The 70,313-nt window shown below is 49.7% G+C and overlaps 2 protein-coding genes across 3 annotated transcripts; both read left to right on the top strand.

Moving 5' to 3' along the window:
* The first annotated feature begins 9,335 nt into the window (after positions 1–9,335).
* Positions 9,336–13,503, top strand: SLC32A1 (solute carrier family 32 member 1). The gene is made up of 2 exons (XM_087818551.1): positions 9,336–9,728; positions 12,316–13,503. The coding sequence occupies exons 1-2, from the start codon at positions 9,336–9,338 to the stop codon at positions 13,501–13,503; spliced, it is 1,581 nt and encodes a 526-aa protein (XP_087674677.1).
* Positions 13,504–19,870: 6,367 nt separating this feature from the next.
* On the top strand, positions 19,871–41,022 carry ACTR5 (actin related protein 5). 2 transcript variants are annotated; one of them, XM_087818731.1, is made up of 9 exons: positions 19,871–20,296; positions 21,436–21,665; positions 23,405–23,574; positions 27,986–28,203; positions 28,852–29,034; positions 34,390–34,506; positions 35,295–35,356; positions 36,382–36,514; positions 37,329–41,022. In XM_087818731.1, exons 1-9 carry the CDS (start codon positions 19,898–19,900, stop codon positions 37,584–37,586), a joined length of 1,770 nt encoding a protein of 589 aa, XP_087674857.1. In that variant the 5' UTR covers positions 19,871–19,897; the 3' UTR covers positions 37,587–41,022. The 2 variants fall into 2 exon arrangements, with proteins under 2 accessions (XP_087674857.1, XP_016074879.2); XM_016219393.2 differs by having other exon boundaries at positions 35,217–35,356.
* The last annotated feature ends 29,291 nt before the right edge of the window (positions 41,023–70,313 follow it).

Genomic DNA, 70,313 nt, shown 5'->3' with positions numbered 1-70,313 from the left:
CCTTTGTGTCACTGGGCTGGCTCTCAGCACCGCTTCCATCTGAGGCTGCAGGGAGGGGGAAATGGGGGCCATGCCTATAATGTGCCTACTTAGGTATAAACACATGTGGGGGCTCAGAGATCCAAGTGCCAGGCATAGATGAGCAGGGCCACCGTGGGGTGAGGGTGAGTAGAACCAGTTCCCACAGTGGGCAGGACTTTACAGTTTGCAAGGCATATCTGTAGCTATGGAGCAGAATCATATCCCTATTTGACTGAGGAACTGAGGCCCAGAGAGGGGTTAGTGTACATTCACAGATAGTAGATAATGGAACCATGTAAGGTTTCCTTCATTAATTCAGTCAACAAACATTTATCAGACATCTCCTCTGTGTTAGGCACTGTGCTAGGTGTGACATATAAACCCAGAGCTTTTCCACTGGGACAACAAAAAGCATAACTAGCTTTTACTGAGCATTTACTATGTGCCGGGTGCTTCCCCACCTCTTTTTTGTGGGATGCTTCATTAATCCTTCACCAACACTGCGAAGTGAGAGAAGCAGGAGCTCAGATGGGGCAGGAAGTGTTTCTCTGCCTTCATCCTGAAGGGTGGCACATGCCAAAGTTAGTTCACAAACGGGCATTTGGAGAGAACAGAGAGCGAGGGGCTGAGGAGATGAGAGGGGGTCCGAAGGGGAGGGTGACCTCAAGATGAATGACCACATGGGCAACTCCAGGAGATCTGATCAAAGAACTCCCATCCCATCCCGAGGAGGGTGGGGAGCCTGATGAGCCGATTAGAGCACATGCACAAACACACTTGCACGCACATATGAGCACATGCAGGTTATGTTGTGCTGAAAGATCCTTTCTGAACGCAAAGTAAAAGGCTCCTCCACGCCTTCCTTTGGACTCCATGTACAGCTCTGTGCACTGCCCAGTTTCATCATGAATGTCTCAACCCTTCCTCCCACTGCTGAGACATAGTTTTAGGACAATCATTTTTGTCCCCATTTAACAGATGATTAAACTGAGGCTGACAGATCCTGAGTCACCTGCCTGGGTCACTCGACCAGGAGAGGCAGAGTTGGCCCTGGAGGTGAAATCTGAACCCACCTCAGGCTATCCCTGGAATTGCTGACCATGAGGCCAGCCTTGGTGCCCTCAGTGCCTGGCAGGCAGTGGATGGAACAGCCTGAACCCCTCACTGTGAAACAGAAAGTCCCTCCCCCTCCTGCCTCTCCCCCTCCCCGAGGCCCAGCTCCGCTCAGAGCTATTAACCAGGTCACGCTGGCTTGTCCCAGTCCAATAGTTCCTTTAATTGCCTTTTTATACCACGTCGTACAACTGTTCATTACGCTGTCATATTTCCCCTCGAAGGCAACAGTGGGGGAGCGGAGCTGAGGATGGAGGCCCATCCAGGTGGCAGGGGCTGTGTGCGGGGCACCAATGTGTGAAGCTTATTTTCTACTTGGTCAGAATGAATTAAACGCCTGCTTCTCACACTTGACTAACACATGAGCCATTTTTAAAGGGGAGAAATAAATCACAGCCCCCTCCCAACATTTGGCAAATTATCTTTATTACAATTTTACTAAAATACGTACAAACATAAAGCTAAGTATAAACCCTATCCTTTTAGCTCCACACAGCTGGAAAAGCTAAGACAATGTACCAATATGATACAAAGAAAGCTACAAAATCAGATTTTTCAAAATAACACCATTCATTTAATGTGATGGATGATGTGAGGCTAAAATTAAACAGCCACTTGCACACTGAGCGTGGTCCTATATACTTCAGCATTTAGCCCCCCTCTGTTCTTTTGTCATGAGGCCCATGACAATGAAAGCAGGATATGGTTCTCTAGAGACCTAGATGCTGCTAGATTTTTTAGATATAAAATAATATAAAATTAAGCAATTCTGGGTGAGAGCTCACACACCCCAGGTTACAATCCACATCCCAGGAACCTTCACGAGCTGTGCAGGGTTAAGCTATCCTGTGGGGAGGACCTTGTGTTCTTGAGGTTAGAAAGCCCAGGACACAGAGGTCAGCCCTCCAAGGCCAGACCTCACCAAGACCTCAGTGAAAAATCCACAAGCACTTCTGGGCACCTGCTATATAGCTGCCCTCTGCCTCCCCACCTCCCTGTCCCAGAGGAGTTGCCCATGTGGTCAGCCGGAAAATGAGGGTCGCCTGAGTGGACATACACAGTGGTCAGTGTGGGGAGAGACAGACGTGGGGGATATGTTCCTCCAGTGGGAGTCAGATCTGGATTGCAGCCTCTCCCTGGAGCCCAAGGCCCAAGGCCTTCCTGGCAGACTCACCTAGAGAGCTGTTATAAAAGCAGCTCTGATCCTGGGTTTGCATCCTGGATCCACCACTATTTAGCTGCAAGTCCGTGGGCAAATTAACCTTTCTGTACTCCAGTGTCCTTCTCTGTGAATGGACATGAAACCACCCCAAGCTCACAGGATGCTATAAGGCAATAATGAGAGAACATGCATAAATCACTTATTCTAGAATCTGGCATAGAATAAGTATTTGTTAAATGTTAACATTGACATCTCACCTGAATCCAGCTCTCAGCAGAACTGGAAGAGAAAAGAAGTTCTAGGTTGGGCTCTCAGGTTAGAGGCCATGGAACTATCATGGGTGGGCTACAGAGGATTTGAAGCTGTGCGACATTTTGTGTGTGTTTCTGGAGAGAAGATCTGCAACCTCATCAGATGTCCAAAGGGGTTGTGACCTAGAAGAATCTTTGGCCCCTGAGCTAGTGCTGGTCAGGGGCTGGCAGAGGCCCTTAGTGTCTTACTTGGCTCCAGTGCCATACAAAATACCACAGACTTGGTAACTTACACAATAGACATTTATTTTCTCACAGTTGTGGAGGCTGGAAGTCCGAGATCAAGGTCTGGAAGAGTGGGTTTCTGGTGAGGACTCTTCCTGGCCTGCAGGTGGCTGCCTTCTCACTGTGCCTTCATGTGGTGGAGAGAGCAAGTGAGCTCTCTTCTGGAATCTCTTCTTATAAAAACACTAATCCTATCCAATCAGGGCCCCACCCTTATGACCTCATTTAACCTTAATTACTTCCTTAGAGGCCCCGTCTCCAAATACAGTCACATTGGGGGTTAAGCCTTCATTATAATGAAATTGGAGAGCTAGGGGCACAGTTTGGCCCATAGCATTCAGTGGGGCAGGCTATTCTAATCCACATGAGGGAAGGTGTTGACCAGCAAAGGCTAACACTTGATCCTTCTAGCAAGGATCACCCCCAGCTTCTCTGGCCCAAGTAATCCAACACCACCACCCCTATCACTGTCCCTCCAACCTGCCCCTTTTCTTGCTTGTGCCCATCCAGCACCACCTCCCCATGTCCAGTGCTGCAGTCCCTGCCTGCAGCCTCCTAAGGTGACAGTGGACTAACCTAAGGATTGTGCAAATTTAAGAAAATAATCCTGAGTGCTTTCAACAGTGCTCGGCACACAATAAAAGTAAGCTTGGCACCAAAGGGTTTGAGGGTCCCGGAGGTCAGACCCACAGCCCCTTTACACTCCTGGAGTCCAGGGTCCTCGTCACAGGGATCACTGGAGTCACAGCCTCACCAGGGCTGTCACTCCCAGTTGTTATAACCAGTGACCCACAGATTCCTGGGGGTGCAGAGTAGTCTTGCAAGGAGTCCCTGAATCTGGGTGTGTACCCCAAGCCTGCTCTGATCAAAAATCACATCCCACACAGGTATGTGTGACTAGCTGTCAACTGTGTAGAAGGTGATGTGAGCATAAAGGGAAAGTCCACTTGGGAGAGCTACAGAACTCAGAATTCAGAGCTGGACTTGGCCACTGTGTGTTTCCTTAGCCAATTATACTGAAAGGTCATGGGGGGAAATGGTTTTGTGATATCAATTTAATTCAACTCCACAAATGTTTATTGAGTGTTTACTATGTGCTGAAGACTCAGTGGGGAAGGAAGTCACCATGCTCTGTGTTCTCAGAAAAGGGCAGAAACCAGTCATCTAACTCACCAAGTCTGGTCCAGGGCTCTTCTTTCAATTCCAGGCAGCTTTTCCTAGTTTCAAAGGCTTCTGAGGATCAGGCCTAGGCCCCCACGTCCCCTACTCCTTTGACCTTTCCTAGAGCCATATGCACAGAAAGCTTGACGGTGGAGGCCCACAAGTCATGAAATTCAGCTTCCCTTGCCCTGAGGCAGGACTCACCTAGATATGATCTCTGATAGGACATCTAGCCTCTACCTGCATGCCTCCAGAGATGTGCCGCTTACCACCTGAGCAAGGTAAGCTGCCAATATTTCCAAAGTCATTATTGCATTTTACTGTGTTTAACCCTGAGCCAGCAGAGGCAGCACCTATACCCTCCCTAGTCCCACCTGATTTGTCCCACTGAAAGCAGAAAACTCGGGACTTTTGTTCCAGGCCTTAGCTGCCCACTTGGAGCCCTCAGCCTTGTTGCCTGTCTCCTCCCTTGTGCCTGTGGGCACAGGATCAGGAAATTGGGTTTTGGTTTGGGGCAAGGTGGGCATGGCTCTCTCCAGCTGCAAGGAAATCTCATCAATGCCCCAGCTTGAGGGTGACTTATAGAACCAGTCCCTGTCCCTCAGCAGAAACAGGCTCATGGGCAGGACTTGGAAAAGGAACGCGGGTGGGGGTGGGGGGCTCTCTGTGATCATTCAGCCCCAAAAGATGCTCATGATGTTGGCTTTCCAGGCCATTAATTCAAGGGCTCCATGCCCCACCCCCACATTGCTGCCTGCTCTGGGAGATAAGCCCAGTTCTATTTAACCCTACTTATTCCCCCAAAGTGGCCTCCATCTCCATTAGCCAGGCATTTAACCCCTTGGGTACTGGAGGCATCAAAAATGGAGAGATTGATCTCGCATGGGGAGAGGGGTGTGCATTTCGCCTGGGCCCTGGCTGCAGGATTAATCCAGAAGACAGTCCTTTCTTCATGGGGCTGGGCAGGAGTCCCAGGAGTCCCTCTTGCGCTACCTCTCAGGCAGCCCCCCACCCCCACCCCAAGACAGTGGGACCTTGTCTGGCCCTCAGAGGAGAGCCCCTGTGCCTACTCCGAGGTCAGCAGCAGGGACAGCTCAGGCTCCCTCACCATACATCCACCCAGCCTACATTTTCTTTGTCACAGATCTGGGTTCTGGCATTGGCCAAGAAGAATGTGGCACCTCTGTCTCTTTTGTGCCCTGCTGGCTGGCACCTCTGCCTGGCATGTCCTGCTCTGTCTGCCTGTGCCCTCTTCCAGCATGTTCCTTTATGTCTCCTCTGCCCCTTCCCTCCCTTTTGTTCTCCCCTCTTTTCCCTTTCAGTGATCACATAGGGGTACTCCTGCATTTGTGGGTCCTGACTATTGGTTTCAGTGTGAATCGCGTGTGTGTGTGTGTGTGTGTCCCTGTATCTGGGTGTCTGTCACTGTGTGCATGACTCGCCATGTCTATGCCTGTCCTTGCACTGCTATGTGTCTAAGCCTGTTATCCAGCAATTCTGCCTATGGGGATGGACCTACGGGTGCCTCTCCTGGTTCCTTTGTGTGGCGGGCAGTCTTGCGTGTGTCTGTCTGTGTGCTGGCCCGTCCTTGACCTGCATGTGTTGCTCTGTCAATCTGTGTAAATCTGCCCGTGTGCTTGAATCTGTGTGTTGGCCTCATTTCTTTGTGTGCCTGTCAGTAGGCTTGTCGTTCTCTGTGTGTGAGTATGTGTATGTGTGTGTTGTGTTTCAACTCAGGGGGCCAAGCTGTTGCAAATTCTTCTCATGAGGGTGCCCCTAGAGGAGCTATTAGGAGAATTTGGAGGTTGATGGCTTCACTAGAGCACAGCCCAACTCATTACCAGCTAGGTAGGTTGTCCTGTTTGTCTCCTGGGGCTGCCTGCCAGGTCCCCTGCCCTCTGCCCTCCTCCTGACTTCCATTCCTTTCCCTCAGGTCAGCGCAGGACTAGAGGGGCGAGGACAGGGAGGTGGGGCAGAGACAGAAGAGTGCACATCTCAACTCACTCTGACTCTCACACCAATCATACGCTTTTTCTTGCACACAGACTTCCCCCAAACAATGAGAAATGGCCACTGGGTATAGCAGTAACAGCAACAACAATAATAAAATAACTGCTATCACATAATGGGCACTTAGCACATGCTAAGCATTTTATATGCAATATTTCATAGAATCCTCTCAATGTGAGGTTACTTTCACATTTATTTATGAGAAATGGAAGCTAAGAAAAGCTAAGTATTCCAATGTCACACAGCTAGTACATGATGGAACAGGACCTTCCAATAAAGGATGGGCTGCTTGGGAGCTTGCTACCCAGGAAAGAAGGGAATCAAAGGCATTCCTATTCCAATGGCTGGAGTCTCATTACAGCCCAAAACACTGGAGTCTGATTTTGAATTTCATCTTTTTTGGCAGTGAAGTGTCCAGACACCAAACAAGCAGGGAGAGCAGAGACAAGGGCAAGATGAGGTTGTGGAAGGGAAGGCACAGCAGGGGGATCAGGATTCCTGGGTCCTAGCCTGGCCTCTGGACTCTCTGTGACCTTGAGCAGGACACCTCACTGCCAGGCCTGGGATTGCTTATCTGCACACTGAGGATGAAAGTAAGGCTCTGCCAGGAGGTTTTAGGGTGGTTTAAGCATTGCAGAAAGGATGGTTGGCCTGAATGCTCTCTGAGGTGCCCCCTAGACCCAAGAATTGGTGTGGAGGGCACAGACAGGACTATGCTTGGGCCATCTTGGTGATTCCCACCACAACCAGAAGAGAGCCACGTGCATAGTAGGGCTGTGATAGGTTTGCTGAATGAATGATGAAATGAATGAATAATGAATTGCTCACTACTGAAAGAGCTTCGCAGTCCACCTTGGGTCCTACTCAGTGACCATCATAAGGGAGAAAGAAAGGGTAAAATAAACACTTTGGCCCCTCATAAAATCCATGAATCAGCAATGACCCTATGTCATGGACTCACTTGTCAGAGAGGGCCTCAATGTCCATCTTCAGGTCTGGGTGTTTATGGGGGCACTTAGGGAGCCCTAGTCCCTGCCCAGCTCATCTGGTGGGGACCTAAAGAATTTCACCAGGAACAGAAGTGGAGGGAATGAAAATTAGGAGAGGAAGATCTTTGTCTATAGGAATTTGGCGAAAAGGCTCTTTCTCCCCAGAATCTGGGGGTTGGGGTGAGAGGGTCTTTGTATATGGGCAAATGCCCTGGCTGGGAGATCAGTTCTATTTCAGAGCCTCTCTGGAGGAGAGAATCTCTGTGCAGGGGAGGAACCATGTCTGTCCTGCCTTTGTACTGAGTCCTACCATGATTCTGAGGGCCTGTGTTTGGGGAAGGTCTCTGTGGAGAGCTTTTCTCGGCACAGTGGGGGTGGGGGTTGTCTTCAGGTTAGAGGGAGGGTTTCTGTCTTGGTTTCTGCCAGGCAGGTTCTTGGGGGAATTTAAGGGGTACATTCGGAGGCTTTAGGAACATCTCTGCCCAATGTGGTGGCGGTTTCCTGACTGGGGAGGAGATTCCGGGAGACTGTGAGGCAGAGGGGAGGGGGCTGTTGTCCTGGCAGCTCTGGGAGCTGGTCAGAGCCCTCCGGCAGCCCTACTTGTGCGCTGATGTGAGCTAATCTAGCAACACTGCAGGGCAGGCGGAGGCTGGGGCTCTCCCAGTCAGGGCCTCGGGAAGAGAGAGGCTGAGGGGCCCTTTCTCTTCCTTCAGATTCCCCCCCCCCCCACGCTGTCCCCAGTCACAGCCGATAGTTCTCCTTCACGTGGGCTGGGACAGCAGGGTGGCAAAGGGGGCTATTTACTGCTTAGGAGGGGCCTGGGGCCGGCGCCCAGCTGGGAACACATACCCGGACCCATCCCGAACAGCGGACCTGCAGGGAGACACACGACAAAAGGACTCACACAGGCAAAAACGCAGGCAATCCATCTGGAAACATACGCACACGAAATCCGGCACACGAGCTCTGCGCACATACAGGCTAAAACGCGAGCACAACTGCACGTTTACAGAACACACACGGTTGCCAAATCTCATCCTCGGAATCCTCCAGATCCAGCCAGTATCACTATCTGATACAGTATCGGTCTTTGTCTCTTACTCTTGCACACGCAACACACACACCTCACTCAACAGAAACAGCCCAGGTTTTCATGGCCGGGCGGCTGCGGCGAGAGCAGAGCCCGAGCGCACCGCGCGCCTCCGCCCGCCGCCGGCGCGTCTTTCCTCGGCGCGGGACGCCCGCCGTGCCCCTCTACAGCGTGGGCACTCTCGGACCCGCCCCGAGGCTGCCGAGAGGTGCCCTCACCAAACCCTGCCTCCGTCCAGACCCCCCAAACAAGAAGAAAGCCAAAAGCCAACCTTTCGCCTCCATTCTGCACACCTTTGGAGAGCGGTTGGTGGCGAGCGACCCGAAGATTTGCTTCCATCGCAGCATCCTGGACGGGCGGAGACAGTCCCAGTGACCCAGGCCGGGCTAAGCATTCTTGAGAGCGATCCAAGACAGACATTCCTGCCCTCAAGGTGCCAGTGATGGGTGCCAGGGAGGTAGATCGACCCCCAGACGGCCCGCGCGGGCAGAGACAGGTAACTGTCCTGCTGCCTTTCGGGGTATCTAGAACTGCCCTTGGCCAGAGAATCTGGGACCAAAAGGCTCCCGGACTCTGGGGTTGTTGGGACCGCGGAACTGAGAGAGTCAGCGCGCCCCGGCCCCCTCCCTCCCTGCGGCGACGGTGGCGGGGTGGGAAGGGCCAGGATCCGAGCTTAGCACCTCCCCCAGAAATGCAGCACTCCAGCCCCCACCCGGCCCTCCGCACCCCTCCGCGCGCTCCCTCCCGCCGCCTTCCCCGGGGCGCCCTGCTGCCCCCACCTCAAGTCTCCCCAGTTTCTTAGTTCCCCCTTTCTCTTCCCCTTGCCCCCTCCCCACGCCCCCTGCCTCCCTGTGTTTACCCCTCCCCGTGACCGCCCCCCACCCCCCCACACCGCCTGATCCGAGAGGCGGGAGCGCGTCGGGCTGCGCACCGGTGGGGGCGCCGCTCCGGCTTCGCGTAGCTGCTCTGACGCCGCCGCGGCCGCCGCAGCCCAGCCCGCGCCCCGCGGCAGCTCCGCAGTGCACTCGCCGCCGCCGTTCCGCCAGCCCCGCCGCCCACCCTGCCGCCCACAGGGTCGGCCCCGAGCTAGCCCGGAACGCCAGCCGGGAAGGTCATGAGCCAGAGCGCCCCGGGGCGCCGCGGGGAAAGCAAGCGAAGATAGCGGCCTCGCGTTCCCCTGGCCCTCGCCGCCTTGCCGCGCTCTCCCCGCGTCCCCAGCCCCTTCTGTCCTTTCCTGGGGCCCCGCCGCCGCCATGGCCACCCTGCTCCGCAGCAAGCTGACCAACGTGGCCACGTCCGTGTCCAACAAGTCCCAGGCCAAGGTGAGCGGCATGTTCGCCAGGATGGGTTTCCAGGCGGCCACCGACGAAGAGGCGGTGGGGTTCGCGCACTGCGATGACCTGGACTTCGAGCACCGACAGGGCCTGCAGATGGATATCTTGAAAACCGAGGGCGAGCCCTGCGGAGAGGAGGGCGCCGAGCCGCCCGTCGAGGGAGACATCCATTACCAGCGCGGCGACGGCGCGCCCCTGCCTCCCTCGAGCTCCAAGGACCAAGCCGTGGGGGCTGGTGGCGAGTTCGGGGGCCACGACAAGCCCAAGATCACGGCGTGGGAGGCGGGCTGGAACGTGACCAACGCCATCCAGGTGAGCGCGGGATTCCCAGCTCTGCCTCCCCCCAGCCCCCACTTCAGGGGGCTTCCCCCCACCCCCCACCCCGCCGAGTCCCCCGGCGACCTGGGCCGCAGAAACCCCTCTAGTGCCCGGGGTCTCCCCTTCCCCCGTCCCTCCGAGCCCCGAGCGGGAATCTACGCCCCCAGGCGGTGCCTCCCTCCCCATTCCGCACCGCGTCCCGCGGCCCCAGTCGCAGGACAGCGAGACTGAGTGAGGCTCGGTCACAAACTCCTGCCCTGAGACCCGACAGGAGGGAGGGAAACAGGAGGAGGGGAGCGGCAAGGGGTGAGGGGGAAAGAAAATCAGGATCGGAGCAAACGCCGGCGCCTGGCACTCCGGAATGGAATCGCAGCTTCATTTTCAGGAGGAAAGGAGAGGGGAAATTCGCTGAGCTGGGAGTCTCCTCCCCCGACACACGCATACACACGCGCACGTACACAGGCAGACACGCGCGCCACGGCCATCCAGGAGCAAACGCCGGGGACGGCGCACCTGACGGGCGTCTCTGTACAGACCACAGATCATCCTCAAACCACCTTCCCCGTCCCTACACCTCCAACACACAGAAGCACATGTCTGGACATACCAAGCCCACACATAAGCCCATTTGAGCATAACACACGCGCACAGATGCCCAGACTCGTGCAGACGGTAGCCAGCCTGCTGGCGCAGGTGCAGCCCTGTCGGGGACAGGTGTACACAAGCATGCGCGCGCACGTGTGGCCACACGGGCGCATACGGGCCGCGGAACCTCAGCTTTACCTGTGCACAGGTTCTCCCCTGTCGCCCGAAATCCCGGCTGGGACGCGACGAGGAGACCAGCTCCTCCGCGCGTGACCCTGGCGAGGCCGCTTACAAAGGCTCTGAACAGCCCACCCTTTCACCCCCGCTCCCAGCGCCCCTCCCCTCCCCTCCCCACCAGGCGGCGCCAGCCTCGGCCGCCGGGAGCGGGTCGGGAGTCAGAGCCTCGGCCCCCGGAGCTGCCCGCGGTGGGCGGGCCGCGGTTCCCCGCGCGTAAGAGGCCTAAGCCGTAGGCGGACCTGGCCCCGTGGCCTGCCTTTCCCCACGGCGTTCCCGAAGGGCACGGTCGTTGGGGCGCAGAACGTGGGTTTCCCGGGAGCGGGAGGCCGCGGCGGGGTTGCTTGAGGACCCGGGCTCTGCGGGGCTTCACGGGGCCCTGCTCGCTAAGTGGCCGGTCCCGAGGCGCCTCCCTCTCCAGGGCCCGGTGAGACCGCCAGGCCGAACCAGCGACGGGTTGGCGGGCAGGCGGCGGCCACGCGCGCACCCGGAGCTGCCCCGGCCTTCGCGGGGGGCGTCTTTGGAGGCTCCGTTCCAGAGGCTGGGAAGGAGGCCAAGGCGGGAGGCTGGAGGCCCGCAGGCCTGGGGAACCCTGAATTTCGTTAGCCTTTCTTTTCGTTTTCTAACTTTTAAAAATATATATATATACGTCTTTATTGATTTCAGAGAGAGGAAGGGAGAGGGAGAGGGAGAGGGAGAGATAGAAACATCAGCGCCGAGAGTCATTGATCCGCGGCCTCCTGCACGCCCCCTACTGGGGATCCAGCCCGAAACTTGGGCGTGTGCCCAGATGGGAATGGAACCCTGACCTCCTGGTCCGCAGGTGTAGGTCGGCTCTCAACCACCGAGCCACGCGGGGGGGGGGCTAGCTCTTCTTCCCCACATGGACTCTAACCGCCCTGTCCAGAGCTCTGCCAGCCGATCCCACTGCTTCCAGCGGTACATTCCCGCTCGATCCAGCCTTTCGCACAGCGCGCACCCAGCTTGCCTCTACCTTCCCACTTAATCCCCTTCTTAGGGCAGGGCCTCTCCAACCCACCTCTCCCGGCGCCCGCAGATTCCTCGCCTCCAGCCCTACTTTCTGCCGCCCCCGCCCCGCGCCTCCCGCCTCCCTTCCCACAGCCCTCGGCGAACAGCCTCACTTCTACCTGTCGTGCGCTCCCGCCTCCCCGCGGCTTGCCCCGCCCTCTGCCCCTCCCCCTCTCCCTCCCCCTCGCCCCCTGCTGCTTCTCCCTCCCTTTGCCTCCTTTAACATTTCCTTCGCCAGTTCCGCCTTCGGGCACCAGCACTTCCCCCATTAGATTTCCTGCACCCCCTTGCAGCCCCACCTTAAATCCAGTGCCCCCTCTTTCTAGCGGCTCGGGCCCAGCTCTCCGCCTTTCTCAGAGCCCTTCCTGGCCACGCCCCGTCCAGCGCGTTCTCCCCTCGCGTCCCCACTCCTGATTCTGTCCCCAGGAAGCACCCTCGGAATGGCCCCACTCCCCTTCTCTCGCCGTGGGCTCACCTCGCGCTCAGCCCGCCCCACTCCTCCCAGGCATTAGCGCACCTTTTCTCCGCTCTGCCTTACGCACCTCCCTCTCCATCCCTGGCCCAACACCCAGGCTCCCCATGAAGCCGCCTCGCACCCCGGTTTCAGCCTACCCCTAACTTCGACTCCAGGGCTCACCCTCCCTAGCGCCCCCTACGGGCCACAGCCGCAGGCCGCCGTCCCGCGGGGCCGCTGCGGCTCAGCTCGGCCTTGGGCCGCCCCTTCGCTCCGCAGGGCATGTTCGTGCTGGGCCTGCCCTACGCGATCCTGCACGGCGGCTACCTGGGGCTGTTCCTCATCATCTTCGCCGCCGTGGTGTGCTGCTACACCGGCAAGATCCTCATCGCCTGCCTGTACGAGGAGAACGAAGACGGCGAGGTGGTGCGCGTGCGGGACTCCTACGTGGCCATCGCCAACGCGTGCTGCGCGCCGCGCTTCCCCACGCTGGGCGGCCGCGTGGTCAACGTGGCGCAGATCATCGAGCTGGTGATGACCTGCATCCTGTACGTGGTGGTGAGCGGCAACCTCATGTACAACAGCTTCCCCGGGCTGCCCGTGTCGCAGAAGTCCTGGTCGATCATCGCCACGGCCCTGCTGCTGCCCTGCGCCTTCCTCAAGAACCTCAAGGCCGTGTCCAAGTTCAGCCTGCTGTGCACGCTGGCCCACTTCGTCATCAACATCCTGGTCATCGCCTACTGCCTCTCGCGGGCGCGCGACTGGGCCTGGGAGAAGGTCAAGTTCTACATCGACGTCAAGAAGTTTCCCATCTCCATTGGCATCATCGTGTTCAGCTACACGTCGCAGATCTTCCTGCCCTCGCTGGAGGGCAACATGCAGCAGCCCAGCGAGTTCCACTGCATGATGAACTGGACGCACATCGCCGCCTGCGTGCTCAAGGGCCTCTTCGCGCTGGTCGCCTACCTCACCTGGGCCGACGAGACCAAGGAGGTCATCACGGATAACCTGCCCGGCTCCATCCGCGCCGTGGTCAACATCTTCCTGGTGGCCAAGGCGCTGCTGTCCTACCCGCTGCCCTTCTTCGCCGCCGTCGAGGTGCTGGAGAAGTCGCTGTTCCAGGAGGGCAGCCGCGCCTTCTTCCCCGCCTGCTACGGCGGCGACGGCCGCCTCAAGTCCTGGGGGCTGACGCTGCGCTGCGCGCTGGTGGTCTTCACGCTGCTCATGGCCATCTACGTGCCGCACTTCGCGCTGCTCATGGGCCTCACCGGCAGCCTCACGGGCGCCGGCCTCTGCTTCCTGCTGCCCAGCCTTTTCCACCTGCGCCTGCTCTGGCGCAAGCTGTTGTGGCACCAAGTCTTCTTCGACGTCGCCATCTTCGTCATCGGCGGCATCTGCAGCGTGTCCGGCTTCGTGCACTCGCTCGAGGGCCTCATCGAGGCCTACCGAACCAACGCCGAGGACTAGGGGCCCGGGCGCGCCCCGCGCTCCTCCCGCTCCCCACCGCCCGCCCCCACCGGCCCCGGGCGCCCAGCCGCCGCGCTTGGGAAGCCAAGCTTTCAACATCTCCGGTTCCTAGTGTCTGATTCTTTGGGGGATGGGGGTGGGAGGGGGTAGGGATCCACAACCCATCGCGTCTGCGTTTCTGTTGTCCTTTCTTTTCCACGACGCCCTGGTTTCGGGGGAAGCGGGGGCTGATCTGTGGGCAGGGTTATCTGTCCTTCCAGGAGGGGCCCGGACACTCAGGCCCCTGTCACCGACGAGGAGGGGTGGGGTGGGAGGCAGAGGGGGCGCAGCTCGCGGGCGCAGAAACTCGACCTTCGCGGGACATCTCACGGCCATCCATCCAGTGCTCGGAGTCTGCAGCGTCGGGCCATTTCCAGCAAGAGCGCTTCCCGTTCCCAAGGCACCTGAACCCTGCGGTGGGGAAGGCTGGCCGGGGAACCCGCTCGGGCGGGTGGTCTCCATCCGTGGGCGGGAGGCGAGGAGCCGCGGCGGGGTGGGCTTGCCTGCGGGTTTCCGGGAACCCAAACTCATCTCGTGGAACTGTTCTCCTGTGCGTGTGGCGTCTCGTGTTGAATAGGACGAAATGTATTATCAGAAAAAAATTCTCTCTCTCATCTACAGTGCGGTGCATAAGTATATCCGCAAATAAAGGAGAAACAATGGTGCCCGCCGCCTCCTGTCGGTTCTGCGTTTTGCACCGGGCGGGGCCCCGAGCGCTGGGTGGGCGGCGGGGCAACGGGCCCTGGCCGGCCTGGTGAAGCGGGCGGGCCTGGTGCAACCGCTGCAGTCAAAGGGTCCTGGGAGAGCCCCAAGGAGGGTCCGAACCAAGGGGAGGCTCTGCGGTGCTCGGGGGACTCGGCGGGAAGGAGCCCGTCTCCCTACCCGCCTCCGCCCCTCACCCGCCAGGACAAGGTTTGTTTGGAATCTCTCCCCAGGGTTGGATCCATCTCAGAATTTGGTGGATACGCTGAACCTCCAGTCGAAAAGAAAGGTTTAATTTACGTACAAAGCCCTACACGTTTGTTCAGTGGATATTTACAGACGGCCCTTCACAGCGGGGAGAGGGCTAGGTTCCAGGAGGAACAAACAGCCCTGACCTCTTGGAGGTTACATTCTAGCGGAGAGGCCGACAGTAAACAAGGACCCGCAGACATTCACAACATGACTGCCTGGTCTGGAAGGCATTTCTCACCCTAGGGCACACCCCCAAGTCCAAGCTGAGGTTTACACAGCCACAGGGCGAAGCAGCAGCAGCTCAGAGCCATTTGGGCCCCAGCTTCCCCGTTTCTTGCGCCGCCTGTTTGGGCACATGTTTGCTTAAATTGCCCAGTTCTTTTTTTGTGCAGATCCTGTTCCAGGAGCAGCACTCACACTGCCTCCAGAAGTGCCAGCTCCAGGATGGTCGGAAAGGGTCTTGGTTGGACTTTCCAGATGGGATCTGGGAGCAGGAAGGCTGGGCAGTTCCCAGGGTCGCTCTTTCTCCCAGAGAAGCCCGGCGGGAGAGTCCCGGTCCCCACCACCCAGGCAGGGGCCTGCTGGGAACGGCGCCTCCAGGTGCAGTCGGTGTGGGGAAGAGCAGGGAGCATGCCCACGCCCCGTGCCCATTTCTCCCGCGGGCTGAGTAGGGGTGTGGGAGAGAGCGCGGGCCTGTGTGGAGACAGGGGAAGGCTGTATTTGTGTCTGGTGAGAGTCTGATGAATGTCTGTGCGTGCCTGAGTGCGCGGAGCATCCGCGAGAGCGCGCCTGTGGCAGTGGTGGCCCCAATAGCCTTGGTTCTGCAGCCACCAAATGGAGCGGGAGCCGACGGGAGCTAAGATCCGGACCCCTGGGCCGCTCGCGGTTCTGACGATTTAAACGGGCCATTTGAGACGATTGCTGTCATCCCCCAACCTCCTTAGTCACTATTGCCGCCCATTCGGCGTTCGGGGCTGGCTCAGGATCCTCAGTTTCCAGGCCCCCTGCGCCCCCTGGTGGCTCCCAGGCCTGGGGCGCGCCCTGTTCCTCCCCCTGCCCCACCCCCACGCTCCTCGGCGGGCCCTTGGACCCTGGGGCGAGGTCGGAGCCCGAGCCCGGGGTGCAGCCTTCAGAGAAAGCCCGGACTGCTGCAGTGGAAGGGAAGGTGGGGACGTCACGCTGCACCAGCTCAGTCCTTCTCATCTTCAAAAGGACGAATGAGACACCCGCGGACTCGGGACAGCGGCTGCCACGAGCGCGGGCTCGTCTGGCTCCGCTCCACGGATCCCCGCTTTGTGCTCAGCCTGCAGCCGCCCTCGAGTCCCGCCTCCCCCCCCCCCCCCCACCGCGCGGGCCCCGAGGGGGGCAGGAGCGGGAGAGTCAGCCTCCTAGAGCCCCAAGGGAAGCCCTGCTCCCTTGTCCGTAGGACACCCGTCCCCAGACTCGCTTTCAGGCTGCTGGGAGAAACAGGGAGCAGGAGGAGATGAAACCCATCTCCGCATCCCTCCCAGCAATGCCAAAGTGCGTGGGTTGAAGTTGACAGAAAGAACTCCTTGGCTCCCCTCGGTCTGCAGTGAGCTCCAAGATAGGCCAGGCAAAATTCACCAGTATATTTCCTCCCCAAATACTTAGGCCTGCAGGATCAGCAACCGTGACTCAGAGGGAGCAGGGCCCTTAGCAGCGCTATATTAAGCCACATCGAGCCCGAGGCCAAAGAAAATAGTAGCAATACCAATCCTGTCTTTATTTCAAATTTTTATTATTTTATTCATCCTGTTATTTTGAAAATCATAGTTCACTTTGGTTTTAATTTTATCTTAAAACATTGCACAAAATGTGATCTTGCTTATTTTTTGCACCCTCTTGAATTTTGCTGTCCAAGCAAATCCCTCTCTTGTGTCATGTCAGTCCCAGCCCTGGGTGTGGGGTAAGGCTTGGGAGATGAGCTCTATTCCCTACAGGGTTGGATTGTGTATTTCCAAGGGTCTGGCTACAATGAGTTCCACAGTGATGCCGTGGGCACCTCCTCTGCCAGTTGTGGGGTCCAGAAGGGCCAGGTGAGGAGGGTCCTCTGGACAGGGTCACCCAGCAGGACGGTCCAGCGGCTCTGAGAGCCCAGACATAAGCGGTGAGGTGGGAGGAGGTCTACACTTGCAGCAGCTCCCAGCAACCCTCTGGGGCTAGGATGGAAGGAGAGTGAAGAGAGTGGGGATTCTGCAGAGGGCGTGGTAGACTGGGGAAGGAGAGCACGATTAAAGGAATTAGTAGTATTACTCAGTACCTAGCACGAGGTCTGGCAGGCACACAGGATTTACTCATCAGATATTTATTGAGCACCCGCTATAGTCCACACAGTGGGCTAAGAACTGCTCTAGGCTCCAGCCTACAGCAATAAAGAAGACAGACAAGGCCTCTGTTGATCTTAACTGAACTCTGTTTTCCCAAGACCAGATAAAACTAAGGGTTGGAGGCCAAGTGCAAGGGGAAGGAGCCTCAAAATCTCATAGCTTTCCTTGCAAAATTCTTGAAGGGGCTGTTGATCTCCCAGGCCTTTACCTGTTTCTCTGTTTTAGGCTCTTGTCCTTTTTAGCTGAGGTCTCAGCTGGAGCAGAAACCTTATGTTGAGGGCTGCGTGGAGGACACAGCACTAACTTTCTTAAAGTATTCTCACCAACCAAAGCTCTCACTCACCTGCCATAAAGGGAACCTACTCCATGGCAAGCATCTTACGGGACACTCTGCACTGACCCCCAGCAAAGGGAAGCCAAGGTGACACTTGAACTGGTCCTAGAAAAATGGGCAAGACTCTAGAGGCAGACCTCAGGTTGTGTCAAAAGGTACAAAGGCCCTGGCTGGGTGCTCAGTCTGTTAGAGCATTTGTCCAGATATGCCAAGGTTGCAGGTTCCATCCCTGCTCAGGTCACTTACAAGAAGCATCCGATGAATGCATAAATAAGTGGAACAACAAATTGACGTTTCTTTCTCTTTCTCTCCCTTTCCTCCTTTCTCTCTCTAAAATCCATAAATTAAAAAAAACAAACAAAAAAGGCCCGGCCAGTGTGGTTTAGCGGTTGAGCGTCGACCCATGAACCAAGAGGTCACCTGTTCGATTCCTGGTTAAGGTACATGCCCAGGTTTCGGGTTCAGTCCTCAGTAGGGGGCCTGCGGGAGGCAGCCAATTGATGATGTATCTTTCTCATCGATGTTTCTATCTCTCTATCCCTCCTCTCTCTAAAAATAAATTAATTTTTCTTTTAATGTAGAAAGGGACAGGCTACTAAAAGGCCACAGCATTCCCCATGCCTGTAATACTGCCAGTGGGTTAGCAGAATCTGGTAGGAAGCTGGAGACCTTGTACTGAATTCCTTGCCTCCAGCCCAAATCTGCTGCTTGTCTCCTTGGCTACATGGCTATCTCTTCCTTTCCCCAGGTAGTTGGCCAAAGGAGCCCTGAGCCAGGCCGAGCACAAGGCCTTGATCAGCTGTGATGAATCACAGCCTACCCAGTTTGATGCCCATTCCCATCACATCCTCCTGGTCAAGCTTTGACACACTGGGTGGCACATGGTTTCCTTGGAACAGTTTTCTGATGTCTTCGCAGTCTTGGGTCCTGCTATGCAGACTCTCTCAGGGACAAAGCATATGCATCACCTGATCACCTAAATGAGTGTGTGCTAGGCAGGACAGAGACCAACATGAGAGTGGCTTAAACAAAAAAGAAGTTATATTTCCTTCTCATATAAAAATAAGATCTGGTAAGTACCAGACCCATGTTTCTCAAACTTTAATATGCACATGAATCACCTGGGGGTCTTGTTAAAATGCGCGTTTCTGATACACTAGGTCTCAGGGCAGCTGGGGATTCTGTATTTCTAACAAGTTCCCAGGTGATGCTGAGACTGCTGGGCTGCAAGCCACACTTGGAGTTACAAGGCCCTGGAACACTGACTCTCAAACTTTACTTTCTATTATAAAGCTTCCCATGCCTAGGCTTCACCCCGTATGATGAAATCAGATTATCTGGAGGGTGAGACCCAGGCTTCAGCACTTTTTCAGTTCCTCACACAGCAGTCACTGGTTTATAACAATGATCATGTACTGGGCACAGTTGTCCTTCAGAGGGTAACCTATAGGAACTTATGTTATCTTCAGGCATTGATCCACAACTGAAAAGTTCAAAACTTTAAGTCCTCAGGCTAGTTCAAGTAAAATAAAACCTATTTCTCATGCTTCAGACCATTTGGTCTGAACCAGCTCTGTCAGCTTGACAACACATACTCCATTTCACGTCAGCTTCGCTATAGGGACTTCACCTTTTCACTCCTTCCTCAGTGGGTGTTTCCCGGCCTGGACCAATGCCTGGAAAGTCTTTAAACTTTAGTTGTGGGGGAGGAGCTTTTACCTGCTGATCACCCCCCAATTTGGGACACTTTGGCAGTAGTTTGGACTGGGTTTTATATTAAGTGTTGTTAAATCTGTAAGGCTTTATAATTGGAGCAGCAATATCCATGCCCTGATCGCTCTTCGCAGTCAAGGGCATTCCAAGAGTATAAGTCCTTTTGTCCACAGTGACTCTGTCAGCCTTTGTCATAGGCATTCCTCTAGCCCTGTGAGGTGCACCCAGATGCTAAAGCAGACCAATCAGAATCTGAATACACTAGACCACGAGGGGAAGTTATACCACTAGAAGGAAAAAAGAATGTACAGATTGAGAAACAATTAGCAGTTCTTTCCTTAGCGTTTAAGGTCTTCAGTTAGCACAGTCTTTGGGGGTTAATAAATACATAAGGCTATTTAAAACTTTATACTGTGAATACATGCATAAAAATGCAAAAATCGTAAGCCGACAGCTTGATGAATTTTCACAAAGTGAGCACGCCTGCGTGGCGAGCTCTCTGGTCAAGAAATTGAACAGTAACCCAGAGTCTTGTTTTTCCTCGACTGAGAGGCTGAAGGCGACGTGACCACGTGGAGGCGGAGCCAAGGGCGGTGGAAAGTGAGTTCCCCGAAACAGGGCGTGGCTACGAGACGAGGCGGGGCCCCGTGGAGCTCCGCCCAGTCCCCCGGGGCTTAGAGGGGCGGGGCTTGAGGGGCTACGCACTGGGGAGGGGCTTACGGGCCCTGAGTCCGGGCTAGAGCGAAGGGGCGTGGTCAGGTCGGATATTGGGAGGCCGTTAAGCAACTGCAGGACTTAAAGGCCAGGATGGACGGGCCCTACCAATCCCGAAGGTGGCCTGGGCCACGAGGGGCGAGTCAGGTGAAAAGGGCCGCTGGATTCAGCCACCAGACGAAGTTTGGAAGCTCTTTAGGGCCCGAGTCGCGCGGCGTTACGCACGGGGGCGGGGCTTCGCTCCCTCTGGGCGGAAGCCGCGGTGAGGGGCGGAGCCAGCGCGCGCTGCAAGATGGCGGCATCCGGTACCGCTGGGCCGGCGGGGAACGTGTTCCCGTTCCGGGATGCCCGAGCCACGCCAGACCCGGTGCTGGAGGCCGGCCCGGTGGCACACGGGCCACTGCCGGTGCCCCTCGTGCTGGACAACGGGTCGTTTCAGGTCCGTGCCGGCTGGGCGTGCCCCGGGCCGGACGCAGGCCCGGAGCCGCGCCTCCAGTTCCGTGCAGTGTGCGCTCGCGGGCGTGGCGCGGCGCGGGGCGGGGCGGGGCCGCAGGTGGGCAACGCGCTGGGCAGCTTGGAGCCGCTGCGCTGGATGCTTCGCTCGCCCTTCGACCGCAACGTGCCGGTCAACCTGGAGCTGCAGGAGCTGCTGTTTGACTACTGCTTCCAGCACCTGGGTGTCTCCTCACAGGTGAAGTGGGGGTGGGTGAAGGGAGGCGGGTTGAGCTTGAGGGGGAGGGATGAGGTCGTGTCTCTACTCTCTCGGTCCTCCAAGAAATAGTAGTCGCTCCAATGGCGCCCGTTGTTATTTAGCGGATCAGATACTGAGCTCCTAACGTACGTAAGCCCCGCGCTAGGCGCTTGGGTTGCAGCCGTGAACAGAACAACAGTCCTTTTCTCTCGGCGCTTACATTCTGGCGTATTGCTCGCTTGTTAATAAATTCATGTATTAACTAATACGTACTGAGCCCTTACTCTGTGTCCAGCACTTTTCTGGTCGTTTGGAATACATTCGTGCATGTAGCACAAAACCTGTGCTTATGGAACTAGTACGGAAAGATTCTACTATGAAGGGAAGGACGGTAAGGAGAATTAAGGAGTAGATTCTGTGGCATGATAGAGGAGAGGGTTATATGTTTGTCAATAAGATGGAAAGGGTACAACTTAGGAAAAAGGTGATGTTTGCTCGAGGACTATGTGAATACCCGAGGGAATTGTATTACACAGGGAACAGCTAGTGAAAAGGCCCTGAGGCAGAAGTGTGCCCTAATCCTAATTGCAGGGCAGCCAGAGTAGGGCGGGACAGTAGTAAGTGGAAGATGAAGTCAGAGAGCAAATGACACACCTTCTAGGCTTTTACCCAGTGAAATGAGGAGCCATGACTTATGTTCCAAAAAGGATCACGACAGCCGCTATTTGGAGCATGGACTGGCATGGGTCATAGGGTAGAAAGAGGGAGACCAGTTAGGAGGCTGTTGTTGCAATAACCCAGGTGAGAGGTGATGGTGACTTAGACCAGGTAGCAGGGAAAGGGGGATGCGATAAGAAGCGATTGGATTCTGGAGGTATTTTGAAGATAGAGCCAGCATGGTTTGCTGATAGTTTGGAAGAGGCTTGACTTAATGACCTTAAATTGACCCTGTTTTCATATTTCCCAAAACAACCTCCAATGGAGATGAGATGAAATGAATGTTTTATAGTTGCTTCTGATCAGGTTTTTGATTGGAGACCAAAAGCAAATTCAGCCCTTGCTTTAAGGATTTTGGTTTCTTTTATGCTTTAAGAAGAGTATTCTTGTATCACCCATCTGTTTGCTCTTTTTCAAAGTAGGGCTGTGTTGATCATCCCATAGTTCTGACAGAAGCTGTGTGCAACCCACTGTATTCACGACAAATGATGTCTGAGCTCCTTTTTGAGTGCTATGGGATTCCGAAGGTTGCCTATGGAATAGACAGCCTCTTCAGCTTCTACCACAATAAGCCAAAGAACTTCATTTCCAGTGGGCTCATCATTTCATCTGGATACCAGTGTACACATATTTTACCCATCTTAGAAGGGAGGTGAGTTGCACTTACAGCATTTGACCACTCTTTTGAGAAGCATTCAGGAAACATTTTATGGGTGCCTGCTTTAAAGTTTGAGTTGAAAGAGCTGGTGCTGGACCGTGAACTAGCCTCTGGGCTTAGCTCTGACCTATCTCACTTTGTGACTTTGGGTAAGTCACTTCACCTTCCATTCTTTGTGACTTCCTAGAGGGAGTTGAGGTGGATGGTCTCTGATGTCCAAATCCACAATTCTAGAATTTTGTAATTCTAATTTATGCTGAGATAGCTAACACAGTACCTGCAGGTACTAGGGGCTCAATAACAATGTTTGAATAAATTGTTTGAATAAACTTAATTTAGACTGTGTTCTGGAGTCACTTTCTTAATAAGATAGTATTATTTTTATTTAAAGCTTTTTAATCACCATAGTTTAGACATTTTTCAGGTATAGTGCCTGGCACATAGGTATTTATTAAATGTTTTTGAGTTGAATAACAGGTGAGGGTAGTTTTTGTCATGTTTAAAATCTGTTCTCATTTTATAGTTGGGCTTTTGTTGTCTGATGAGAGACTAGGCCAGCATCATGCTCTCCTGAGATCTCTCTTTGAGTAAAGAGGGTGTGTAAGAAAAGAGCCCTGGCTTGGGAGTTGAGTGACTGGTTTGTAGTCCTGCTAAGGATGAGGTTATCTGACCTCTTCACTTAGTTTCCTGACATGTAAAATGGGAAAAACTGATTGTTCAGGGTTACCCTGGAGATGAAATGAGATAGTGTAGATGATGGCACTTTGTAAATTGTAAAACAGTCTGAACTTTTAAGTCAAAACAAATGCTGTGGAATGTATTGAGCCCTATAGTGGGAATTTCTCTTGAAGTTTTTACAAAAATTATGAAGAAAAAAGCAATTCTTAGACATTACCAAACACTCCTGTACAGAGTTGTCTACATTATGAAAAACAATATGTAGAAATTAAATATGATATTATTTTTTTCTTATGTTGAGAGAAAGTTATTTAACCTGAAGGCTAAGAAATGATCAGATTGGAGCATATCCTGTTCTATGCTGACATCTGCTGGGTGAGGTGTAATAGTGCAGCGACATTTCAATATACGGCAACTTCCTGGTGCTCTGCTGCTCTTTCTCATGTTAAGAAAATAAAGTTACTCTGGTTCTCTTCCCCTTCAGTTCATGTGAGAGGGACCTATTCTTAGGAGATTCCAGTAAGTCAGTATATGTTTGGTTACTTAATGTGTTTGTGTCAGTAGAAGTGGAGTGTTTAGGGAAGGGATTCTTAAAGTCTGGCCTACACTAGAGTTACCTGGGAAGCTTGTTAAAATGCAGGTTCCCAGACCACCCCAGAGCAAATGAGTCCTGGGAATTGGTGCATTTAACATTTTCGCCAGGTCATTCTAAGATACTTGGTTTCAGGACCACAGTGAGAAATACATGGGAAGTCACATAAGAATCTGACTTCAGAGTACATGTTCTTCCCATTGAACCTGGTTTCCCTTCTGAAACTCTTGCCAGAAGTTAGATAGCACGTCTGGGTGTGGATTAGGAATTCTGCATTGGGTAAGAGGTTAGGTGGACCAAGGGAACTTTAAAGTCTCTTCTAACTGTAAGGTTTTGTGTCCTTCCAGGTGGTCTGTTTCTTCCTCCTCCATTTACATTAAATTGTCCTTTCTCTCCAAAGGTACTCCGTATTCTTTTTCATGTTGCCAACAATTAAGTGCTGTTTTCCATTTCTTGGTTATAGGTTAGATGCTAAAAACTGTAAACGCATCAATCTGGGAGGAAGCCAAGCAGCTGGCTACCTGCAGCGTCTCCTGCAGCTGAAGTATCCTGGGCACCTGGCAGCTATCACGCTCAGCCGCATGGAGGAGATCCTGCATGAGCACAGCTACATCGCTGAGGATTATGTGGAAGGTAACAAAGAGATTGTTTGCTTGTAGCTTTTGGATATTGCCTGCCTTTGGGGTGTTAGTTGTTCCTTAAATTGTTCCCAGGATGCCTCGTTTGCTCACTGTTTTTTTTATTACTTTTTAGCATCCCTTTCCCCTTTTGGTATTTACTTTCATAAACTATTTAGTTAACTGAGAGGTTACATATGTAGGTTATTTTTAGATTTGTTTTGGCTATTCTAGTTCCTTTGCTTTTCCATATAAATGTTAAGATCAGCTTGTCCATCCATATCTACAAAAAAGTTCTGTTGAGATTTTGATTGAAAGTACATTAAGCCTATAGATAAGATTGGATATAAAACAACATTCTAAATATAAATCCAGATATAATATTAAACCCATTGGGGAGAATTTACATTTTTTATTACGTTGAATCTTCCAATTAAAGAACATAGTATGTCTTTCCATATATCTAGGTCTTTATTGATTTCTTTCATCAGCATTTTGTAGGTTTCAGCATATAGACACTGTCTGTACATGTTTTAGTAGATTTATGCCTAAGTATTTTTGTGTTTTTCTTTCAATTTCCAGTTGCTCATTGCTAGTGTATAGAAGAGCAATTAATATTTCTGTGTTGACCTTGTATCCTGTGGCCTTGCTGAACTTAGTTCTAGTTTTTGTAGATTCCTTGGGAATTTCTGTATGTAGACATGTCATCTGTGAATAGTTTTATTTTTTCCTTTCCAGTTTCTTTTTGCCTTTTACTTGTTTTTCTTGCCTTATTTCATTAGTTAGATGTCCAGTACAGTGTTGAATAGGAGTGGTGAGAGTGGGTATCCCTGCCTTGTTCCCAATTCCTTATCCCGTGGTAGTAGGAGAAAGCATTTAGTCTTTTGCTAATTAGCATATGATAGCTCTAGGGTTTTTGTTGTTGTTGTTTTATTATTATTTTTTTAATCCTCACCCAAGAATATGTTTTTTGAGAGAGAGAGAGAGAGAGAGAGAGAGAGAGAGGTTGCCTCCCATACACACCGGGGAATCAAACTGGCAACCTTTTGGTATATGGGACAACTCTCCACCAACTGAACCACCCAGCTAGGGCAACTCTAGGTTTTTTGCAGATGCCTTTTATCAAGTTGAAGAAGTTTCCTTCTGTTCCTAATTTTGCTGAGCATTTTTATTATGAATGGATTTTGAATTTTGTGAAATGCTTTTTCTACATCAGTTAATATCCTATGGTGTTTCTGCTTTGGGCTGTTCATTATAATGATTGCTTTTCAAATATTGAACTAGCCTTGATTTGGGGGGAAAAACCCCACTTGTTCATATACATGTGTATATACATTCTTATTTATATATTGCTGGATTTGATTTGGTAATTTGTGGGGGTTTTTGAGTTTGTGAGGGATATTGATCTGTAGTTTTTATTGCCTTTGTCTGGTTTTGGCATCAGGGTCATACTGACCTCATCAAATGAGCTGGAAAGTGTTCCTCCTCCTACTTTCTGGAAGAGATTGTATAAATAATTGATATTATTTTCCTTAATGTTTGATAAAAATCTCTAGTGGAACAATTTGAACCTAGGGATTTCTTGTTCTGAAGGCTTTTAGCTATGAATTAGATTTCTTTAATAGACATAGGATTATTCAGGTAATCTCATTAATTTCTTGTTTTTATTTCCTTCTACTTGCTTTAGGTTTATTTTTCTCTTTTTCTTTAGTTTTTTAAGGTAGAAGCTTAGATAATTATGAGACTATTCTTTTTATGTAAGCAATAAATTTCCCCCAGCACTGCTTTGTCTACATCCCACAGATTGTGATACTATATTTTCATTTTTATGGAGTTCAAATATTTTCTTTTTATTTTATTTTATTGAATTTATTGGGGTGACCTTGGTTAATAAAATTACATAGGGCTTAGGTGTACAGTTCCATAATACATCAACTGTATATTGTATTGTGTGTTTACTACCCCAAGTCAGTCTCCTTCCATCACCATTTATCCCCCCTTTACCCTCTTTTATCTCCCTCTATGCACCTTTCCCTCTGGTAATCACCATATTGTTGTCCATGTCTCTGAGTTGTTTTTTGCTTAAGCGCTTCACCTTTTTCACCCATCCCTGAAACCTCCATCTCCTATGATAGCTGTCAGTCTGTTCCCTGTTTCTGAGTCTGTTTCTATTTTGTTTGTTTATTTTGTTCATTAGATTCCACATATAAGTGAAATCTTGGTACTTTTCTTTCTCTGACTGGCTTATTTCACTTAGCATAATGCTCTTCAGGTCCATACATACTGTCACAAAGGGTAAGATTTCTTTCTTTTTTTATGGTTGAGTAGTATTCCATTATGTAGGTATACCATGGATTTTTTATCCACTCATCTACTGATGGACGCTTGGGCTGCTTCCAAATCTTGGCTATTGTTAAGTAATGCTGCAAAGAGCATAGGGGTGCATATATTCTTTTGAATTAGTGTTTCGGGTTACTTTGGATAAATTCCCAGAAGTAGAATCACTGGTTATAAGGCAGTTCCATTTTTAATTTTGGGGGGTAACTCCATATTGCTTTCCACAGTAGCTGCACAAATCTGCATTCCAACCAATAGTGCATGAGAGTTCCCTGTTTTCCACACCCTCGCCATCACTTGCTTGTTGATTTGTTGATGGCAGCCATTCTGATAGGTGTGAGGTGATATCTCATTGTGGTTTTAATTTGCATCTCCGATAATTAGTGATGTTGAGCATCTCTTCATGTGTCTCTTGGCCATCTGTGTGTCCTCTTTGGAGAAGTGTCTGTTCAGGTCCTTTGCACATTTTTTAATTGGATGTTTTTTTGGTGTTGAGTTTTATAAGTTTTTATAAATTTTGCATATTAACCCCTTATCAGATGTATCTTTGGCAAATATGTTCTCCCATTCAGTGGGTTGTTTTTTCATTTTGTTGATGGTTTTCCTTTGCTGTGCAAAACTTTTTAGTTTGATGTAGTCCATTTGTTTATTTTTTCCTTCAGAAAAAAATATTGCTACAAGAAACGAGTTCAGATATTTTCTAATTTCCCTCAAGACTTGGTCTTTGAGCCTTTGATTCTTTAGAAATGTGTTGTTTATATCCAAATTTTTTTTTCCTGTTACCTTTCTGTGATTTATTTTTAGTTTACTTTCTTTGTCTACTACCAGTTAAACTCGTGAAGCTCTGCTTTGTAGAATATTGCATGTACATGTGAAGGGATAATATGTCCTCCGCTGTTAGAGGTGGAGTATTTGGTGATGTCATTTAGGCTCCGTTGGTTGTTGGTGGTGTTCAGGTCTTCTCTGTCCCTGTTCATTTTCCATCTACTAGTGCTATCGATTATTAAGAGAAGAGTATTGAAGTCTCCAAGTATAATAGTGGATTTTTCTATTTCTCCTTTCAGTTTGGTCCATTTTTGCTTTCAAGTATCTGAAGCTCTTTTGTTAGGTACCTATTTAGGATTCTTATGTCTTCTGGGCAAATTAATGTTTATTATTATATAATGTCCTTTTTTTATCCTTGGCAATTTTCTTTGCTTTGAAGTCTACTTAGGCATTAATATAGTCAGTCATTCCCACTTTCTTTTGATTAGTGCTTGCATGGTATGTCTTCCCATCCTTTTACTCTTCTTATATCATTATATTCAAAGAGAATTTCTTAATAGTTGGGTCTTTTTAAAATCTATTCTCTCAGTCTCTATCTTTTAATTGCTATGTTAAGACTATTTTAAATTGACTTACTTATTCATATATTTGGATTTAGATCCACTATTTTATTATTGTTTTCTGTTCCATTTTTCCTATTTCCTTCTGCTGCCTTCTTTTGGGTTATTAGAACATTTAAATTTTCTTTTGGTATGCCATTTATCTGTTGTGTTTTTTTACTATATCTTTCTGTAGTTTTTTCAGTGGTTGCTCTGAAGATTACAGTAAATACACTTTACACAGTCTGCTTAGAATCGCTCTTTTACCACTTCAAATGGAATGTGGAAATATTAGTATGCCAGAGGCTCCTTTCTCTTTCCCGCTAGTGCTGGAGATGTCTTATGTAAGCATCCACAACATTGGGAACTCATCAGACAGTGTTATGGTTTTTACTTTTAATTGTCAAACATTTTAAACTCAGGAGGAATGTTAGTGTGTTACATTTAACCAGATTTTCATCATTTCCATTGCTGTTCCTTCATTCCTGGTATTTCAGTTTTCCTTCTGGTATCATTTCTGTCTGAACTTTACTTAGCAATTATTTTAGAGGAGGTTTGTTGGCATTATGTCCAGTTTCATAGTTGCATTTTGTTGATTGGGTGGTCAGAGATTGGGTGGTGTGTGCTTTCTTCATTTTACCCAGACCTGGAACCCTTGTATTGTCTTTCTGATTTCTGTGCCAGTGGTGTTGCTGTTTCATAACTCTCAAAGTTATTTCTTTGAAGAATTGCAGAAATGGCGGTGCCCTGACTATTATGAAAACAATGTGCACAAGATGCAGCTGCCATTTTCCAGCAAGCTCTTGGGCAGCACTCTGACCGCTGAGGAGAAGCAGGAAAGGCGGCAGCAGCAGCTGCGGCGGCTGCAGGAGCTCAACGCCCGTCGGCGGGAGGAGAAGCTGCAGCTTGATCAGGAGCGACTGGACAGGCTGCTGTACGTGCAGGTAACAGCAGATCCTGGATGGGCCCCCGGCCTTGCTCAGCAGGGTGGTCCTAGAAAATGTTCCTCCTGTCTACTTTACCCATAAAATGCGTAAACTAAGTCGCCCTTGGCGTCAAGAAGGAATCTAGGATAATCGGTATAGAGGATGGTATAGCAGCAGGTATTTGTTAATTTATGTTGGCCTCATAATCTCCTTTATTCTGTTTTTTTAACTTTTTAATGTAAGTGTAGCACACACACTGCAAAGTGCACAAATCTGAAGTGTGCAGCTCATGCATTTTCACAACATGAAATGCACCTTGTCTGCACTCCAGATCCAGCAGTCTCCCTCTTGTCTACTCCTAGTAACCGTCCCACCTCTCCGTACCCAAAAGATAATGTTTCTGATGTCTGTTACCATAGGTTAGTTTTGCCTGATCAGGTGGTGCTGAACCCATGATTGGATGGCAGCCTAAGGACAGCTGGGGAGGAGGACAGCTGTGGAAACTTTGGGGGGAGGTGTGGTTTTCTGGTGGGGAGGGCTGGGGAGCTCTGGCAGCCCTCCCCTGCTGTAGTTCTTCTCTGTATGGTTCTAAGCTACTTCCCTTTCCTTCCTGTTTGTGATTGCACTGATGACTTTGAGGATACATTGTGACTGCTCTGGTTTCAGGAACTTCTAGAGGATGGCCAGATGGACCAGTTCCACAAAGCTCTGATGGAGCTGAACATGGACTCCCCAGAAGAGCTGCAGTCCTACATACACAAGCTCAGTTCAGCTGTGGAGCAGGCTAAGCAGAAAATCCTCCAATCAGAAGTCACCCTCGAGGTGGATGTGGTGGACAGCAAGCCTGAGGTACTGAGTGCCTTGGAGGGAGGGCCTGGGGCTATTTAGAGAGAATAGCCCTTCTTGAGGGTGGAAGGAGTGTCTTGAGAAGGCTCATTTAAAAGGGACTGTTACCAGACTTGGGGGAAAGAGCCAGTGTAGTGAGTGATTTCCACAGGTACACAGATGGGGGCAGTGATAGCACTGATCCATACCAACCAAAGTCCTGGCCCGAGTGATTTCACCCTGTAGACGTCTGGCTTCCCAGGGAGGGGGCAGTGTGTGTGGAGAATAGGAAGAGCATTCACACACCAGTCAGGTGCTGCCTTAAACCTGAACCTGCTCCTCTGATGGTTCTTTGGCTGTTGGTCATACATTCCCTTTACCTTTCTTTATTGTTTTATTAAATATATTGTGGTTGATCTTTCACTTATTTCCTTTCCATCTTGATGTTCTCTAAGGACAGGGGTCGTGCTTCATACATAGTGGTTGATTTTTTACAGCAACTCGTGGACATGCTCAGTAAAATGTTTTTGGGTAAATTTAAGATCAGCTTTTTGTTAGTAACTAAAAACTAAGTCTTGAATAAGCTCATTGATCTTCTTTGTCCCTCTTCTTTGTTTTCCTGCCAGTGGACTATTAATAAGTGTTGATGTGGCCAAAAGGGCAGGGGGCAGGGCTGAGATAGGGCCCTGGGTTATCCAAACCCGAGCTCTGCGCCCTGTGAGGTGAAGGAGCTGCCTGTAGGTCACACATTGGCCAGTCACTGGTTGGCTCTCCTGTCTAGAACTGGCAGAAAGCCTTAGTAAATATATTCATTGTTCCCAAATCTGTCATCTCTAGAGTTCTAAGACAGAGGAACTTGTTCATTGCTTTGTGACACTTCTGGGGCAGGATGAACCAGTCCAGCTTGCTGTTTTTAAAACATATTTCTTTAAATCTAAAACCTATACTTAGAAAGAACAGTCCTGTAGAAAAATCCAGTTTGATGCTGAGTATAGTGTGGTGCTTACCAGTGACTTCAGAGCTCTTTGGCTCAGCATGAAGCTGACTTCAATGACCATCTCATAGCTGGAGGCTCACTCTCAGTCGCTGCTCTCACCTTGCATTCTCTATCTCTCTCTGATGACTATGGACTGTGCGAGGACAGCCTCTGGTCATGAGCATGCGTATTTGATAGAGCAGATCCTGAGTCAGGTGTCCTGGATACAGCTATGGCTTCCTGAGGTCTCAGGTAAAGGGACCTTTCCTACCGTTTTACTTGCGCACAGCATCCCAGATCGGCTTTGGTAGAACCAACATGCCCATTGCAGCCTGCTTCTCCCAGCCCAGGTCTGAGTTTCAGTTTGAACCTGTGTTTACTGGCATCCAGAACTACGTTCTCTATGTTTTTATTGATCCGTGTTTAGTTTTTATCACACTTAACATGTCACCAGGGTGTCAGCATCCTTACACCAGAGAAGTGCACTGGCAGGTTTAAAAAGAAAACAACTTTGAAGATGTGATTCCTGAGTAGTTGGGGAACTAATTTTTTCTCTCCTTTGTCATTTTCTGCATTTGTTACATGCCAGGATTCAGCCACTCCTTCATTCATTTGTCAGATACTTGTTAGGTCCCGACTTTGTTCTGTGCTCGGGAACATATTCAAATCTCTCTGGGCTTAGGGGATTTGAAATGTCAGACTTCAAAAGATTTCTCTATATACAACAAATTTGTTTAATTGATCTGAATTCAGGGCTTTAATGGTTGGTGAGCATTTATTAAGTCCATTACAGTACTCTTCCTGGGATAAATTTGCCCATGACTCTGGGTGGTCAATTCTGCCTTTCAGAAATTATTTATAGTGTTTTCTAACTACTCATTTAGAATGGAGAGAATGGATGTATGTGGACCAAGTTCATATTGAAATGCTATCCAAGTAGCAATGGCTGAATTGGATTAATACAGCTGAATTTTTTAAATTAGTGCTTTATAAAATCCACTTTTTCCTACAGACCAATCCATTCTGGCCCTTGCTATTCTGCAGCTGCTCCGAGGAGGAGGGTGTGAAGGAGCAGGCTCTGTTAGCATTCCCGTGAGGAATTTAAACTGGGGGTGTGCCCACTTTCACAGCTTTAGAGCACCATCATTGGGAAGCATGGTAGTTCCAGGAGAGAAAGTTCCTGTCCCAACGGCCAAGAGCAGAGCTGGCCTCTGCTTGTTCTTGTGCTGATCCAGGCAGCCATGCTGCATCCTTCCTGCTGTGCTTTGGCAAAGTACCATTCCATTCACTTCCAAAAGAACAGCCATGCTTGTGTTTCTGAACACGGCACAGTACATGTGGAGACCCTGATAAGCCCCAGACAGAGCGAAGCCAGCACTGGTAGAGAAATCTGTTCTCTTTTAGTTGCCCGTTTTCTGTGTTGGAATTATTAGCTTTGTTCCTCTCTGTGAATCATGTGCATTGGGATAAGTAAAATATCTTTTTACCATTTTTAGAGAAGCTAAGAAGTTACTTTTAATCCTCACCTGAGGATATTTTTTCCATTGCTTTTCAGAGAGAGTGGATGGAGGGGGAGAGAGAGAGAAACATCGATGTGAGAGAGACACATTAATTGATTGCCTCCTGCATGAGCCCCAAGCGAGGCTGGGGATCAAGCCTGCAACTGGGGTACGTGCCCTTGTCTGGAATTGAACCAGAGACCCTTCTGTCCATGGGCTGAGGCTCTAACCACTGAGCAAAACTGGCTAGGGCTGAAGTTATCTTATTTTTAAGGTGACGTGCTTTTGAATATAGCCTGATGAAGCTGGGTGATGATATTTTTGCTGTAGTTGAAGAAGCATTTTGAGACCCAAACATTTGATAGTCTCTATTCCAGGGAAATGGGAGGGTGTATCCCAGGTGTCCACCACTCAGAGCTAGATGTGGTATGCCAGGGACTGGGGGTGTAGAGGTGCTTAAGATACAGTTTCTGCCCTTGGTACCTCAAAAAAAAAAATGGGGCTGTAGAACCCTACTTAGCAGACTGTAATAAAGTTTGTCAGGTGTGGTAGGTGTGTGTGGGAATGAATACAGATGGAGTTCTAAGAAAAGACTGGGATATTTAAGCTGGGCCCCGAAAGATTATTTGATTTCCATAAGCAGCCAATGAGGAGGGAAGGACATTTTCAAAGGAAAGAACCACATGGGCAGTGAGCATGGCACGTGTGGCATGTGGAGTATGGGAGATGAAGTGAGGAGGGGAGGCAGGGCCAGGCTATGAAGGTGTTGATCAATCAGCCTGGATATTATTCTCATACAGACAAAGCTTTCAAGTATGTTGTGCAAGGAAGTCATCTGATGAGATTTTATTTTAGGAAAGTAACTGGTGGAGTTAGAGGACGGGTTTAGGGAGAGGCAGGCTGGAGGTGGGAAAAGATGAAAATGTGTTGGAATTGACCTGATTTGTCTTGGGGGGTGGAGGGTGGAGGAGACACTTAAATGTAGGATCTAAGGATCTTGGTGCAGTTAGGGGCAGAGGTGACAGGAGTGGCAGTAACTGATGATAACGCAACACATGATGTGCCAGACCCAGTGCTGAACACTTCTGCAGCTGTCATCTTGATTAACTCTCATTTTTCAGTGAATACTGTCGTCACCCCCATTGTACGGATGAGGAAAGTGAGACCTAGGGGAGTGAAGAAATCGCCCAAGGTCGCACAGCTAGAGGTAGTGCAGCTGAGGTTCAGGCACAATCATGGACTCAGGCTCACTCTGGTCACACTGTGGCTGCACTGAAGGGAGAGGTTGGAACATAGTGCCTTCAACCAGGCTTAGGAAGAGAGTGAGCTGGGTTTTGAGTATTGTATTTTTAAAGTTTGTGTGGGACGTCATGATTTATAGAATTTCAACGTAAGTCAGAGCAAAGACTTTGGAGCTAAATAGTTCTGTTTTAGACCAGGTTCCCACCACTTACTAGTGTAATGTGGTCTTAGGCGAGTTTTTGGACTCCTGAGCCTCAGTTTCTCATCCATAAAGTATAGGCATATCTGCAGTGAGGATGATGCAGGAAGCAGGCGTCCCTGCTCCTGACTCGGATTCAATGTTGGCAGAGATGCTCTCACCTCCTGCTCCAAGGGCAAGGTCCTCAGGGTCTTGCCTCCTAGTCCAGCTTTTCCTCCTTCATTACCTATTTCTAAGCCAGTCCCCTCTCATCCTGTTCTCTAGTCTCAGATGAAGTATTCCCTGTCCTTTCCAAGGTTTACCCGCCCCTTAAATGTGGTAGAATCTATACTGGTCAGGATTTATAATACATTGTCACCCATCTAGCAGCCACATATGCCATGTGACTTCTGGGGTGTATGTGTGGAAGGGCATTGCTTTACTTAAGAGTGAGTTCAAATGCTAGTTTACATCGTAGTGCATATGGATAGGTTCTAGAGAAGTATACTTGTGTTCTGAATTATGTCAGTAATACTTCATAGGTTGTGAGAGTAGGAAGGGACTCAGAGGACACATGCTCAACACAGGGACCTCTCTCAGGCATACTCTGCTGATGGTATTGAGTCTGCTCTAACCCTCCTAAGATACCATCTCATAAGACAGTGCTTTGTACAAGCTGTCATTGTTAGAGCCTTCCTCTGTGGAATGCAACAGAATATTTCTTCCTGTAACTTCTCCCTTTTGAGCACAGACGGTGAAACTCATCTGCCTTTCACTTGGTAGCACTGCAGGTGGCTAAAGATGTCACCCAGAACCGCCCCCACCCCCACCTGGCTTCTTTGTCCAGGTCACAATTAAAATGAGCTCTTAGTCTTCCAGTGGGAATGGTACTGGTGTGTCAGGCCCCACCAGGTTCATTGTTGAAGAGGAGGAAAGCCTGTTCTACAGGACTCCACAGAGAGGAAGCATCCACCACCCTGGGTGCTTCCAGTCACATCACCAGCCAGTGGACCTGCTGTTCAGGGACTAACTGTTAAGCCCATTAGTATTGGCTTGTATATCTATTAAATACAAAGAGATTCATTTCATTTTGCTGGTAGTCTAAGCCTCTTTGTAAGACACCAGCTATCATACCCTTTCCCCCAGTTCTGTGTGGTGGTGTGACTGCCACAGGCAGTGAGGCTCCCATTGTGGCCCGGGCGTGGGTGGGCCCCAGCCGGAGGCTTCCGAGGGAAGGTGGGAGTTGAGGCTTGTATATGTAGGAAAGGCGGGACAGGAGCAAGGCTCATTCCTGGCTTTTCAGCCTTTCAATCCTTGTGTTCATGCATGTTCTTCTTTAATAGTTTAGAAAATTTTTCATAGTTTCTGTGAACTTTTAGGCCAGGCCAGTGGAGGATTCCAGTTCTTTTTCCTGATAGTGAACTAACAGAACTAGGCTTGCTGAAGTTACAGGGCCTGCTCTGCTTCGTTCACCCTGTTCTTAGACTCCTGAGCTGGAGCCGTTGGAGCCATCTCTGGAGGACGTGGAGAGCATCAATGACTTCGAACCCTTGTTTTCAGAGGAAACGCCTGAAGTGGAGAAGCCCGTCGCCGCTGTCCAGGTTGGGTCCCTGCAGCCTCGACCCTGCTCATGCTTTGAGGCTATGGCATAAATGACCAGGCTAGTCTAGTCTGCTTCTTTAGGGATATTAAAAAAAAAAAAAAAAAAATCCCAGTTGTATTTTCTAGAAAGGGGGGTATTGACCCTTAAAACATCCAAAGCCAGGGTTTTTCCCCCAGTCATCAATTAGGGTTCCAGTGCCAAGATCTATGAGTCTATGAGTAAGAGTCCATCTGATGGAAACATTTGGGCAAGTAATCGGAGACTTTAGACCTGAGGACTAGCTTTAGTGGTTTAATTCGAAATTAAGCCTACATCATGATGCTTAATCCTCATTTGGGTCATTTATGTCATTACGATGGCAACCAGAGAGACTGATCTGGTCTGAGAGACACCTGGGAGAAAGCTTTCTCTGCTGTGCAGGGACCAGAGTGCTGAGCCATGCCCTGGGTAGGAGACCTGGTCTTCTGGTCTTTCTGTTGCCGCTCTTCATGAAGTCCCTTCCCTGCTACTCAGGGACCATTTCAAGATGCAAATTTGTAGGTGGAAAAGGGTAGAAAATTGAATGATCAGATCAAGAGAGTTGGGGAGGAGTTACTCTGGTATGACAAAGGGCAGAGCTGTATTGGAATGAACTGCAGTTTGAGGAGATGAGATGGGGATGCTTGTCAGATGGCCTAAAAATACCTTCTAAACCTTGGGTTTTTAAAGCCCGTGTTTAACTTGGCAGCATATCATCAGCTGTTTGTTGGGACAGAAAGAATTCGAGCTCCAGAAATTATCTTCCAGCCGTCGCTCCTGGGCGAAGAGCAGGCCGGGATAGCAGAAACCCTTCAGTATGTCCTGGACAGGTGAGACTGAAACTGCATTTCTTTTTTCCCTGAACCACGTCCTTGGCTTTGAATGGTAGATTTGATGGTTAGGCATTGGAAATCTCTCCTGCTTGCTTCTCCTCATTGACTTGCTATGCTCAGGTAGTATTTGTTATCTCTCACCAGGCCTGGCATGTAGCTGGGGCTCTGTCATTCTTTTCTGAACACACAAATGCTCAGAAAAGAATTTACTTGGTTTAAGGAGCTTTAGGAATTTCTTTTAAGGTTGAGCGATGTGATAATGTATGTGCATTGGCTGTCGAATATACCTTCACATTACTGAAGACTAGTGATTGTAAATCACCCCCAAAATGGGCAGACCTGACTAGTTTTTTCCCCCCTTGTAGACATTTATTTAGGAATTTGCATTTCTTTAAGAGCTTGCTTTCCCCCCTCCCACTTATGCAGGTATTTCCCTGCAATGTGATTTTCATAATTCAGGTTGGACAAGTAAGGAATATGACTTGTAGTTCTGGCTGCTGTTGGTTAAACAGGATGGAAGCTTACACCCAGCAAGGAAGAAAAGCTGTTACAGCTGCCTTGAGTGACTGTCAGCTTTGTCTAACAATGGGTGGGAACATTGTCAAACATGTATAAGGTAAAAATTACTTAAAAAAAAAATAGGTAGAGAGATGGGAGGCAGGACTTCTTGGGGTGATGGGGGTGTTCTGTATCTGGAGTGTGGTGGTGATTGCTGGGTATATGAATTTTCCAGACTTCATCAAAATGTGTGTAAATCAAACCTCAATAAAATCAGTTCTTAAAAATATGTGAGAAAGGCACAAAACTTCTAGTCATGCTAAGGAAATGAATTGACCACTCAAAGTAAGGTTTTGACTAGATATTTGGCATTCTGTGAAGATGCAAATGAAAGCTGGAAGTTTTTAAAAACTTTCTTGTGCTGTTGTTTTCTCTTTTGTACTGAGAGCTTACGTTCCACGTCTACATTCTCTTCTGATACTCAAGTTGGAGGGGCTGTCCCAGAGGAATCGTGTCTCTCCTAGGTACCCAAAGGCTGTCCAGGAGGTGCTGGTTCAGAACGTCTTCCTCACGGGCGGGAACATGATGTATCCTGGGCTGAAAGTTAGAATTGAGAAGGAACTGTTGGCCATGAGACCCTTTCAGTCATCTTTTCAGGTACTGATTGATCCTCTACCAGCTGTTTTGAAAATAGCGTTATTTGTTTTCTGATTGCAGAAGTAATAAGTAAAGCATAAATTATAATTTCACCATCCAGAGATACCCACTGTTAACATTTTCGTGGCTTTCCTTTTGGTTTTTATGTTTAATTTTTAAAGCTGAATGAGAACCATGTTTCATATATTTCTTTTTCAATTGAGAAAGGAAGATGTGTGTATAACAAAATGCAGTGGATATAAAAGAATGTACATGGAAAATATGTCTTTCTCCCACCTCACTCAGGTAATAAGCAGTGGAAACTGGGCATTGGCAGCAGCATCCTGTCTGCTCTCATTTCTCCTGAGGCTCATTTGCCACCATGGCCAGAGCTGCCTCATATCAGCCTCTGCTTCCCTCTGCTCCTCTCTGCTTGCAGAGAGGCGATCGGGGCCAGGAAGGCCTTTCCTCCAGGTTGAGTGCCAGCGCTGCTTCCCTCTCTCTCTGGCAGCTTGTGGTCTACATCACTGGAGCAGGAGGAGGGGCAACTGGTCTCTCTCTGACCCAGAGTGGCAGGTCTTGTGTTCATAAGTTAGCTGACAGCTGCTTGTTCTGTGAGGTTAAGTCTGCAGGGGCTTGCATGCCTGTGTCTCTTGGAGAGTCAGGGCATTTGAGCTCAGCTTTGTTTGGAGGGTGCAGAGATAGAATTCATTTGGGCCCTCCTGTGTGTGTAGTTCTGGGGATAAAAGGTAGGGGCCTGTAGCTGGGCCTGCTGAACATTCTCTCCTTGAATCCTTACGGGAGACGGCCTTCTGGTGAACATTCTCTGTTTCAGGTTCAGCTTGCCTCTAACCCCGTGCTGGACTCCTGGTATGGTGCTCGTGACTGGGCCTTGGACCACCTAGATGACGATGCCGTCTGGATCACCAGGAAGGAATATGAGGAGAAGGGAGGAGAGTACCTCAAGGAGCACTGTGCTTCCAACGTCTATGTCCCCATCCACCTGCCGAAGCAAGCTTCCCGCTCCTCAGAAGCCCAGGTGTCAGGCAAAGGCTTGGGGGCCGGTGGAGGTGGAGCTGGTGAGCAGGCATAACAGAGGCACCTCTCTTGGACCTTGGGCCACATCGGCCAGTATGACAGGATAGTGACTGCTAGATGTGTGTGGCCTAAGTCTGCTGGTAACATTGGGCTGCAGGCTGGATTTATCCTGGGGAGACAGTTAAGGGACACTGGGAGTTACCCTTTAAACTCACCCTTTATATGGGGCTTCTGCAGTGAAGAGAGTTCAGTGACCTGGTGTTATTTTGAACCAAGATGAGCCATGGCATCAGCTTCCTGCAGCAGTACATGAAGACAGTGTGGAGAACAGGAACTTCTTGCTGCATTTTAAAAATTGTTTAAAACTTATATTGTCAATGTAGATACATTTCTATATTTGTTCAGAAGTTGTGTGGATGCCCAGCAGGTGGAGGTCTCTCACATACATAGCAAGGTAGTGTTTCTATAATAAGAGCAGCCCCACGAAGACTTAGGAGCTGCGAGCATTTCCCTCTTCCTGTTACTTCCTCTTACAAACGAGGGAAAGGGGCCCAAAGAGGGTCATCAGGCCGTGTAGTGTTGGTCTGTCAGGGGCCTGTTTGGTGCCCACTTCAGATTTTCTTTGCTGGAAACCTTTCCATCGTATGAGACCTTCGTACAAATTTTTTATTTATGTGCCTGTGTGTTTGGCTGCTTGATGTTTTCTGGCCTTTCTGAAGAGAGAAGTGGACTGGAGCCGGGTGCTTCTGTAGCCTGTTCAGTTTTGCCACAACCTCATTCCCTGCACCTTTGCAGCACTATCTTTTTTAAAAAAATTTATTGTTGAAATTATTACAGATGACCCCATTCCCCCCCGTTGATCCCCTGCACCACCCCTCAGGCCTTCACCACACTGTTGTCTGTGTCTATGGGTTATGCATGGAATTGCAGCTTCTTCTTAAGTGGGCAGATGATCCCTGCCTTTTACAGAGATTGATTGATAAGAATTTTAACTCTCAAACACCCAATAATTGAGCCCAGAAGGCCCCTGAGATGCTAGCCCAGTCTCAGAATCCATACATTTCAATCCCATGGAGCCTGTAGCTCTGATGCTTCTGATGAGGCCACCTCAGAACCTGTTCACTCAGACAGTTTACCAAGGGCGAGCACCTGCATCTCCACTCTCGGGCTTAGAAACGAGACCAGGAGGGGACAGTGGTGATAGTGGAGAAGGTAGAAGGCTCAGGCTGACCCACAGCATTGCCAGTGCGCCACTGGCCGCCCATGCTCAGGCCCAGGGCTGATTAGATGGTGAGAAGCATGAGCTACTGGGAGGGTAGATGCGAAGGAGGCAGGAGCAGCCTCCGTGTGACTTTCATACATTTCCAGGAAGGGCAGCCGTGTGAACTGCTCTTAGGCCTGGAGTCTTTTTCCCATAGTCAGCAGTTTAAACAGCCTGAACAGCAGTGATGAGGTCAAAGAGGCCATGGAGGTCAAGCCCGGATGGGGAAGGACCTGGGCGGGCAGGTAAGCCGGGATACATCCTAGTGAAACAAGTGTTAAGTTTGCTTTACTCAGGTTCATAGACTCAGGGAACTGAGGAGGAGGTTTGGGCAGCTCTGAGTGTTAGTGACCACCTAGGGTGACCAGGGCCTCTCTGGCTAAGATGTGGTAGGGGTGTCCCCCCTGCTGCCCACTTGTGCTGCCTCTGCCCCCTGCTGCCACCTCTGGAAATAAACGGTTTTGCCAAAGGAGCAAACATGGTAAAAAGGCATGAAAGTAGAAGTTAAAAGTGAAATCACTGTTAAAATATGGGCAGAAAAAGCTAACCCAAGAAATGGAGAAAGCAAGTTCATAGAAATAAGAGTATGCAAAGATTACTTTATACCTACATAAGGGATTAAGCAAATAAGATGAAGTCTGTCATTACAGAACTTTGTGATTAAATCATTACAAGAAAATCAGAAAATGACAGGACAGGATTAAAAGAGGTAGGCAGAGGCCCAGCCGGTGTTGCTCAGTGGTTGAGTGTCGAACCGTACACCAAGAGGTCACTGGTTCGATTCCTGATCAGGGCACTTGCCTGGGTTGCAGGCTAGATCCCCCGTAGGGGGCTGTGCAGCTGATTGATGTTTCTCTCTCATCAATGTTTTATCTCCCTCCCTCTCGCTCTAAAATCAATAAAGATATGTTTAAAAAAGAGGTAGGCAGAGAGACTGGCTATTTGCTACATACATTTTCCTTTCCTCCTGGGCACACAGCTGCACTATACTTCCCAGCCTCCCTTGCAGTTATACACGTGGCTGTTTGAGTTCTGGCTGGTGAATATGGGCAGAGGAGATGTGTACCATGTCTAGGGCTGGCTTCCCTCAACCTCCCCATAAGAGCACCTCTCTCCTTTTTCCCCAACCCCTGGCTGAATGGAGAGCAGCCTGAGGCCAAGGAGGAGCGTGGAGCCAAGTCCTTAACTGACTGCAGATTCTTCACTGAGCCAGAAGTCAATTCTTACTGTGTTAAGCCACTGAGAACTTTAGCCTTTAGGGCAATCCCTAAATCCAGTGACTGGTGTCCTTATGAAAGAAAGAGAGATTTGACATGCAGGGAAGAGGGTTGTGTGAAGGCAGAGGTTGGCGTGATGCAGCTAAAAGCCAAGGAGCGCCAGGAGCCACTGGCAGCCAGAAGGGGCAAAGGGAGCCTCCCCTAGAGCCTTCATAGGGAGATGGCCCTGATGACACCTTGACTTGGCATCGGGAACTATGAGAAACATGTCGCTTCAGGTACCAAGTTTATGGTAGTTTGTTGTGTCTGCCCTAGGAAACTAACGTGGGGCCAGGTTAGTCCAGGAAGGCATAGGAGTGGGTGGGAAGCTGTTAAACCATAAAGAAGCAAATAACTTGCCAATAAATTGGAGGAGTCCTGGCAGTATAAGTGTCTGGATAGCAACAAAGGTTCACCCCCAGGTAGGCTGGCTCTGGCAGTGAAGGAGGAGAGAGAAGGGGCTTGGAGCGTGCACAGGACCAGAGCTGAGGGTTTTGGCGAGGCACCCCTTCTGGGGGAGGGAGGCAGCTCAGAAGCCAGAGCTGGTGGAAGCACGGAAGGGGCTGGCTGTAGGCTTAACTCACGCGACAGAATCAGACGAAGCCTGCCTACAAAGGTGCTGGCTATTAACGAATCACTAGCACCAGGGCGGGGAGTCCTTGAGAAACGGAAAAGCACCCAAACCCTCTTCCCCGCTCTGCTCCTTATGTGTGTCCCGCTAATAGCCCGTTAGGTAGGCCTAGCGCGCTCAGACATCAGCCTCAGAAGGTGAACCCGCAGCATCGTTACGGGGTACGCAGGAAGAGGCCCCAGCCAGAAACCCAAGTTCAAACTTCGTAGCAGGTAAAACATACTTAAAGAAACAACAAGCCGTTATAGGTAGAAGAAAGATGTAACAGCAGTCCAACGTGAATTAAAAACAGCTCCACAAGAGTGGGTGTGGGGCAGAAGGGGTCAAAGGGGAGAAAAGGGGACATCTGTAGTATTTTCAACAATAAAGATAAATTAAAAAAAAACAAACTCGACAAGCAAATTCAGTGAGATACCAGAGAGCAAATGAAAAGCTTTGAGTGATGACCAAGCAACAGGTAGGAGGGAAATGAGAACTGGTGGGACTCAAGGAAGAAATCAAGTAAGAAAATTCTCTCAGAAACCTAAGTTCAGGATACACAAGGGGGAAGATATTCAACGGAAAAGAAAAGAGAAGGAAAATAAGAGAAAGTGACAAGCAGGAAGCAAAGGAAATCTAAGTTGAATGTTGAAGAAAATCCAACGACGTTGAATTTTGTATTGGACGGGAATCGAGGACAATGGAACACAATTAACACTGAGCATGCGATTCGCCGCAACGCCCCTCTCCCTGGGGAGAAACACCTGCAGCCCAGTACTGCAGGCGCCGTGGACGGGCCAGGAACGTGGCTCGGAAGTGTCAACTCCTAAGACAGGTCCTACTAAAGTGCTGTCAGCTCCGAGGAAGGTCTGAGTAAAACAAGAAATCCTCCGGGCCCGAAGCAAAAAGACATAGTGGCTCACACAATAAAGAGAAATCATGTCACTGGACTTCCTAACAGCAATATATAATACAGAAAGAGAAAAGATTAATTAGAAAACAAAAGTGGGACGTGTTGGAGGCTATGGAGAGGCCCTGACCACTGGGTGACCCTGGAGCCGGGCCTGTTGGTTCCCGTAGCCAGAGCTGTTCCAAGGTGTCAGCCTTGAGAGAGTTGAGTGTTGCTGAGACCATCTCTCTCTACTGTATACATGGCCAAGCCTTGTTAAATTATATAAAGATGCCAGCAGTTGGCTGCGGAGGTCTGCTCATCTTGTGGCCACCCTGAGATGAGCCTTGAATGTGAGGTCCCTTGCATATCACACCTGCCACCTGCCCCTTCAGTCTCTTCTTGCTCTCTGTGTTCAGGAGCCAGTTTCAAATTTCTTCCTAGGGAGCTCCCAAGGTTGCAACCCAACAGCAGATAAGCTTGTCATTTTTATAAGGGTTAACCAACACAATTTAAGAAAGAGACCAACAAAAATTTAAAACTGCTAGAAAGAGCACAAATACACAAAATGATGAAATAATTGTCAAAACGAATAAAATCATTACTTTCATAACTGCAAATATATTTGAAAACCTAGATGAAATACTAAATTTTTTAGGAAAATGTGATATACCCAAACTAATCCTAGTAGACATAAAATTCAAACAGACCCATAGATGAACTTAAAGTTGTCACAGCTTCCCAACTCAGAAAAAGCTTCAGGTCCAGTTAAGTTCACAGAATTCTATTAGCCTTTGAAGACTAGATGCTTCCAGTGTTCTTTAACTTTTCCTGAGCATAGAAAACAGAAATCACTTAAATTATTTTTATATAGCAAATATTCCATTGTTATCAGAATCTGATAGATTGCACACACACAAAACTATAGACCAATCTCAAATTTAAAAATGTTAATGAAGTAAACAAGTAAATTATTTAGACTCCGCCAACTCCTTAAAAAGTAATACTTGGTGACTAAATGAGTTTTATTCCAGGAATACAAATGTATCCATCAAGTACCAAAAATCTCAGAGACTTAACACAAAGTTTCTTTCTTACGCTGTGTGTCCAGTGAATGCCAGCATGTGTGTCGTGTGTGGGGGAATGCAGCGTTCCACACAATCACCGTACACCCTCCTGCGGTCCTGCTGTCCCAACACAAAGCAAGGCAACAGCAAGAGTCAAACCCTGGCTCCGTAATGCGTCCACCCAGAAGTGACACATCACCCCTCCTCAGCTTTCTCTGGCCAAAGCAAATCATCTAGTCACGTGTGATTTCTCAGCGTTCCGTTTCACCCCCCCCGATTAGGCCTCTGGGATTGGGTGGCTGCTCTACGGATTACAGTGTGCATCCTGGACTTACTACAGTCTGCCTTGAATTCTTAACGCTTCATAACAGTAAGCATGTTACCACATAGAGCTCCATTTCCTACTTTGGGAATTAGTTTCTATTACTTTGTTTAGAAACCCCTTAATACATTGTTAACTTTTTTTCCTTTGGTCAGCAGTCTTCTGGAGAAATCTAAAAAGATGGTCTTTTATATTTACCTATACGCTCACTTTCTGGCACAGGAAAAGAAGGGCAGGAGAGCGTTTCCTTGGCGCTGGTCTCAGCTGGCACCTTCTCAGGAATGCTTGCCAGGAGTGGGCTGGGGCTTCTCCTGGCCCGGGCCTGGCTACATGGTCTTTTGGAAATGTTCCAGAAGAAATGAAGGGATTCTCCTGGACAAGGATTGGGAGATGAGGTCAGCTTCTTGGCACTTCCCTGTAACACTTGACCTGCGTAACGTTGGATAAACACCTGGCCGGGAGTGGGCTGTCTTACCCCGCCAGCCCTTAACTAGGCTGGGCAACCACCAGGGGATCACCTGGGATTTGGGTTGATGGTGTCGACTGAGTGTAAATGAATCGGGAGGGTTTGCCGTAATTGCAAATGACAGTTTTGTTCAAGGTTCTTAGGGTTTGCAAATTGGAAACACTACCAGGTAAGCACCCAGAGTGTTCCAAAGAAAAGAGAAAAGTTGGGAGTTCTTGCAGTAAAAATTACATGTTTGAGAAGAATTAGTCCTGCATTCTGGGTCTGGGGAGTGGTCTGAGATGGAAAGCTTCCAGATGTCTGGTGGGCTGGGCCCATGAATGCTCTTTCTTTGGTTGTTGATTCTCTCAGCCCTTCAGAGGGTGACTATAGGAATTTACGTATCTCCAGGCATCGATGCACAACTGGGAGGTTCAAAACTTGAGGTCCTCAGGCTAGTTCAAGTAAAATAAAACCTATAAAACCTATTTCTCATGCTTCAGCCCGTTTGGTCTGAACCAGCTCTGTCAATTTGACGACACAGACTCCATTTCACGTCAGCTTCGCCATACCGACTTCGCCTTTTCACTCCTTCCTCAGTGGGTGTTTCCCAGCCTGGACAAACGCTTGGAAAGTCTTTAGCTTTAGTTGGGGGGGGAGGAGCTTTTACCTGCTGATCACCCCCCAATTTGGGACACTTCGGCAGTAGTTTGGACTGAGTTTTAAGTGTTGTTAAGTCTGTAAGGCTTTATAATTGGAGCAGCAATATCCATGGCCTGATCGCTCTTTACAGTCAAGGGCATTCCAAGAGTATGAACTAAGTCCTTTTGTCCACGGTGACTCTGTCAGCCTTTGTCATAGGCATTCCTTTAGCCCTGTGAGGTGCACCCAGATGCTAAAGCAGACCAATCAGAATCTGAATACACTTGGCCACGACATTTACAAAGGCCCCCAAGGGTCTTCTTTTTCTTGGCAGCTTTTCCTATGTTCTGGGTCTGACAGTAGGAAAACTCTTACAAAAACTGCCGTCCCTTTGCTCTTATGTGCTAAGAATTGTAATAATGGGTGTGTGTCACTCGACTTTGTTGAGGTGATTTTCCATGCAGAATTTTTTTATGGACTCATCAAGCAGTCTTTTAAAAGTGCTTCTGGGTTGTATGTCATATTTAGAAAAGTCTTCCACTGAGATAATGAAGGAAAAAAACACCCTATGTTTTCTTCCCATATATTTAGTTCTTTTAAACCTTCTTATGTAAAACATAATGTACATAATGACATAAACTATAAAGGTACAACCTAACAACTTATTGTAAAATGAGCATCTGTGTAATAGCAATGGTCAAGAAACAGAACATCGCTGCACCCACGGAAGCCCCTATATGGTCTTTCCTGAGCAAAATTTGCTCCTTTCCCCATGTCGGAAACCACTATATGAACTTCTCCAGTATCCTTTCCCGTGCTTTTCATGGTTTTACCACCTAATGCATCCCTAAGCGCTGTCTTTGACATCCATCCACGCTGCATGTGGCAGCCACGGTTCATCCATCGTCAGTGCTACATCATATTTTATCTTACATATGTGCTGTGACTCCTTTATCCAGCCAGAGTTGATCTGGTCATTGGTTTGTGATAGGCCTCCAGCTGAATTTCTTTTCAGACGAATAGCCAGTTCTAACAATGTTTATTGAGTAATTCATCTTTTCCCTGCTGATTTAGATGCCACTTTTATTATTTATTAAGTGACCTTATATATTTTGGTCTTTCAGACTTATCTGCTCCATTCATCTCCGTCTGTTTCTAAATTTTCAATGAATTATTAATCTCACTTTATAATACACTGTAAGAGGTGGCAGCGTTTGTCTCCCCAGGTTTCTCTTTTTTTTTCAGGACTTTTCTTGAAGTCAGTTTGTTACGTTCCTAAATAATCTTGTTGGGATGTTTATTTGCTTCCCATTGAAATTATAGATTAAAAGATGAAAGATGGTGTGTTTTCCTTATGGAATCATCTACCCCAGAATGGGAATGTGCCTTTTTCCTTTACTTAGGTCCTCATGTCACAAAATCGACTTCGAAAGTTTTATTCATGTATTTCCTGCACATTTTTTGGAGAAGTAACTCGTTTATTTAAACATTTGAGTAGTACTCCATTATGTTTCCTGCCACGCTTTGTTTAATCATTCCATCTTTGAGTGGCATTTGAATAAATCTCTGTCTAAATTTATTCTATTACATACAGTGACTGGACCACATGGATCCTGGCTTATTCCTGCTAGAAACATGCACAGACCATCTTCTCAGGGTGGCCGCAGGAGTATTTCCCACCCCACATACTCTTCTGACAATGTGACTCTTGTTGCTGCCATCTGGTGGCCAATAGAAACAATGCAAGACCCGCTGTTCTCTTTTTTTTTAGAGAAGCCCATTCATTCATCCATCCATCCATCCATCCATCCATCCATCCATCCATCCATCCATCCATCCATCCATCCATCCATCCATCCATCCACAAACATTCACAATCCCTGATGGGGGGGTCAAGTGTACTTTTAAAAAAAATCATTTCTATATTACCATTTTTTTATGCTTTCATCTTTGGTCATGAAATATCACTTTAGAAGTCCACAATCCCCTATACTTTCTTCCAAAAATCAAAGTTCTCTGAAAACCAAGAGATTTTTCATTAGTTTGCAAAAGCCGACTCAGTAGCAAAACCTAATCTGAACTGACATAAGGGTATTTACATATTTATTATAATATATTTAGTTCTATGTAATATATATTGACTTCACAGGGGGAATGTTAATGTTGATGATGGGGTGCTGTTCTAGACCCCCCTAGGGATGCTATGGAACAGAGAGCAGTTGTCCTCGCAGTGTGGTCCCCAACCAGCAGCATCAGCATCACCTGGGAACTGGTTAGAAATGGAAACTCTCAGGCCCCATTCAGACCTATTAAATAAAACACTCTGGGGTGGGGTCCGGCCATCCATGCTTTAACGAGCCCTCCTGGTGATTCTGATTCATGCTCAAGTGTGAGAATCACTAATACAGAGTATATTGCCACATTATATTTATACAATACTGAAGTCCTGAGTTCCAAAGCATACCCCCACCCCCTAGTTTCAGAGAAAGGATTTCTTGCGGGCCTCTTTTTTGAAATTTCAAGTAACATTAAAGGAAGCCATGAGATTTTTATGTTAAAAAAGGGGCAGAGGTTCCTTGTAGGAATGGAGAAAGGATGTAATTAATTATAATAAGATTCCATCATATTAAAATACCTCCTAATTCATTAGTATCCATTACTCTATTGGTAAGCATTTACAATGTTGCTAATCTTTTGCTATCACATAAAAGCCATGATCAGTGTCCTTCCCTACATGTCTTTTCCCACACAGGGGAAGGTTTTCTCCAGGCCAGGTATTCCTCAGGGTGGAGTTGCTGAGTCACAGGACATGCCTATCCAGCTTTCCTAGATAATGCCAACCTTCTGTCCAAAGTGGCAGTACTGGTGTTTGGGCCCCTCACCCAAGGGGTTCCTGGCCTGTGCCAGTATTGACAGAGCTGTGTGTTTTTTTTTTGTTTTTTTTTTTGCCTTTCTGATAGTTGTCAACTTTTATCTCCTGGAGTTTTTATTTGCATTTCCCTAAAGATTCAGAAGTTGAGCCTCTCCTCAGTCAATCTGTTGTTTGGGAATAAACATTTTGCCTTTTAACGTCAGGTTTTGCCTCTCTATTTCCAAGCCTGGATTTCTAGGATTCCAAAGGCCCTTTCCATTCTCGCCTGAGGCAGTAACACATGAAAAGTGCTTTGGGTCCCTGGCTATTAGTCGGACTGGGGATGTTACAGACTCTATTTTGCAATAGAGACCTTTGCAGGACTGAGAAGCCACTTTTGTTTGTTCTAGGTGGCATCTGTGCTCCCCCAGAGGCAACAGATGACAATGGCTGGGTGAGTGCAGGGCTGAGAGCAACGGTGCCAGCAACGACAAAACAAACACTGAGGGGAAGAAAGCCCAAGCCTCAGTTTGTAATTCCTCAAATATCGTCCTGCTGCACGTTCAAGTGCTCTCTGCCGAAGCCCTGCGGGTGCCAGGACGGTAATGCTCTCCCCCACTCCATTCATTCAGCAGAGCCTCCCCGTGCCCCTCCTGTGTGCCAGGCTTGGTGAGGCCCTGGACTTTCACATGTAAACAAACAGATCTGGCCCCTGATCCGTCTCACTCACTATCTGTACAAGTTTGTCAGGGCCACCAGAACAAAAGACCACAAACTGGGTGGCTGAAACAAGAGAAGCCTATTTTCTCACAATTCTGGGGGCTAGAAGTCCGAGACCAAGGTGTGGGCAGGGCTGTTTTCTTCTTGGCTTTTAGATAGAAGGCCGACTGCTCCCACTGTCTCCACATGGCCTTTCCTCTGCCTCAAATCTCTTCTTGTAAGGACACCAGTCATCCTGGATGAGAGCCTACCTATCCGATGTGAACTCACTTGACTGTAATTGCCTCTTTGAAGCCCTTGTCTCCAAATGCAGTGCCAGTCTGAGGCGCTGGGGTTAGGACTCAGCCTGGGAACTGAGGTGGGGGGAAGACACAGCTCAGCCATAACGCTGTGTAGTGGGAGAGGCGGACATGAATCCAAAAGTCACAACTGTATGTAAAATTGCAGCTGTGGTCCCTGGGGCCCTGGCAGCCAGGACGGGAGGGGTGGTGGTGCGTTGCCTGAGGGGATTGTCAGAAGCCTTCCCAGAGGAAGTGACATTTGGGCTGCGAACTGGAAGAAGGGGGGGGTGGTTTCAGCAGAAGGAGGGACTAGCAGACCAGGCAGAGGGAACAGGATGTGCAGAGATGGTCGTACCTGGCGGGCGGCTGAGAAACCCAAAGGCAGCCAGAAGGGCAGGTTGCTGTGGGGACCTCTAGGGATGGTGAAGCCTGGAACCAGATAAAAACCACCTGGTATTCCTAAAAAAAATACAGATCCCGGGCCTCACTCCAGGTGGACTGACTCAGAATCTCCAAGAGGCAGAGCTCAGGAAGCTGCATTCTCCCTCCCCAGACATTTTTTATTTTATTTTGAAACATATCAAACCTCCGGAGAAATGGAAAGTACAAGGAACACGTGGCTGCCCTTCGCCTAGATCCCCGGGTGGTTAGCACCGTGGCACACTTATGCCTTCCTTCCCCTTCCATTGCCCTCTCCAGCACGCATCTCCTGGGGGTGAGATAAGGGCCCCTTCCTCCAAGACCACATTGCCATCGTATCTCAGAGGATTAGCATTAATTCAGCAATGTTACCCAGCACCCAAGCAATACTTCAATTCTCCGTGTCCTACACAATTTCTTTGATAACTGTTTACCTTTTCAGCACAGGATCCAATCAAGGGTAACTATATGCATATTTGCCATGTCCCTTTAATCCTTCCAATCTAGAATAACTCCCCACCTTAAAACAAACAGATACTAACTTTTTAAGAGAGAGTCCAGGCTTGTGGAGTGCCCCACATTCTAGATCTGTCTAAATTTTCCTTATGATTAAAACCAGGTTAAGTATTTTTGGCAAGAATATGACATGGAAGACACCGAGTCCATCACACTGCGTCGCATGGAAGCCCACGGCGGTCGGCTGGCCCCTCCCTTGGTGATGTGGGTCCGAGTGCTCGTTCCCGGTGGAGGCTCCCGGGTCTCTCCATTGCAAAGGTGCATGTCTCCCATTTCAGTTAGTGCCGTGTGATGCTCTGAACCATGTGACTATTCTGTTACCCCAAACCTCTCGACGGCTTCAGCACCTGCTGAGGACTGTTACTTCCTCAATTGATTATTATATAGGTGATTGTAAAATGGAATCTGCATTTTTCAGTACGTTCCCAGGTGGCCCTTCTACTCATGGAATTTGGGGAACCCTGTTTAAGTCAAGGTGGTGAGGTATTGCTGTCAGGGCAGCCGGAGGCATAAGCTCAGACATACGGCTCCTTAGAATCAGTTAAAATGCATACCCCTAGGCCCCATACCACACCAAGGAATGAGAAAGGGGTACAAAGAATAGGCCTAGGAAGCAGCATTTTTTACCTTCCCTTCCTTACCTTCCCCTGGGTGAGCCTGTGCTCCCGAAGTTTGAGAAACACAGACTTAGGTGGTGACCCTCAACCTGGCTGCTCATTGCATTTTAGACTCACCTGGGGAGGTTTTTTTGTTTTAGTTTTATCTGTGTGTGTGTGTGTGTGTGTGTGTGTGTAAAAGTACAAGCCCCACGTCTAGAATCTGATTCATATGGTCTGGGGGAGAGCCTGAGCGTCAACACTTTTAAAAGGTCCCTTTGTGATGCCCATGTGCTGCCAAGATTGAGAGCCACAGGCTAAGAGGGTTCTCTCTAAACCGAATATAAAATGAAAATCCATCTGCCTCCACTTGGTTACTGTTAAAACTCAACAGCATCACAGGACTGAGCTCACCTGCTGGCCACAAACATCTGGTGCCCCCTCCACACCGCTGATGGGGGGGGGGCGCACTGTGTGCAAACAGCTCCCCCTGTGCTCTCTGGGGAGCTTACAAAAGGGGTTGAAGGGAGGTCACTTCCCTCAAAAGTGTGGGGACGTGGGAAAAAATGCACACAAAAACATGCGCGAGTGTTATACAATCAGAGTTTTATACGCCAGGAAACAGACACTCTGGAAGGGAAATGACTGCCCAGTGGGTTCATGGCAGAGCCAGGACTCTTACCCAGGAGTCTTTCTCCTACTTGGCTCATTTTTACTTGGGCCCTTAAGGCCCTCTCTGCACTTCCTGCACCTCTGCTGGTTGGGCCTGGCCTGGAGCCAACATCTTCACCAGCAGCATCAGCCTCCTATCAAGGTTTAGCCTGGGCCGGGCATTGGACTATTTGTTGAATGAATGAGTGCAGCCAGACCAGCACTTGCCCAACTGGCTGGCCTTAAAACCAGTGGATTAAATAAATCCCTTTAAGCTGGATTAGCTGCTGCTGCTGCTGCTTCTAGACTCCGGAGTCTCTAGGTCTTCCTTATTCTGGAGTCTTTGCCCCACATCATAGCAACCATATAATTCACCCAAATCCTACCTTCCATATAATTTATATGTAACTATAAGTCCTTGAATTGCAGTTGGCTGGTTGACCTGAAGTTATATGGATATTTAATTTTATATTGGTAAATATCCATGTTCCAGATGTTATATGTTGGAGCAAATCCATTTATTTTCAGGTCCTCAAATATTTTCCATAGTCAATTAGAATATTCATTAGCCTTGGACTGTCCCTTAATATCTAACAGGTCATAGATGACTTCAAACCTAAAGAGATTTGCTTTTCACTGATGGCCTGGGGACAAGAAAGATTTGGAGGACATGGTCAGTGTTGTTTTCAAGGACCTGAGAATAGTTTAACTTTGGGGGGGTAAAAAACTATACTGAGGTATCATTCACATCCTGTACAATTTGCCCATTTAAACTGTACAATTCAATGGCTTGGGTAGATTCAGTTGTGCAACCATCACCACAATTAATTTTAGAACATTTTCATTTCCCCTAAAAGAAACCGGCTCCCTTTATCTGTCACTCTCCACTTGCCCCCTAAGCCCCCTCCCAACTCTAGACAACCACTAATCTACTTCCTGCCCTTATAGGGATTTGCCTATACTGGACATTTCGTATCAACAAGATCATACAATATGTGGTCTCGTGTCTGGCTCCTTTCACTTAACACGTTTTCAAGGTTCATCCATGTTCTGGCGTGAATCAGGACTTCATTCCTTCTGATTGCCAAGTAATATTGCACTATATGGGTATACCACATTTTATTTGCCCATTTATCATTTGATGGACATTTGGGTTATTTTCACAATTATCATCAATGCTTCCATGAACATTTGTGTACAAGTTCATGTGGATGTGTGCTTTTGTTTCTCTTGGGTATACACCTAGGAGTGGAATTTCTGGGTCATCTGGTAATTCTATGTTTAACATTTTGAGCGACCCTCAGATTGTTTTTGAAAGCAATGACATTATTTTACATTCCCACCAGCAATGTGTGAGGTTTCTCCGCATCCTTGCCAGCACTTGTTATTACCCACCTTTTTTATTATAGCCATCCTAAGTGAGTTTGAAAGTGTATCTTACTGTAGTTTTGATTTGCATTTCCTTGATGGTTAATGATGCCGAGTATTTTCTCATGTACTCGTTGGTCATTTGTATATTTTCTTTAGAAAATTGTCCATTTTAAATTATTTGGTGTTTTATTATTGCACTGTAAGACTTCCTTATATATTCTAGATACAAGTCCCTTATCAGATACATGATTTACAAATATTTCCTCCCATTCTGTGGGTTATTGTATTTATTTGCAAAGGCTGTCATAAAATACCATAGATGGGGAGGCTTAAATAACAGACATTTACTTCTCACAGTTCTGGAGGCTAGAAGTCCAAGGTCAAGGTGTCTGCATGTTTGGTTTCTCCTGAGGCCTCTCTCCTTTAACTTGTAGATGGCCATCTTCTCCCTGTGCCTTCACAGGGTCTTTTCTCTGTGTTTGCATCCCTGATGTCTCTTCCTCCTCATAAGGACTCTAGTCATATTGGATTAGGATTCCACCTTAAGGGCCTCAGCTTAATTTAATCACCTCTTTAAAGTCCTTTCAATACAGTTACATTCTGAGGTATTGGGGATCGAGACTTCAAGATGTGAATTTTGGGAGGGGTCACACAACTCAGCCCATAAGAGGTTATCTTTTCACTTTTTTGATGGTGTCCTTTAATGCACAAAGGTTTTTCATTTTAATGAAGCCCAACTTATCCAGTTTTCCCTTTGTTGCTTGTGCTTTAGGTGCCATATCTAAGAAACCATTACTTAATCCAAGGTCATGATGTACGCCTATGTTTTCCTCTGAGAGTTTTGCAGTTTGGGTCCTTACATTTCAGTCTGATCCATTTTTAGTTCATTTTTGTCTATGGTGTGAGGTAGGGGTCCAACTCCATTCTTTTGCATGTGGGAACCTAGTTGTCCCAGCACCATTTGTTGAAAAGACCATTCTTTTTCCATTAAGTTGTCTTGTCATTCTTGTTGAAAATCAGTTGGTTGAAAATGTAAGAGTATATATCTGGACTCGGTTTAATTTTGTTGACCTATGAGTCTGTCCTTACATGTGTATCACACTGTCTTGATTGCTACGGTAAGTTTGGACACTAGGAAGCGTGAGTCCCCCGCCTTGCTCTGAGCATACTTGAACTTCTGGTGTCAGACACTGAGTGGTATGAATGGACCGCACAGCGAGGGGATTTGGGCCCATTCTCAGAGCTTCATTTCGGGAACACAGAGTCCAAGTTCTGCCTTGGAGAGATGGACTCCGGCCCTCCGGCCCTCTCAGCCCACAGCTCTTCATGTTCATGACAGATCAGTGGAAATGTTCTGTGGACATCCCCCCCCCCCCCCAGGTATTTAAACAGGACTTTAAGTCCTCGCCACCTGCTCTGCTTTCCAGTTGCTCCTACTGAAGCAGTGTCCTTCACAACTGGATTACTGATGAACTGAGAGGGAGCCAGGCGAGCGGGGGTGCTCTCAGAGGGCTTGGGTTGCCTGGAACAGGGCCAATGCAGAGGCTCCCACTTCCCCATGAAAGCTTACTGAGTTACCTTAGCAGAGAGAAAGTCACTCAACTCTGGTTATACCACCGGCCGCACTGCTGGTAGTAATGCCCCCGAGTTCTTCACACGGGACTGCTGGGCCCTGAATTAACTGGGTACCACCCCCACCCCCTCAAACCTAAACCTCTCGGCACTGGGCGGGCTGGCCCTGGGGCTCTAACGTGGAGCCAGGAGGCTGGGGAAACAAGGCCCTCTGTGCAGAAGAGCCCTCCACTGTTCCCAGCCCAGCTCCGGGAGCGCGGACTCCCGGGGACGTTGGCGGGGACCCCGCCCCCTCCGCCCTTTGTTAGTTTTCTCTCCCCTTCCCGAGGGGCGGGGTGGTAGGACCCTCTCAACACCAACCTTAAGGTGGTTAAACCCTTTGACTTGTCAAGGAAAGATGGTGCTGGGAGCTTTGGGCTCGGAAAGAGGCTCAGATTGGATGGGGGGGCGCCGGGAGCGGTCCCGTCCTTCCAGCCTTCGACCCCCTTTCCCGACGGGGCCGACCTCGCGAGGTCCCACCGCCTCCTTCCCGCGCTTCGCCTCCTTTCTTCCCAGGGGGAAGCGCTGCGAGCCCACGTCCAGGCCACCGCCCCGCTCCCGTCGCGCTCCTGCTCCCCGCCCCCAGCTGGGGGACCTGCCCCCCAGACCCGTCCCCAGGGCGAGGCCTGGCGGCCCCCCGACGCCCCGGGAGCCTCGGGGTCAGGCCGCGCGCGCCCTCAGGTGGGCGCTGGACTCCCGGCGCCGCGCTGGCCCCGCGGGACCTCGGACAGGCCACGGCTCCGGTCCCGGCGTCCGGGTGCCGGCCGTCCAGGGGAGCGCGCGGCCTGGACCCCCGTCCCAGAGGCGGCCGAAGGGAGAGCTGTCCCGAAGCCTGGACGTGTCCCCACCCCCTTCGGGTGCCTGCAGCTCGGGGGAGGGGATGAGAGGGAGGGGGGCAGGGGAGGGGCCCCCACCCTCCGGGCGCCCGGGCCCCGCGCGCTCCCCCGCCCGCCGGCCGCCCCGCGGAGCGCGCCCGCCGCCCCCGGAGCTCAGGCCCCGCCTCGGGGGAGGAGCCGAGCGCCGCGCGGGGGCTCCGGGCGGAGCGGCGCCCGCTCCAGTCGCCTCACCGGCAGCCGCGGCTCGGGGACCGACCGACGGAGCGGGGCCGGGAGCGGCCGGGGCAGGGCTCGGGAGAGCCGGTGAGTTCCTCGGCGGCGCCGCCTCCCCCCTGGGCCCGGCGGGCGGGGTCGGGACGGCGGCGGGGAGGGGTCCCGGCCCCTGACAGCCTGGGGGTGGGGGTGGGGGGCGCTTTGGCCAGCGGCCGGTGGCTTCAGATAATTGGGGGGCCCTGGAAAGGCGGGTACGGGGAGCGGGAGGCCGGGGAGGCGGGCTGGGGCGGGGGTCCTCCCGGGTCTCGCGCCAAGACGAGGCCGGGGCGGGGGGCGGGGGCGCGTCGGCAGGTTGCGGGCTGGGGCGGGGTCTCGGGGCGGGCGGCGGGAACAGGCCGGCTCCGGGCTCGGGGCCGCTGTCCGCGGGCAGCTCAGTACCGGGAATCGGGAGCCGTAAGCGGCACCGCGCCGCCGGCGCGCAGCCCGAGCCCCGCACGGGGACGCCGCCCCCTCGCGCGGCCGCTCGCGGTCCCCGCAGGCAGCGCCGGGCTCGGCGGGAAGGTCCCCGGGGCCAGGCGACCCCACGTGCCGCCCGCCCCGCCCCGCCGCGGGCTCGCGCGGACGGTCCCTCGGCCCCGGGAGACCCGCGCGCGGCCGTGCGGGGGGAGGTGCGGAGGCCTCCCCGCAGGGCCCCCGCCGCGAGCCCCGCGCTCCGACTCCGGCGGGGGGAGCGCCCCCGGGCGCCCAGGGTGGGCAGAGACTGTGCGGTCCGCCCCGGAGAGGTCGCGCGGGGGTCTCCCCAAGGTCACCCGGGCGCCCAGGGTCAGCTGCCAGACCTCCCCGAGCGGGGCGCGGGACGGGGCGGCGTTCGCGGCCGCCCCCTTCCCTGATGCGGACCCCGTCCCTCCCCCCTCCCTCCCCCGGCCGCGGCCCAGCCTCCCGGAGGTGCTGATGGTGCGGCTCGCAGCCCGGGGCGCTCAGCGTCCGGCCCTCCCGGGAGCCTGGGCCCGCGCCCGGGGCTCCTCGGGCGCCGAGGGGAGACGCGGCTGCTCAAGCGCTTCTCGGAACCGAAAGCCGAGCCGCTCGCGCGCCCATGTGCTTGGATCCCACATAATGGGCCCCTGTTCTCGCCGTCAGAACAGCCCCAGCTCCCGGGCCCGGGCACCAGGTGCCGCCTCTGAATCGCCCTCTGTGGAGGCCCCGGGCCCCGAGGTCCCAGGCGCCCCTTCCCCAGGGCTCTCCGGGAAGGGCCTGTGGTCAGCCGCCTGGGCCCGCGGGGTGCTTCGCCGGGGGCCCTGCCATTTCCCGCGGCTGGTGCCGCCCGGAGAACCCCCGCGTCCGGGAGGCCTCCCGCTGGGCCGGCTGGCGATGGAGCCCGTCAGCTCCGCGGGTGACCAGCCGCCTGCGGGGGGCGAGGCTCTGGGCCTCTGGAAGCCGCAGCTGCCTCTAGGAAGTGGGGGTGGGAATCAGCCTTTGGGGGTGGGTGCGAGGACCCCTGGGAAGCGCCGGGGGCCGTGGAGCTGGGCAGGATGAGTGTCCCGGAGCGAGTGCCGGCGCCTTTCTAACGGGGTTTGAGTGGGGCGTGTCTCCTGGGCCGGAGCAGAAGTGCAGCCCTGGTGGGCGGCTCTGCAGGGGCCGGGAGTTTCCACGCCCGCCTCCCTCGCTTTGTCATAAAGAGCGAGCCTGCGGGCGGCCGTGGGCGCCCGGGAGTGCTTGCAGCTGGCAGCCTGCGCGGGGCCTTCCCACGCAACGCCCCAGCCCCTCTCTTCCACCTGCCCCCGGGAGGTTGGGGGTAAGATGTCAACCAGGCCAGTCTGGATGTTCAACTTTGCAACTTGCTGTCAACTGTTGGGAGTCTGTCCAACAGTGTCGCCAACTCTGGAAACTTCCTGACCCCTCTCCTGGTCCCAGCTCTTCCCAGCCTCTGGACTGCCTTTCTAAAGGAAGAACCCTTGACCCTTCCTACCCCTCTCCCGGTTTTCCCCACTGCGACATTCCTGGGGCTCCTCTGTGGCTCCTGGGGCTCTCTGGGTCTTCCCTGGCATGGAAGGACATGGCAGGCAAGGCCAGTGTGTGCTCAGACTCCATCTCTCGGGTAGCTGATGCTGGAGTGCAGGTTAAACTCTAATCTAGTTAAGTCTGTTTGGGAGCCTGAGCCACAGGGCTCAGAGGTTGCTGATGCAGGAAGGTGGGCTTTCCCTCAAGGCCAGACCTCCCTGCAGAGCCTGTTAGGACTCTTTGGAAACTAGGGCCCCAGGTTCCTCTTAAAACCCTCTCCATCATCCAGAGTGAGCTTTCTCTGAGCCCCAGAAGCCTCTGCAGCCAGCCTGGTTTTGCAGGTGGCAGAAAGGACATGCCTGTATTCACTTGCTGTGCTTGGACCTTCAGGATCCCCACCCAACCTTGCTGTCCCCATTCCACATGCACCGAGGACTTGGTGGTTAGTGGGTCCCAACTGGCATTCTTCCAGCAGAGACCAGGCGACCTTCTTTATCCCAAGCTCATCTTAGAGACTGGGCTTCAAGGAGGGCTTGGACAAGCCTGCCTCCTAAAGAAGGCTACAAAGTATGAAGAGCAAGGGACGTGACTGGTCTAGTTCAAATTATAGCTTTATGCTGGAAAGCTCCGTCATCCTGGGTAAATCATTTACTCTGCCTGAGTCCTGGTTTTCTCATCTGTAAAATGGGAGTAATAGCAATGCTGACTTCATGGGCTGTGAGGATCCTGTGAAACCATGACGCACAGAAAGTGCTTAGTACAGCACCTGGTGAGCGCAGGAAGTGTTTCCTGTCACCATCGCCACCATTTCCTCCCCTTGTGCTGGGCTCCCACAGCTGCCACCTCCAGCCTGGGGCAGTCAGACCTCTTCTGCCTCTAGCTCTCAGGACAGGGAAAGCCTCTCAGCCTGAGGGGCTGCCTCCTGGGAATTCAAAATCCCGCATGGGCCTGTCCCCAGGAAGTCTGTGACTGAGCTGAGCCTTTCTCGCCTGGCTGTCATTTTTTCAGGATTCATTAATTTATTCAACAGATGTTTACTTCAGTCTGGACCTTGTGCTTAGCAAGGGATTTCAGGACGAGTAAGGCAGCTCTCAGGGTTCTTTCTCTACGGGGGAGAGACTAGGCCTGAAATAGGTAGAGAGGCCGCCATCCCCAACAGATATCGAGGGGTAAGTTTCCCTGGCGGGAAGAGGAGTGAAACATAGGCGGGTGAACAGGTGGCTCGGGCCAGCCTGCAGGTTTCAGTCCTGACTGTGCCATCCTGCAGCTGGGTGGCGATGGACAGACAGATGCCTTACCTCTCACCAGCTAAGCTACCTACTTAGAATGGTGATGTGAGGCGAAAACTGAGACTGCATGGGTAAGACATTCAGTTCAGGGCCTTCTAGATGTTAATCCGTGATTGCAAATGTTAGTTGCTGTTATTATTAGCCTGTGATGACCAATGGCAGGTGGGCAAAGTTTGCTGTGGGAGCCCACTTGAGCCTCTCAGAGACCGTGCTCCAGGTGGCGGGTAAGAGAGGGGCAGGCGGCCTGAGCAGAGAGAACAGCTGTGCAAAGGCCGGAGCTTGCTGCCTTTGGGAGCAGCGGGGGTTGCAGCTGGAGCACCGTCCACAGGGTATGTGGAGGCAGGGGCAGCAGGCAAAGCCAGGGAGGTAGGCAGAGGTTGTCCTGCCAGGGGGTCCCGAATGGTTAAACACTCGCTGACTCGAAGCAGGTCCGCTGCCGCCTGCGGAGGCTTGTGTGGTTGCAGCACCTGAGAAAGCCTGGGATTGGCTTCTGCCTGGGAGGAAGGGCCGGGCTGTGCTCCTCTGCCGGTACAATAGCTGTCCCTTCCTCTTCCTTCTACCCAGGAAGCGCAGAGGTCCCCTCCTTCTTCCTGAGATGCCTTCTGAGATGGGATACTTCTGTACCTGCTTCTTTCTTCCTGGGACTCAGTTTCTCATCCGAAGGGAGGGGATGTGGGTGGAGAAAGTGTCGTGATCCGGCTTCTTTATTGATCATAATATTGTACCAAATGCTTTTCTTTTCTCTTCTTTTTTAAAATATGTTTTTATTGATTTTTAGAGAGAGGAAGGGACAAGGAGAGAGAGAGAGAAACATCGATCGGCTGTCTCCTGCACGCCCCCTACTGGGGATCAAGCCCACAACCCAGGCATGTGCCCTGACCGGGAATCGAACCAGTGACCTCTTGGTGCATGGAACGACGCTCAGTCCACTGAGCCACACCAGCTGGGCCCAAGCGCTTTTCTGGGCAGTGGTTACTGTCCAATGTCTTTGCTTGCATTGCCATTGAATTCTCACACCAACTCGTTGAAAAGGAAGCATTTATCCCCATTGCACAGAGGTGGAAACTGAGGCACAAAGGATTAGGTGATTTGCAAAAGGCATGCAGCTTATATGTGATTGGAATTCATGTCTAGGGTCTCCAAAGTTGTTACGTGTGATTCTGAGCCACCTCACGCTCCTTGTAAATACCTAAAGCTGGCTGCGGAATGTCTGGCTTTTTTCACTGTGTAACTCTTCCTTGGATGCTGGGCAGTGGGCACCTTGGAGGTGGGTCACTGTGGGGTGTGCTCTGGTTATGTGCCCCTTTTTCTCCTGGCCCTGACTTTTAGGAAGGCCCTGTGTGCAGGCACTTGGCGAGGGGTAGGTGTTCTTGGATGTCTCAGAGTTCAGGCCACATTTCTGGGCCCACTAGTGTCCCACAAATGTGCCTTGACGTAGGCAGTTTGCAGCTTGATTGATGTAGCAGGTAGTGGCTGAGCTCACCCTGACCCCAGGAAGGAATGAGTCCTTTAGGATGGCTGGTCAGAGTATCAGGTGACCACTTACCCTACCTGCTGACAGAAGACAAAGGCTCAGATTTTCTTTTCCACAGGAGGCAGCGTTTAAGGCCAGGGTTCAAATCCTGACCCTGCCCCCCACTGGCTTTTTGGCCTCGGATCATTTCTTCATCTCCTTGAGCTTTGGTTTCTTCCTCTGGGCTACAGATCATATAGACCATGTATTGTATAGATACCACTCGGAGTCATCATAAGGATTTGTAATTACACAAAAAATGCCTGGCTTCCAAGTTGTAGATAATATTGGCAAGTAGCCACAATATTTTCCTCCATGGTGCATATCAAAATTGTGATTAGATGGTTGTTTGTGGTCATTACTCTTTTAGTCTGTCTCACCCACTAGACCAGTGGTTCTCAAGTGGGGGCATCTGACAATGTCTGGAGACATTTTTGGTTGTTACAGCTGTGGAGGGTGCTATGGCACCTAGTGGGTTGAAGCCATGAATCTGCTAACATCCTACAGTGCATAGGGCCCCACAACAGAGAATTATATGATCCCAGGTGTCAATGGTGCCGAGGCTGAGAAAGCTTAGAATGGACTATAAACCTCATAAGGTCAGTGACCGTGTCTCATTCATTCATCTACGTGTCCCCAGTTGCCCAGCATGATGCCCGGCACACAGGAGACAATCAATATGCATTAAAGAGATGAATGAGGCCTTGGAACACCTCCTGTCCCCTGGAGTCCCGGAGGTTTGGCCTGCAGGACATTTTGAATGGCAAGGAGAGGGTTAGACAAATCTGAATGATGATCGGCCAATTGGTAATTCAGGCCAAAGACATTCACACTGTTTTCCTTCCCAAGCTCGTGCGTGGGGGCCTGAATGATCTGAATTGCAATCACCACTGCATTTTGCTCATGCAGATACAGGACCCACCTTTATCTGGCCGAGCAGGCTGGGGCAAGGGAGCATAGGTGCTGACAAGGAACGCCCTGTCAGCTGGGCCCTTGGGATCTGCCAGGCTGGGGTGCAGCTGCTGTCAGCTTCCTGTTTTTTCCCTTTCTGGTGGAATGAAGGAAACCCAGTGAATGGCTATTTTCCACTGACGTTTACAGCAATGTGATAGGTCTTGGATTAATGAGGTCAAGCTCCAGTGTGAAATCTGCCCAATCACTTGAAGCTTGGCCAACAGGAAGACATTGCTTGTTTTCTTTGGGCCATCCGATGTCTTTGGATGGCTTTGGCCAGGGAAGCAGGGGTCGTGACTCTGTACAAAAGAAGGGAATGTTTTACACCCGGGATTGTAAAGGCTGGCGTTGTTGTCTCCTTTTCAATGTATTAGGAAGGTGTATTTTAATGTGGGCCTTAAAATAAATAACTGGTTAAAGCAAAGGTTCACCTTGAGCCCCAGGCTGTCTGCTGAGCCTGGATCTGGGTTTTTGAAAGGATCAGGCTGTATTTCTGGGGCTCTCTGGGAGTTTGAAGGAAAAGATTGGCCCCAGAGGGCATTTGGACAGGTTAGAGGTGCATGTTGGTTAGAGTTTATTCTGATGGGGGAAGGGATCTCAGGTATTTGTCTCAAACTTGCTCACGAATCACCTTAGGGTTCCTGTAAGAAGCAGACTCTGATTCAGTAGGTTTGGGGCCCGAGCACCTGCATTTCTAACAAGCTCTCAAGGGAAACCATTCTGCTTGTCTCTCCACTGTACTTTGAGTCGCAAGGGCCTGGGGAACCCCAAGTCTTTAGGTGAGGGGTCCCGGGTGCAACCCACGCAAGCACAAATACAAATTCAGCCTGCTCTGCCGGCTGCCTCGCGAAGTCACATATTTACTGCGCCCTGTCCCTGGGCCCAGGCCTAGGACCAAGTATGGATGGATGGCTGCCTGCTCTCAAGGAGCATGAAACAGCCAGAGCAAGGTGTGAGCGGCTTCTAGTGCACACTCTGGAACACACTCTTTCTGGGTCACTTGGACACCTGGGGCTTGTTAAATACACAGATCCCTGGGCCCTAGCCCAGCCCACCTGGATCAGAACCGGCCAGGGTGGGGCCCTGGGAATCCATATTTTTAAAAATGGTGCCAGGTGCTTCTGATTCACAGCCAGGCTCGGGGAGGAGTAGCCAGGAGGAAGAGCTGGCAGTGCCCGGAGTTCACTGTTCAGCAGGACTGATGTAAGGTTGTAGAGTCTGTAGAGCTGTGTACAGCCTGATGGCACCTGGCTGAGGGAGGGGCTGAAACCCAGCCTGCTCCACCTGCCAAACTGCACCCTGCAGAACTGCATCTGCCTGGAGGGAAGGACTTCATTCTTAATATGAATAATAATCCTTAACATTTGGTCCTTAATATGAGACAATCACCATCTATTTAAACCTTTTAGTCCCCCTAGCAACTCTAAGGGGTGCACATTATTACCGAGCAAGGATTTGAACCCAGAACACCCGGCTTCAAAGCCCTTGCACTCGATTGCTCTGTTCTCTGGCTTTTCTTTGGTTGAAAGAGCTGTGGGGCTGCATAGTGCTCTCCCTACTCTGAGGGAGTGACTTTGTTTTGTTCGTCCCCTAATGGGGGCGAGGCTCGCAGTGACCTTGGCTGGCTCTGGCATCAGACCTGGGTTTGATTCCCGCCTCCACCAGGTACTGCAGCCTTGAGCCAGTTACTTGCTTAACTTCACTGAGCCTCAGTTTCCCGCTGTGTAAAGTAGGAATAATCATAGCGTGAGGTATCATGATTGGCCATTTAGCCTCCGCTTGGCACTTGGGGTGCACTCCGTACGTCTTAACTACTGGTATTACACTAGTATCAGCAAAGTCAGCCCCCCGGGAGTCATAGACGGCTTCAGCCAGAGGGGACAGGTGAGCAGAGCCCTGTGCCACTGATGTCCCTGGTGGCTGGGCCAGTTGTTGTGCTCTCCCAGGTCACATGTGCCAGTACTGGCCTAGGCATCCCTAGCCTTTGCTTCTTGGCACTGGTTAGGGGCCCTGGTGTTTGTGCCACGCTGGTGGGTTCTCAAAATTTCTTGGCTCCTGGTATGGTTCAGAGTCTCCCTCAGAACTGGCTTCGTTTCCTGTGATCCAAGAGCAGGTAAGAGGCGCCCATTCTCACACTGACTCTCCTCAGGGCTCTTGGCCTTCTCGGGGGCTGTCGCTGTCTCCAGGTCCCTTCTGGAACTCTGTAGTTATCGCTGGGTCTCCCACGGACTGGGCAGAGGGCTACGGTCACCTGACAGACATCGCCTATTGCCTTTTAAAGACATAGGGGCAATTTCCTCCAAATTTTTATTAGATTTCTTTTTACATATAAAATCCAGCTTTTGTTTTCTTATTGCTGTATTTTATGGTTTTTAATGATAAAAAAATACAAATACGTCGCTAAAATTTAAACTGGAAATGTGGAAAATGGAAAGTGATATTTCCCCAAACCTTTTTCCCCAGAAGAAATTCCTGAATGTTTTATGTATCTTTCCATAAATTTTTTATCCATGTACAGACCCAATTCATTTACATGTTTATCATTTTTATTTTTTTAGCACATCTATAGATCACTCTTCTGAAACTTCCTTTTTTCAGCTAATTCTTCTCAGCACATGTCAACACACAGCAATATACCTCAGTCTTTAGAGCTACATGGTATTCTAGTAATAAAAATTTACCGTAATTTATTTCTACTTCCTTGCTGACAGTTGAGATTGTTCCCAGCTTTCTCCTGCCACAAATATATGATAATGCAACATCCTCGCTTGCACAGCATGTATCTTTGCATGCTGGTACGATTTTATCTATAAGGAAAATTCCCTGCAGTTGGAGCTCTGACAGACACTGTCAAATTGTGCTCCCAAGAGGCCAAACCAATTTCTGTTCCATCAACAATCCGTGGGAATACCTTTCCCCGTCCCCTTTTCCAACACTAAGTAGTAAGCAACTTTAATTTTTGCCAGTCTGATAGAATAAAATAGAAAACATGTTTCTAAGCCAGGCTCCACAATAATTCAAATTTTGGCCCTTTAGACCGTGCCTACGTAAAAAGACTTACATATTTAAGGACCCCACTGTACACGGCTTTATGCTAGGAATGAGAGACATAGAATTAGATTCATCCAGCTTCTCCCTCAGGCTGCTCCTTGTCTCCTGCAGTAATCAGACATGTGGCCAAATAGAAAGGAGAGGGAAGCAGTGTGGTTCCCTGTACAAACGAGGTAACGTTTGCTTGATAAACTCCATCCTCATGAATGTCACAGATGAATTAAAAAGTACCGTCTACATTATGATGAGGGCGGGGTGGGACTTGAAATCCTCAAAAGAAAATGACTTGATTGGAAGCAGAAATCGTGCCGCTGACCTCTAGCGGGGACAGCAGAAGAGGTGGGCAGCGAGGGAGCCACAGGCAGCTTTGAAAGAGCCTCTTGGGTGGCGTGCGCGTTCCTAGCGGGGTTTGTCGGAGGCAGGCTGTGCAGAAGCCCAGCCGAGTCGGCAGCTGGGAGTGCTTACTGACCCCTCGGACCTGGGCAGATTTGCTAGTCCAGTTAGAGTGGGAGCAAAGGAGCAGAGGCTGGCTTTAAAAATCCACAACCCTGGAGCTCATAGAGGTTGAACATGGGTGGCATGGATAGGCAGGTTCCCCGGGGGTTACAGGGAGGTGCGCTCTGAACAGCGTCCAGTGTAGACCGGATACACTGAATGGCTGTTCAGTGGATGAGTGAGCATCACAGATTCTCTGTCTTGTAGAGGGTCCTCCTGCTCATGAAGAACAGAACTGTTTAGAAAGGGGTCTGACCGGCTAATCTACCCACCTGTGGGGAGCCACGCCTTAGCTCTGCATTTTCTTTGGGCCTCCTGTCCAAGAGATCTTCATTCACTGGGATATCTTAACAGCAACACGAGGCAAGGAGCAGTTGAGAACATGTGAAGCAGTGCTGTGAATTGAACCTGACCACTGTTTGGCAACCACCCACCTGAGCAGGGATGTATGGAGCCAACTACAAAGCATGCAGAGTTGGAGAGACTGTGGCACCAGGGCCAATCCTAATCCGTCCTTTCACGGAAGGCAAGGCGGGGGCCAGGGGAGATGTGTCCTGGATCTGGCCCTCAGGGTGACCTCTTCCCCCAGCAGCCAGGTCTGTTTTGTCTGTTTGATGCTACAGCCCTGGTACAAGCCAAAGGACCACTCACTGTGACAGAACTGACGGAACAATCCCAGTGAATTTTCAGCCTCGTAGTCTCCCACTTTCCTTTCTACTCCCATTTTTTAATGCCTACCATGTGCTGGGTGGCTCTGTAGCAGGATGTATCGGTAAAGAATGTCTATGCCTTGTTTTTCAAGAGCATCTGGTCCAATGGAAGAGGCAGATCTGAAACGAACAGTTACTGAAGAGTGTTGGGTGCCACAATAGAGATGTGGTCACATGCCTTGGAACTAGAGAGGAGAAAGAAACCCATTTGGCACAGGGCAGATAAAGAACAATTCAGGAGGAATAGAGAGAGCATTGAGACACTGTAAACATGACAAGGCAAGGCAAGTGCTGAGCGGGGTGCCTGGAAAGCACTAGGAGATGATAGATAGGATTATGACACTTGCACTAGCTCTCGAAGAATAGAGAAGAGTTTGCCAGGTGGAGAGAAAGAAGGCTATTGCCTCTCCATGGAACAGCATGACTGAAGGTGAGGCCGGGGCTGCTGTAGTGAAAACTGCGTGGGCTCTGTAGCAGAGAAATCTAAATCTGGGTTCAAGTCCTAGATCTGCCACTGGCGAGTGGTGACGTCGGTCATACCAAGATGAGCCTCCACTTTCTAATCTATCTATTGGGGATAATAATACCTGTTAAAAATGGCTCATTGTGGTGGTTAAAGTTAATTTATGTCAGTACCCGGCACATAGCAGGGTCTCAGCAAAAGGCGGGACCATTGTGGAGGCGTGAACCTGTCAGATCTGTTCAGTGTAGCTGGGAAATTGAGGGTTTAGTGGGTTTGGGACATTAGGATGGCCAGAGATAAAGTTAAAACGTCAAGGCCACACACCAGATGGCCTGAAGCGTCAGGCTGAGGCGTTTAGATTTGACTCTACCGGCAATGGAGAGGTAATAAATGCTCCCCTGCAAGGAAAATGCAGAATCAGACTTGGTTTCAGAATGAAAAATCTGCCAGGGGTGTGGGTGGTGGATTGGAAGGTAAGGGATGGAAGCAAGGAAACCACATTGGGAAATGCTGTATAACCCACCGCTCACAGTAGCCTAGTAAAAGCTCTGCTCAGTCCTACAGTCAAGTGCTGACTGGACAGGCAGATTAGGACAGTGGTTTAGCGCGTGGGCGTCAGTGTGAAGGCCAATATGGACCTGAATCATAGCCCTGTTGCTTACTGGCTCTATGACCTTGGCAGTTACCCCACTGAGTTTGGTTTACCCATCTGTGAAATAAAGATGAGTAGTACCTTTACCATAGGCTTGTTCTGAGGACTGGGTTAGATAGTGTAGATAAAGCATTTAGCTCTAGAAATGCAGTTGATAATTAGAATTTTAAAAATTACATATTTGACGATGGACCCCCTTTTCCATGAAACACCTATTAACCTCCCGTGGAGCTACCAGTGTTCTACAAAAAAACATCTGCTTTAGACTCTCTAGAGAAGCGGTGGCACTTTCTGCTCCAAGAAATAGAAGGACGGCTGCCAAGTCCTGACACAGTGGTTCTTGGAGGCATGTTAGACCCACCAGGGGAGCTTTTAACATTTTAATGCCTGGCTGCACCTCAGATCAATTAAACTAGACTTTCTTGAGGTGGGACTGAGGCATCAATAGTTTTAAAATTTTTAATTAATTAAGGTAAAACAAATATAGAAAAGTACACAAACCCTAAATGAATGAGTTTTTCACAAACTGAACATGCTTTTGTAACCCATACCTGCTGAAAAAACAAAAAACACACAGAATATTGCCAGAACCCCAGAAGCACCCCTTATGTCATTTTCCAGTCACCCTCACCCCAAAACCACTATCCTGATTGATAACATAGATTAGTTTTGCCTGTTATTGAGTTTGACGTAAATGGAATTATACAGCATGTATTTGTGTGTGTGTGTGTTTGGCTTATTTTGGTTAACCTTGCGAGAGTCTGATTGTATATTGCCCATTCTCATGGCTGTACAATGCTCCCTTGTGTGAACACACCATAATTCTTTTCTAGACTACTGTTGGTGGGCATTTTGGACAGTTTATACCTTGGGACTATTATAAATAGTGCTATTAAATTCTTGTAAATGCCTTTGGAAAGTGTATATAGAAATTTCTATTGGATACATTCCTAGGAATGAAATTGCTGGGTTACAGGGTGTGTGTGTGTTCAGCTTTAGAAGATATTGCCGAGAAGTTCTAAAAGTGGTTGTATCAATTTATATTCCCAGGGTATGAGAATTCTTGCCAACAGTTGCTGTTTTCTGTCCTAAGAAATATTTTTTTGTGCATGGCCATTTTGGTGGATATATAGTAGTCTTGCTCTGTGATTTTAATGTATGTTCCCAGCATCTCCAGATGATTCCAATGTGTAGCTGAGTTTGAGAACCTCTTTCTTACCAGGTTTTGTAAAAGAAACACCTGCTAATGAAACAAGATAAAGAGATGTTATGATGGCCAGTGCCTCCCCACTGATGGCCTTTTATGTCTGTACCTAGAGTTTTCTGTAGAACTGATCTGTCTAATCATCTAGCGGAGTATACTTCTGCTGTGGAAGGAGACTTTGGAGGTGTCTCAAACCTGACAGCCTGCCCCTCACCCTCACCCTCACTCCTCTGTGCTTTATGTGGGGCAAATGGCTCCACCAGGAGTGATCTGGGAGCTGGAAAGAGGCCATGGCAGGACTTCAGTTTCTTCTTCTGATTTAAGACCTGAAAGAGAAGGGAGAACATTTTATATATTTTATATATGTATAAAATCTCCTATAACTAATAGATAGATGCTGTCAGATGAAAAGATCTGCTTTTTGTGACCAGAGTGTAAGATTTTGGGTTGTGTATTTGCTCTCCAAAGCTTGCCCAATACCTTGTACTTGGAAGGTGCTAAAAGAAAAAGGTCATTGAAGTCAATATTAGAACTGTGTAACTGTCCCTAGTGAAAAGCACAACTCACTCACCTAGGGCAGAAGAAGGTGTTGGTAGGGATTTAGTTGATCTGATTAATAGTTTTTGAAACTACAAAGTTTCTATGCTGAGGCCGATGTTTCCTATTTGTTCATTTATTACAAGCATATTTTCCTTTACACCCTTGAGCAAAGTTAGAATAGCAACTTAAAAATTCTTATTTGTTAACTCCAACATCTGGGTCCTCTTGGGGTAGATCTCTGTTGATTGCCTTTCTCCTTAAGTTTGGGCCACATTTTCCTGTTTGTTTAAAACAATTTTTTTCTAGCAGTTTTGTGTTACATCCTGAATATTATGAATGAGACTTGAAGAGACTCTTGACTCTATTCTATTTCTCAAGACAGTAATGATTTTTTTAGGCAGTTAACTTTACCAAACTCAAACTCTAAACTCAGTTTCCTTTGAGTGGGCAGTAGCTAAAATCTTTGTTTAGTTCTGTTAGCCTTAGTTGGGTTGTTTGAAACCTGCCCTATACATGCATCATTCAGGGAAATTCGGGCAGAATATATATACTCAGAATTTGGGGCCACTGTTTATGACCTTTTCCTGGGATATTTCTCTTTACTTTCCAGCTGTAGTTACCTGAACTCTGTCCTCTAATTCTCCCAAAAGGAAGAGTGAAGATTTCTATCCAAATTGTAGCCACCATGTGCAGCACTGACTTGGGCCTGCCCTTGGGTCAAAAGCTGTAAAAACAGGGACATCACCTATTGCTGTTTCTTTCTTTCAAGTGTTGACTCCCTTCCAGTTTCTGTATGCTTGTTGTTGACCAAATCCAATGCCTTTCAGTAGGTTATCTCTGTGTGTGTGTGTGCGTGTGTGTGTGTGTAGAGTTTATAACAGTTATATGCGAGAGGGGAAGTCTGCTAAGAGCTACTCCTCCATTTTATTGCTTAGCACATAGTAGATGGCAATAAATATTTATTGACTAAATGAATGTGGCTTTAAATAAAAAATGAAAGTGAACTAGGGCAGAAATTTGCCTGAAACTAGTTAATCGGCAACACCAGGTATAAAATAGAGAGGGCACTCAGTAATTTGCTGGAGAAAATTATGAGTGAGATGACTGAAGTCATATTAGGACCCCAGATATCTGAGTGTAGAACAAAGCAGATAACACAGTAACCCGGGGTTGAAACATGAGGAGGTAAGTTCAATTGTGGTGGTAACAGCACTTTCACGGGATTGACTCTGTGGCTCACGGAGAATTAACCATGTTCAATGGAAATCGGGCTGGTCCAAGGGGCAGAGGTCTGCTGGGAGCTCTACATCCCAGAGGGGCCAAGAGAGGGAGTGAGAGGGGAGGATCTGGGCTGGGGATCGGAGCGGGAGGAGCTGCGCAGCGCAAGGGCGGCCTGCCGCGGCTCGCTGTGCTCTGTGCCACCTGGGAGGTCACACATCCAGTCCTCAGAGACTTCAAAGGCTGCTCACTGGATGGGAAATTCATACCCAAGCCCGGAGCATCTGGGAGCTTCCTGCTTTAGTCTACTGACAACTTCATCACTCAGGACAGAGGACAGAGGACGGTCGCTGTTAGGAATCTGGTTTGGGAGCTGCCGCGTGGGGTGGAAAATATAAGTGCTCACCGAGAACCGGAGATTGGTGATGAGGGCTGAGCCCGCAGGGGCTTGGCAGGCGGATTTTATGAAATTTAGGATGAGATAGATATTTCCTGCTTAAGTCTCCAAAGGGTGATCACAGCGCCGAGAGGAGGGGAAGGTAGGGCTTTGCTCCACTGCCCCCCTGCACCCGCCTGTTCATCACCCTTCGAGGGCTCCTGCTGCTCCCAGGGGCTTCTGTGGGCCGCCCTCCCTGTCTGACATTTTTCGTTCGCTTGTTTATTTCCAAGCAGGGGCGATCCTCGGAATCCCCAGCCATCACGGCTCAGGCCCAGACCAGCCAGGAGGGAGGCCGCGCCAACCCCTGGCCTGGCCGCCCAGCCTGCCAGCCCCTTACCCTCCCCGAGGGCGGCTTTCTCCCTCCCGAAGGGGCAGCGCCTGCACCGCGGGGCTGGTGCAAGGTTTCCAGAGATGTTGCCCCTGAAGGGCTCAGCCCAGGAGGGGCGCTGTGCACAGAGGCTGCCTTTACTGCCCCGCCTTCTCAATCTCTGGGGCCATTTCATTTCCATGTGTTAGAGGTCCTAAAGGATGCTCATCTTCAGTCTCACGAAGCACACGTTTTACTCTGTACTGACTTCAACAAGTGTTTCTTCTATTACACGTTGATCCGTCTGGTTTCTTAGTCCTAATGTCCTCTTACCTCCCTGATCATGAATACTGGAGATTTTCTGAAATCGCCTTGCATTGCATGAGGAAGATCTTTTAAAGCACTTATGGGTTTCTGTTTTTGTTTTTTTGTTTTAGAGTTTTTCCTAGTTCCGCTTCTCCTGCTCCTTTTATGTACAGAGACTTTGGAATTAAGCAGACCTGGGTTCAAACCCCAGCTCCACCACTCAGTGGCTGTGCAGTCCATTGGCATGCATTCTCTGCGTTGTTCCAATTCTCCTCTTTTCATTCTTTCTTCCTTTACCGTAGGACTTTCTCCTGGGAGTCTAACTCTGTGCTTTTTATTGCCTTTGTTCCCTTGGAATTATTCTCTAAACCTCAGTGAACGAACAATATGAAAAGCTTTTTAAAATTCCCATCCCAGCTACTTCCTAGTTGGCTCAGAACACCCCTGGCCAAAGGGGAAGAGATAGCTTGCTAGGGATATCTTTGGGGTTTCTGAAGGGGAAAGAAGGATCTTGTTAGGAAGCAGATGACAGTCCCCTGCCTCCTTTATGTTGGTAACGGTGTGCGGCCCAAGATGCTTGGAAAGGACAAGACAGTGATCCCTGGCTGGTATTAGTGCCTTTGTCCCTCCCCCTTCAAGAGTGGACCCCACCCAGAATGTTTATCTCCCTACTCTCAGCGACAGAGTTGGGAGGGGTGGCCGTCAGCTGCAGGGGCTGCTGCCCTTTGCTTGAGTTGGCTCAACTAAAGGATGGCAGCTTCCTAGAACCTGGATCTAATCAAGTTAAGGGGATGGAGTACAGTTCTTTATTCTACCCCTGCCTGCAAATTATTGGAGAAATTCCTATTAGAACCTAAGATATTCTTGAATCTCATCTACCATTGAGGCCATGACAATTTTGGATTGCTGTTTGGCTGATATGCTGGGACTTGAGGGGCCCTTCCACGCACTCTGATAACTTTCTACATGTTTGTGTTTAAGACTGGATACTTTTAAACAATGGGGCGAAGGCAGGTATTGAAACCCAAGTTTAGGAAAGCATGACCTAGAACAGAGTTGTATGCCCAATGTGCATGCAGCCTCTT

This window comes from Miniopterus natalensis, chromosome 7 (genome assembly GCF_054644295.1).
Source record: "Miniopterus natalensis isolate mMinNat1 chromosome 7, mMinNat1.hap1, whole genome shotgun sequence".
Lineage (NCBI taxonomy): Eukaryota > Metazoa > Chordata > Mammalia > Chiroptera > Miniopteridae > Miniopterus > Miniopterus natalensis.
This window is presented reverse-complemented; position numbering and strand designations above follow the sequence as displayed.

Coding starts and splice junctions, on each gene's coding strand:
- SLC32A1 (XM_087818551.1), top strand. CDS start 9,336: ATGGCCACCCTGCTCCGCAGCAAGCTGACCAACGTGGCCACGTCCGTG. Junction 9,729..12,315: donor ACGTGACCAACGCCATCCAG/GTGAGCGCGGGA, acceptor TTCGCTCCGCAG/GGCATGTTCGTGCTGGGCCT.
- ACTR5 (XM_016219393.2), top strand. CDS start 19,898: ATGGCGGCATCCGGTACCGCTGGGCCGGCGGGGAACGTGTTCCCGTTC. Junction 29,035..34,389: donor TGGTGGACAGCAAGCCTGAG/GTACTGAGTGCC, acceptor CCCTGTTCTTAG/ACTCCTGAGCTGGAGCCGTT. Junction 35,357..36,381: donor CTTCAGTATGTCCTGGACAG/GTGAGACTGAAA, acceptor TGTCTCTCCTAG/GTACCCAAAGGCTGTCCAGG.